The sequence below is a fragment of the Nicotiana tabacum genome, chromosome 18 (genome assembly GCF_000715075.1).
Source record: "Nicotiana tabacum cultivar K326 chromosome 18, ASM71507v2, whole genome shotgun sequence".
In the NCBI taxonomy this organism is placed as follows: domain Eukaryota; kingdom Viridiplantae; phylum Streptophyta; class Magnoliopsida; order Solanales; family Solanaceae; genus Nicotiana; species Nicotiana tabacum.
Genome location: NC_134097.1, coordinates 140,586,725 through 140,658,813, shown reverse-complemented (window position 1 = coordinate 140,658,813; position 72,089 = coordinate 140,586,725). Strand labels below are relative to the sequence as shown.

The 72,089-nt window shown below is 38.7% G+C and overlaps 2 protein-coding genes across 9 annotated transcripts; both read left to right on the top strand.

Moving 5' to 3' along the window:
* Positions 1-32,743: 32,743 nt before the first annotated feature.
* Positions 32,744-34,607, top strand: LOC107826268 (3-ketoacyl-CoA synthase 3-like). Its single transcript, XM_016653235.2, has one exon. The coding sequence runs from the start codon at positions 32,961-32,963 to the stop codon at positions 34,362-34,364; it is 1,404 nt and encodes a 467-aa protein (XP_016508721.1). The 5' UTR covers positions 32,744-32,960; the 3' UTR covers positions 34,365-34,607.
* A 19,531-nt stretch (positions 34,608-54,138) lies between these two features.
* Positions 54,139-63,421, top strand: LOC107762155 (nudix hydrolase 9-like). Of its 8 annotated transcripts, XM_075237360.1 has the most exons (11): positions 54,139-54,295; positions 54,393-54,467; positions 54,839-54,895; positions 55,169-55,251; positions 55,598-55,656; positions 56,014-56,162; positions 56,684-56,827; positions 57,816-57,974; positions 59,823-59,901; positions 60,324-60,439; positions 63,165-63,421. In XM_075237360.1, exons 1-10 carry the CDS (start codon positions 54,215-54,217, stop codon positions 60,344-60,346), a joined length of 909 nt encoding a protein of 302 aa, XP_075093461.1. In that variant the 5' UTR covers positions 54,139-54,214; the 3' UTR covers positions 60,347-60,439; positions 63,165-63,421. The 8 variants fall into 8 exon arrangements, with proteins under 8 accessions (XP_075093461.1, XP_075093464.1, XP_075093459.1 ...); XM_075237363.1 differs by lacking the exon at positions 60,324-60,439 and having other exon boundaries at positions 59,823-59,894; XM_075237358.1 differs by lacking the exon at positions 60,324-60,439.
* The last annotated feature ends 8,668 nt before the right edge of the window (positions 63,422-72,089 follow it).

Genomic DNA, 72,089 nt, shown 5'->3' with positions numbered 1-72,089 from the left:
CTGTTATTATTTCAGTTATTCCGCAATTGTTAGGCTTACCTAGTCTTAGAGAGTAGGTGCTGTCACGAAATCTTACGGAGGAAAATTTGGGTCGTGATAGACCCGCTCAAAATCAATTCAGCCCACCCATTTGACACCTCTAGGTATCTTCTTTGCCCTGTCTGTCTTTGTACTTTACTTTCCCATTTTTTGGAAAAACACAAATAACATACCTTCATGGTGTTAATTGGGTAAGAAAAAACTATAACGTGAGACAACAATACAAAGAAAAGTTAAATGAAGAGGCTTTTTTATAGCAGAAAATAGTGTATCTACTCTGTATTTACATGAAATTAAAACAAGCATTTTAATTAATTCTAACAGCATTTCGTATCTCAATGTCAATTCCAGCAAGTCGCTGAACAGAGAAGCCATGGCTTCTCGATATACACTGGTAGAAAAATCTTTTCTATTTTTAAATGACCAAGCAAAGCAAAGTGCATGTTTTTTTTTGTAGGAGGGGGGGTACACTGGTAGAATACATGTCATTCAACCATTATCAAGTAGTATAATATATTTATATGCAAAACACATATCTCACATTCATTATTTGATGTAAACGACTAAGTTTTTTTTTTCCTTTTAATATATAGGGCAAGTTGTGAATATTTTGAGGCCAATAATAGCTGTACAGAAATGTTAGTTTTGGTGGCATTTAATTTTTCTTTACATTCTTTAAGCTTCACAAGTTCCTTCTCATCCCAAAAACATCTTTGTCACACAACTGGCTGACTATAGCAATAATGTGGCAACCTGGACATGGCAGTTTAAGATGGATGGTAACTGGTTAGGAAACACTTTCTTCAATTATGACAATCAATATTTCCGTCTATCTTAGAGCAATGGTAAAGTTATTTTTGCTTGACTTACAGGTTACGAGTTCGAGTCATGGAAGCAACCACTAAAAATATATACTCATAAGAAGGGAAGTCTTGGAGCAATGGTAAAGTTGTTTCCGTATTACCTATACGTCACGAGTTCGAACCGTAGAAGCTAAGCATACACTAATGCTTGCATTAGGCTGCCTACATTACTTGAATGCGGGATGATGTGTGCACCGCGAGTGAATGTGTGTGTGTGTTCAATTAATATTTTGCCCAAAATTTTCATCTTTAAGTGGATGAAACAACATAATGGATCCATATAAAATTATTATTTGATACTCTACTTAGCAACTTAAAAATACTCAAAAAGAGAAAATGTTAGTCTGTAAATTGGTTAAGACCATTTCTTGCTGGAGAGTTAGCACTAAAAAGAAAAGAGTCTAAATTTTAAAGTTAACAACACAGCATTGACTTGGTATTCTATTAAAAGAAAACTTCGGTTTTTCCATTTTTTATAAAGTTTGTTTGTTGTGACTTTACATTAGATCACGGTTGCTTTCTTGACTAAAAAAAGATAAAAGAAGAAGAAGAAGAAGTAGTTTATGGTTGCATTAAATCATACTTATGACTTTCACAATATATCAAAGTGAACCAATGTTGTTACAGATTGGTACTCCACGTTACAAAAAATTGTAGATTGTAATATAATTGTATGTGATAAGGTTCTTCCCTCCCCTATCACCCAATAAAAACACAGATCCCACGTGCGAAAAATGTATGCGATGAAATTTGTTGAATAATATGACCATTTTAACCTGATAGAAGAAAATATTTTTGTTCTCTTAATTATATTATTTGTTGAGATTAGTAGTGATAGTGGTGGTTAGCTTTATTAGTTGTTCATCCACTAGTTATAACTAATTTAGACTATGCTAGAGTTAGAGTAACTAGAGTTAGCTTTAGTACTAACCACAGTTAGGTTAGTTTTCACACATCATATATATACATGTACATATATATTTTATACTTGGAATAGAATATTACAATTTCTCTCTGCTCTTCTAGAATATTCCCTGAAATTCATTTCTGTAATCGCCATCCTCTTTAGCTAACAGTGTTCAGCTCAATCACCATGGTAGAGCTCCATGGATAGCTGAATTCAACATGGTATCAGATTCATACGGCCATTAGCGTGGTCCTATTGTTTTCAATTTTTCATTATCTCGAAGCTTGAAAGGAAGATCATCAATGGCGATAGTCGATAACACCGAACCGGAGATATTAAGACACAATCATCCACTTTTCCTGAATTCAAATTATAATTCATGAGCTATATTGATTTCGTTGCAATTGAGAGGACCGGAAAATTACTCTGTGTGGAGCCGGGCAATGAGGATTGCAATCCTAGGTCGAAATAAACTAGGTTTCATTGAGGACACATGCAAAAGGGAGAATTACGGTATGAATCTCGTTGATCTCTGGGAGCGTTGTAATGCGTTTATATTGTCTTGGTTGATGAATTGTGTTTCGCCAGAATTATTGAGTGGAATTGTGTATTCATCAAATTCTAGTGCGGTATGGGATGATTTGAATGAGCATTTTGGTAAGGTGGATTGTTCTAGGATTTTTCAGATCCACAAAGAAATTGCTATTGCTAGTCAGGGCACTAGCTCAATTTCAACTTATTTCTCAAAATTGAGAGTGTTTTGGACAGAATTGATAGTTTGGCACCAAGTCCTAGTTGTGACTGTGCCAAATCTCGTGAATTTGTTCAGTTTATGGAGCGCCAAAAGCTTCTGCAATTTTTGATGGGGCTAAATGAATCATACGAGCAAGATCGAAGTCAGCTCTTGATAATGGTCCTAGTGCCATCAGTGAATAAGGCATATTCTATGCTAATGGAACGTGAAAGCTAAAAGACTATGGCAAGTACTTCTACCAGTCTAGATGCTAGTGAAATGGTTGTCATGTTGACAAATAGGGTTGGAAATCAGCAAAAGCCAAAGAGGAATTACAATTTCTAATGTGATTACTGCAAATTTAAAGGTCATACTAGGGATACATGCTACAACCTAGTGGGATATCCAAATGATCACAAATTCAAGAAGAAATACAACCCTCAAGGAACAGCTGATTTGGCGACTGAACAACCTGCACCAGCAAACTTCACTTACACTCCCACTGCAGCAACCTTTACACCAGAATAAACCAACAAATCCTGCAATTGCTCAACCCACAGAAGTTACACCTAATGCAGCAGAGCTGGAAACAGGTACTAGTACACCCTTAATTACTTGTTTGAATCAAGGTGTTTGGATTATACATAGTAGAGCATTCAATCATATGACTCCAAGGTTGGATTTACTGCACAATGCAGTTTCATGAAGTAGAGGTTGTTATGTTCATTTACCAAATGGAGAATTAGCTGAGATTGCTCACCGTGGTTCAACTAATATATTCAAGGATCACAAAATTAGTGATGTACTTAATGTTCCTCATTTTAAGTACAACCTGTAGTCGGTTTCAAAACTTACTAAAGAGCTACGATGATTGGTAGCATTTTTTCCTGACTTATGTGTGTTTCAGGATCTCTACACTAGCAAGGTATTGGGAATTGATAGTGAATCAAATAGGCTCTACATTCTTAAAGATTACATTTAGAAAATATAGTTGAATTCACCAATTGTACATACCACAGCTATGCAGACTTCAACACACAAACATCAGAGTTCAATAAAGCTGGGAATTTGGCATCATAGGCTTGGACACCTACCTATAGAGGCATTAAAGAGAATTGACAAGCTCAAGCAACAATTTGAAAATGATAGATCAGCTATTGATTGCTTAGAATGTCCAGTTTGTCCATTAGCTAGGCAAACTAAATTTCCATTTCCAGTTAGTAAGAGTATAGCACATGCTCATTTTTATCTTTTACATGCAGATGCATGAGGACACTACAGGGTACCTGCTTATGATAATAAAAGATTCTTCCTTACAGTGGTAGATTTTTCTAGATCTACTTAGTTATTTTTAACGAATGCTAAGGATGAAACCTATTGGTTGATTAAGAGACTCACATGTATGATCTATACACAGTTTAATTATCATGTCAAGACAATAAGAACTGACAATGGATCAAAATTTGTTAACTCAGATATGAGACAATTCTTAGAATCACAGGGGATCATTCATCAGATTACATGTGTATATAATCCCCAACAAAATGGCATTGTAGAAGGAGACATAAATATATACTGGAGGTGGCTAGGGCTTTAAGATTTCAAGCTGCAATTCCACTAAGATTTTGGGAAGATTGTGTTCTCACAGCTGTGCATATTATAAACAGACTACCTTCTAGAATTCTAAAAGGGATGTCTCCTTATGAGATGTTGTTTAACACTGAACCTTCCCTTGAGCATTTGAAGGTATTTGGATGATTATGTTATGATATGAATGTGAGAAGACAGGATAAATTTTCAGCTAGGGCATTGCCTGTTATTTTTATGGGATACTCACCTACTAAGAAAGGATACAAGTTATATAATTTGCACTCCAAGCAATTCCTGGTTAGTAGAGATGTGATCTTTAAGGAGCAGATTTTTCCTTTCAAGCACACAAAGGTGTCTTCTATTCCTATTTTTTGGTCCTTGAACCAATTGATGCAGTTGATGAGCCACACATCCATGATGCATCTCGGCCTACTCAGGTTGAAGACTCTATATATGATGAATTCCTAGATATTGGTAAAATGCAGAATTCTAATGAAATGCCTGAAGAAGCAAACACTTCACTTAATATTCTCCCTCCATCAATTTGTGAGGCTACTGAGAATCTCCCACAACACCAAGGTACCACTGACACATTACATATTGCTATCAGAAAATAGCCCAGAACTACAGGTCCACCAAAGTGGATACAAGACTTTGTTTCAACTTTCTGTGTATATCCAATGTCAAACTATTTGAACTATGATAATTTGTCCCCTTATTATGCAAAGTTTCTTAGCACACTCTTCAGTTGTTGAGCCAAAACACTATATTGAAGCTGCAAGAGATGCTAGATGGCTGACAGCCATACAGCAATAAGTGAAAGCCTTAGAAGAAAATAACACATGGAACATTGTTGACTTGCCTGTAGACAAGACTACCATAGGCTATAAATGAGTATACAAGGCGAAATACAAAGCTAATAGAGAGGTGGAAAGGTTCAAGGCTAGACTTGTAGCCAAAGGCTTTAGTCAACATGAAGGCCTGGACTACAAGGAACCTTCTCTCCAATGGCCAAGATGGTTACTGTCAGATCAGTTATTGTTGTGGCAACCTCTAAGCATTGGTACATCTATCAAATGGATGTGCATAATGCTTTCTTACAAGTGGATCTCTTTAAGGAGGTATACATGCAACTTCCACAAGGGTACACTACCAAGGGGGAGTCCAAGTATAAAGTCTGTAAACTAAAGAAGTCACTCTATGGCCTGAAACAAGCTTCCAGGCAATGGAACCTAAAGTTAAGAGAGGCTCTTCAAGACCTGGGATTTGTTCAAAGCCATTTCGACTACTCTTTATTCACACAACAATAGGGCTCACCTTAGTCATTATGTTGGTCTATGTAGATGACCTTTTGGTCACTAGAAATGATGCAACTTTGATTCAGACTACTAGAGCCAACCTATAGAAGAAGTTTAAGATGAAGGATTTAGAGGAGGTCAAGTTCTTTCTAGGCATAGAGTTTGCTCGGAGTGAAATCGGTATCTTGATGAACAAAAGAAAATATGCCCTTGACTTGATCGGTGACTCTGGGTTAGGGGGAGCTAAACTAGTATCTACTCTATTAGAGTGTAATCAAAGGCTAACAACAGTAGAATTTGATGAAGTTGTGGTGTGGACAAATGCAGATGACAGTATTCTAGGTGATCCTGAACTTTACCAAAGGATGGTAGGAAGGCTACTATATTTGACCATGACTAGACCTAATTTAGCTTATGTTGTCCAAGTTCTAAGTCAATTCATGCATAAGCCAAAGAGATCTCATATGGATGCAGCCTTAAGGGTGGTCAAGTTATGTAAAGAATGCATCAGGATTGGGACTGTTGATATCTTCAGAGGGGTCTAACAACTTGGTTGCATACTCCACAGTCTAGAAAGTCTGTCACAAGTTACCTTGTTAAGTTTAGAAACTCCTTAGTGTCACGATTCGAATTTTCCAACTTCGGGGCCGTAATGGTGCCTAACACTGAACTCGCTAGGTAAGCCAACGTCATAGTTTATTACACTTTTTTTCCTTTATTTTTCATATATAAATGACTCAGCTAGATGAATTAAAAGAGATAAATGCAGAAGAAACAATTTAAAAGCTTAACTTGAGCGTTAACAAAATCCGAAACAACATCTACCCAGAACTGGTGTCACAATTCACGAACCGTCTATGATTACTACAAATAATGGTCTGAAAGGAAAATATACATTTGTTTCGAAAGAAAAGTAAAGACAGAATACAGTAAGGATAGAAGGGGACGCCAGGGCCTGCGGACGCCTGCAGGACTACCTTGGGTCTCCTGAACTGAAGGTAGCACCCTCGAACTCTGATCAGCCACTAGCTCTGAAATCTGCACAGGAAGTGCAGAGTGCGGTATCAGTACAACTAACCCCATATACTGGTAAGTGACGAGCCTAGCCTCGACGAAGTAGTGACGAGGCTACGGTGGGGCATACAACATATATAACCTGCAACAGTTTATACTAAACGGAAAAGAAATACATAATGTACATAAATAATAACTAACAGTAATTAAATCCGGAATCTAACTTTACCACTACTACTTTTCATCTATAACCAATCCTTAGGAGCTTTTCAATATCTCAGTAATAGACTTTCAACAGAAACACATGCCCAGAAACATAACTGATGCGGTGCGCATCCCCATCCCACCATATAAATAACATTAATATCAAAAATACAACAATAACAATATCAATGTTCAACAACAATGGTATCAACATCCTCCCTTATTCCTCTTTATTGCGGTGTGAAACCCGATCCCACCTGCCCTCTCTTATTACTCCTTGTTGTGGCGTGCAACCCGATCCCACCAGATAATCATTTTCCTCCCTTATTCCTCCTGTTGCGGCATGTAACCCGATCCCAACATATAAATATATCAACACCATCACAAAGAGAAAATACCAAGAATTTCACAAGTCAACTCAATTTTCACATTTCTACACTTCAACTCGTATAAAGGGGTTATCACTACGATTACGAACTTCACCCATAAAGGCTAAACAGCAAGACCAACCAAAGTGCACCATAAGGCACCAACAACTCAACACAAGCTAACAATATAACTAAACATAACCATGAAATAATTAGACACTCCAAGTACGAGGACAACAATTAATATAAGGCAATTAGACATGGAGACATTTATGGCAAATAGCAGTTAAGGCGTAGAATAGTTAAGCGGGTAGCAATTAAGACAAGGAATGATATAATAGGAAACGGGGAAGGGAAACAACTAAACATGGTAATTTTGGTGGCGCATAAGTACTCGTCACCACACCTATATGCCACACACATGAAATTTCATGTAGCAAATAAGTCGGGGATTCCTATTCCCTCAAGTCAAGGTTAGACCAAACACTTACATCAAGCCAACGGGTAATTCAACACTCAACCACCGCTTTACCTCTCGATTCCACCACCAATTCACATGTATTTAGCCATAATTAATTCAATAACATCAATAAATATTAAATAAACCAATTCTAATGCATGAATATGAATTCTCAAATGTTTTCCCCAAAAAGCCAAAAATCGACCCCAGACCCGCCTGGTCAAAACTCAAAGTTCGTACCACAACCCGACTACCCATTCACCCACGAACTCAAATATGCAATTAGTTTTGAAATCGGACCTCAAATCGAGGTCCAAATCCCCAAAATTTGAAAATCCTAACTTCTACCCAAAACACTCAATTTCCCATGAAAAACCCTTGATTTTGAAATGAAATTTGTAAAAAGATGTTATAGATTGAAGAAAATAAGTTAGAAATTACGTACTAATGATTTGGAGAAGAATATTTCTTTGGAAAATTGCCCAAGAGAGTTTAGGGTTTGAAAGAGTTTGAAAAATGGGTGAAATCCCGTAAAAAATTCCACTTATCAGGTGTAGATGTCGCAATTGCAACCAGGGGTTCGCAATTACGAACCTTGAGAATTTATGCTACTTTCGCATTTGTGAAGGAATTTTCGCATTTGCTAAAGCTGGGGATTTCTGAAGGCTTCGCATTTGGCGAAAAAATGCTCGCAAATGCGAGCAAGGCTGGCCAGGGCTTATTTCGCAATTGTGAACAGTCCCTCACAATTTCCAAACTATCAGACTTCGCAATTGCGATCCCTGATCTCGTAATTGCGATCCATTGCGAGATCAGAGGCCAGCACCAGACCTGCAACCTGCAACAATTTCCTAAGTCCAAATTCACTCCGTAGCCTATCCAAAACTCACCCGAGCCCTCGGGCTCCAAACCAATCATGCACGCAAGTCTAAAAATATCATATGGACTTGCTCATGCGATCAAATCATCAAAATAACATCAACAACTATGAATTAAACCTCAAATTCATAAAATTACCCAATAACATTGAAATATCTATTTTCTCAACTATAGGTCCGTTTTATACCAAACCAATTCTGAATCTTACCAAATAATTATTATTTTAAACTTTTATCGGGCTCCAAAACTAAGATACGGACTCGATACCATTAAGAAAATGCATCATTTCACTTCTAAAAGCCTTTATATTTTCTAGTAAATAATTTTATTTAAAAATTCTTTTCTCGGGCTTGGGACCTCGGAATTCGATTCCAAGCATACGCCCAAGTCCCATATTTTACTACGGACCCTATGGGACTATTGGATCACGGGTCTGGGTCCGTTTACCAAGAATGTTGACTAAAGTCAACTTTAATAATTTTAAGGGTCAAATTCATTATTTTTTCTTAAATTCACATAAACATTTCTCAGAAACGCGCTCGGACTGTGCACGCAAATCGAGGTGAGATAAGAAGAGGTTTTTAAGGCCTTGGAACAGAATTTTGATTTCTAAAACCAGAGATGAACTTTAGGATCATCACATTCTTCACCTCTAAAACAACAGTTTGTCCTCGAACGGATATAGAAAAGTACCTGAGTCGGTAAAAAGATAGGGATAACGGCTCCGCATATCAGACTCAGACTCCCAGGTCATTACCTCAACAGGCTAACCTCTCCACTTCACATGAACTGAAGGGAAACTCTTCGATCTCAACTGACGAACCTGTCGGTCTAGAATAGCCACCGGCTCCTCCTCAAAGGTCAAGTCCTTGTCCAACTGGACAGTGCTGAAGTTCAATGCAAGTCTATAAGCCACCTCTCCTACTCGATCAAGAGTCTCAAAAGGACCGATGAACCTAGGGCTTAGCTTGCCCTTCTTCCCAAATCTCATCACGCCCTTCATGGGTGACACCCGAAGCAACACTCGCTCTCCGATCATGAATGCCACATGATGAACCTTACGGTCGGCATAACTCTTTTGCCTGGACTAAGCCGCACAAAGCCTATCCTGAATGATCTTAACCTTGTCCAAGGCATCCTGGACCAAATCCATGCGTAACAACTGAGCCTCTCCCAGCTCGAACCAGTCAACCGGCGATCGACACCATCTACAATATAATGCCTCATAAGGAGCCATCTAGATGCTCGACCGATAACTGTTGTTGGAGGCAAACTCCGCTAATGGCAAAAACTGATCCCAAGAACCTCCAAAGTCAATAACACATGCTCGGAGCATATCCTCCAAAATCTAAATAGTACGCTCGGACTGTCCGTCCGTTTGAGGATGAAATGATGTGCTCAATTCGACCCGTGTACCCAACTCATGCTGAATTACTCTCCAAAAATGCGAGGTAAACTGCATACCTCGGTTGGAAATGATAGACACGGGCATACCATGAAGAAGAAAAAATTCTCGGATATAGATCTCAGCTAACCTCTCTGAAGAATAGGAGACTGCCACAGGAATGAAATGCGCTGACTTGGACAGCCTATCAATAATAACCCATACCGCATCGAACTTCCTCTGAGTTCGTAGGAGTCCAATAACGAAGTTCATAGTGATACACTCCCACTTCCACTCAGGAATCTCAATCTTCTGAAGCAAACCACCCGGTCTCTGATGCTCGCACTTTACCTGCTGACAATTTAAACATCGAGCTATATACACAACAATATCCTTCTTCATCCCCCTCCACCAATAATGATGTCGAAAGTCCCGATACATCTTAGCGGCACCTGGATGAATGGAATACCAGGAACTATGGGCCTCCTCTAAAATCAACTCACGAATTTCATCCACATTAGGCACACAAATATGACCCTACATCCTCAAAACTCCATCATCTCCAACTGTGACTTGCTTGGCACCACCGTGTCGCACTGTGTCTCTGAGGACCAGCAAATGAGGGTCATCATACTGCCGATCTCTGATATGCTCAAATAATAAAGACTGAGCAACTGTGCAAGCTAAAACACGATTGGGCTCAGAAATATCCAACCTCACGAAATGATTGGTTAAAGCCTGAACATCCAAAGCAAGCGGTCTCTCACCGACCGGAATATACGCAAGGCTGCCCATGCTGGCTGACTTCCTACTCAAAGCATCGGCCACTACATTGGCATTTCCCGCATGATACAAGATGGTGATATCATAGTCTTTCAATAGCTCCAACCACCTTCTCTGCCTCAAATTAAGCTCCTTTTGCTTGAACAAATACTGCAAACTCTTGTGATCCGTGAACACCTATGGCACGCCATATAAATAATGTCTCTAAATCTTCAGCGCGTGAACAATGGCTGCTAGCTCCAAATCATGAACTGGATAATTCTTCTCGTGAATCTTTAACTGTCGTGAAGCATATGCAATAATCTTGTCATTCTGCATCAACACCACACCAAGTCCAATACGGGATGTGTCACAATACACTATATATGGCCCTGAACCCGTGGGCAAAACCAACACTGGCGCCATAGTCAAAGTTGTCTTGAGCTTCTGAAAGCTCGCCTCACACTCGTCCGACCACCTGAACTGGGCACCCTTCTGGGTCGACCTGGTCATCGGGGCTGCAATAGATGAAAACCCCTTCACAAACCGACAGTATAAACCTGCCAAACCCAAGAAACTCAGGATCTCTATAGCTGATGTGGGTCTAGGCCAGTCCTTAACTGTATCAATATTCTTAGGATCTACCTAAATACCCTCTGCTGATACAACATGACCCAGGAATGCTACTGAACTCAACCAGAACTCACACATCGAAAACTTGGCGTACAACTGACTGTCTCTCAAAGTCTGAAGAATGACTCAGAGATGCTGCTCATTGATAAGTTACGATTTTAACATATTTTATGCCCTTACTTGCCTATGCTTTGATCATATATTGTTACAAAATAGCCCTAAAAGGCTCACAAGTTGTGTTTGATCGCAGGTTTGATTGACAAAGTGATGAAATGTCAAAGATTGGCTCAAAAAGGAATGAAACCTGCTCAAGTATCAAAGACCAAGAAATTTAAGAAAAGAAGGCCTAGTACGGACCGCGCACATTGGAATGCAGCCGCACCAGGTGGTTCAGAGAGCTGGTGAATCAGGCTAGAAGAAGCGCGGCCGCAGTACACATCTCGCGGTCCGTGGTGAAGGCTCTGCGGCCGTACTACTCTTTTGTGCAGTCCGCAGTCATGAGATTCAGAGAGATGAAGTTTGCAAAGCAAGTGCCATGCGGTCCGTGGTCGTGGTTGCGCGGATTGCGCCAGCTCCCTCCGCGGCCGCGGTCCGCGAAGTCCAAGTTCAGAGAAGCAGAAGTGAGCCCAGTGCGGCCGCGGTCCATTTAATGCGGCCCACACTGAACCCGCAGGGGTATTTTTATCCAGTTATTCCAACCTAGTATAAATAGAACATTTTACCATTTTTTAGGTTATGAGATACATCAGTGGAGAGCTGCGCTCGTGAGAACGTATTTTGTAGCTATTTTTGGCACTTTTGCTTTACATTTACGATAGATTCTTGTAATTTAATTTTAGCAAATAATTAATATGCTTAGTTCTTCATCTATTTCTTCAATTTCTTTATCTAGCATGAGTAGCTAAACCCATTAGCTAGGGTTGTGACTCAACCCTAGTGTGGGTAATTAATGAGTGTTGCCTTCTATTGTTAGATTGACTATGGGTGTTTGCTATTTGGGTTGATTTTATGTTTTAATCTAGAATTAGTGGTTGCAAACACTGATTCAAGCTTTGTGGGTTTAACTCTTCTTGAGAAAGAGAGCCTATGACCCCAAAAATTGACCCAACAAGGAATTGGGATGGACTCATGAGAAATGATAGTCCCAATTAACGGGTTAAACCTCGAGAGAGTAATTACCCTACTTGAACCCTAGTTGCTTGGTCTAATTTGCCTACCCATTGGGCAAATCACTCTCTCTACCGAGAGGTGTGAGAGTGGGTAAAATTGTGCAACGGTTATAGCATAAGCCCTAATTATACATCTACCCATCAATTAGCCACTTAGGTAGTGTCACGACCCTAGTGCCCGTCTTCCCATTAGATACAACTTAGCAATATTCTCGTAGCATAATTTAGTGTTAATCAATAGTTTTACAAAAATAGTTATAATTTGAAAACCCAAAAATGTTTGAAGTGACATTAGGAGTACAAACACATCTCTAGGATAGACAGACAATCCAACTCCACTACTAGCCCACTGAGGAAATCGATCCCGGCCCTCATATCGGGTAAATTCTATTGCGACCTGCTCTTCCAACCTTAGTGTAGCATTGAGTTGGTAGCGATCACTTTTTGGTGCCGTTGCCGGGGAGCTTACGGTGTTGACTATTTGTTTAGTTAGTTTTGTGTTTGGCTTCTCTTTCCTTCTTGTTTACTAATTTTGTTTGTGTCGATCAATCAGGTACAAATGGCTCTTAATGCAAATGACCCTCTCGGCAATGTGATAGCGGGGGAGGAGGTAGAGGATCTAGAACAAGATGAGGTCTTACCTCAAGTTCCACAGAGGGGCCAAAATGTCAATATAAATGCAAATGAGAACAACAATATTCCAGACCCTCCTCCGCAACTGCCGAGAGTGGCTCCCAGAGTTTTACCAAATCAAGGATATGCCAGTGCTATTGTTCCTCCCCAAATCCGGGTGGGAACTTTCAAATCACAAATGTTATGTTGACATTGCTCGAGCAAAGAGGGTATTTCACGGGCGCCTCCGATCAAAATGCCTACAAGCACTTGAAGGGGTTCGTGGATACATGTTGGTGTAGTAAACAGACAAACGTGTCTGAGGATGTGTTGAGATTGAGGCTTTTCCCGTTCTCTCTTTGGGGTAAAGAATTGGATTGGTTAGAAAGGCTCCCCAATCATTCTATTACAACATGGGATGAATTGGCGGACAAATTTATTGCCAAGTTCTTTTCTCCAAGTCATATGGCGGCTCTTCGGGATGAAATTTTAGCCTTCAAGCAAGAGCCAACGGAACCTTTGCACGAGATATGGGAAAGATATAGAACAACGGTGAAAGAGTACCCTAATAACGACATGACCGAGGCTATGATTCAACAAACCTTTTATCGGGGCATCAACACCACGAATCAATGTATTGTGAACCAATTGGCCGGAGGGAACTTTATGAAACTTTCTTACCAAGAGGCATGTGATGTACTTGATAAAATGGCCGACACCTCTTCGGCATGGCAAAGCCGAGTAAATGTGTCCCAAGGTGACCTTACGGTTATCCATTTGCACAAGGAATTGCACGATCATGGCCAAGCTATTGCCGAGCTTACAACAACTATGAATCAATTGGCAAAGGCGCAATTGCAACAAGTCCAAAACCCGCGCCAAGTCAATGCAATGGAAGGTGTTTCTATGTTGAAAAAGAGGCAAAGAGGGCAACATCCTCAAGGTAATTGTGAATAATATGACAACAACAATGATAGTGGTAGTTATTCAAATGAGTGTTATGATGACAAAAGTGAAGAGGTCCAATATGTCAATAACTACCAAGGGAATAGAGGCAACTCTTCGAATCAACAATGACGTCCTCAAGGAAATTGGGGCAATCAACAACAAGGCGGAGGTAATTGGAATAACAACAATCAACAACAAGGTGGTGGCAAATAACAACCAAAACAACAATTGGGGTAATCAAAGCAACCAAGGGAATTGGAATGGTAATAACAATAATTGGGGCAATAACAACAATCAAGGAGGGTGGAACAATAGAGGGAACCAAGGAAACCGGGGGCAAGGCTTTCTAAGGCCCCCCATGTACCAACAACTGAACAATCCACCCCTCTTTCCTTCTCAAGGTCCGAATTCTTCTGGGAGTGATATGGGGAGATCTGAAAGCATGTTAGAGCAAATGATGAAAAAGAACCAAGATTCCATGCCCAATTAGCTTCTCATAATACATCTATCCGGAACTTGGAGGTGCAATTAGGCCAAATCTTTCAAGCGTTGAATACTCGTCCCAAGGGTGTGCTACCGAGTGATACGGTAGTGAACCCGAAGGGTAGGAATAATAATTATGTGATGGCGGTTACAACAAGAAGTGGGAGAGGTGGTGATGTGAATGCCTCAAAGTAAAAGCAAATTATAGAAGAAGATGTTGAATTGCGGGATGATGATGTACCTTTGATTGTTGATGATGTGGTTAATCAAAATTTGAACAATGATATGTGGACTGATATTGATGATGAAGCTGAGGTAGAGACTCAAGATGTCGTGAACCCGTCTAGGGAACACGTGATTGACATGCCCGAGCCGGTTGTACAAAAGGCCAAGGCACCTTTGCCTAGGCCACCTCCACCTTATCCTCAACGGTTTGCAAAGCAAAAGAGTGACAATCAATTCAAAAGTTCATTGACATGATGAAGAGCCTCACAATCAATATGCCTTTGGTGGAGGCGCTTGAGCAAATGTCGGGGTATGCTAAGTTCATGAAAGATTTGATAACAAATAAGAGGTCGATGGAGTGTGAAATAATTAAAATGACTCATCAAGTGAGTGCCATAGTGCATTCAATGGAACCCAATCTTGAGGACCCTGGAGCTTTTACTATCCCTTGTACTATCGGAAGTGCAGATTTTGCCAAGGCCCTTTGTGACTTGGGGGCTAGCATAAATTTGATGTCGTACTCGGTCTTCAAGACTTTAGTAATTGGACAATCTCGACCCACCTCAATGAGACTTCAAATGGTGGATCGATCGATGAAGTGACCTTTGGTCATAATCGATGATGTACTTGTCCGGGTGGATAAGTTTATACTACCGGCCGACTTTGTCATATTGGATTGTGAGGTGGACTTTGAAGTGCCGATTATTCTTGGTAGGCCTTTCCTAGCTACGGGGAAGGCATTGGTTGATGTTGAAGCGGGTGAGTTGACTTTCCAAGTGGGGGATGAGAAGGTGGTATTCCATGTTTGCAAATCAATGAGATAACCCAATAGCACGGAGGTGTGTTCATTTGTAGACATTGTCACAGCTGTGATAGTAGATGACACAAGTTCTATGATCCATGTTGAAGATCCCCTTGAGGCCGTGCTTCTTAATATGGATGTCAATGATGATGCTAGTAGAGTGGAGTGCGTGAATACATTGCATGGTATGGGTTCATATTCATATGAGCCTAGGAGGCTATCCTTGGATCTTGAAAACCGCAAAACTCCACCAACAAAGTCATCGATTGAGGAGCCACCGGTGTTGGAGTTGAAGTCACTTCCTCCACACCTCAGGTATGAATTCTTGGGTTCAAATTCTACTTTACCTATTATTCTTTCTTCTTGCCTTACTAACATGCAGGTTGAGGCCACCTTGGCGGTTCTTCAAAAGCGGAAAAGGGCAATCAGATGGACTCTAGCTGATATTCGGGGAATAAGCCCCGCATTTTGCATGCACAAAATCATCTTGGAGGAGGATGCAAAGCCTTCTTTGGAGCATCAAAGAAGACTAAATGAGGCGATGCAAGAGGTGGTAAAGAAAGAGGTTATCAAGTGGTTAGATGCTGGGGTGGTTTATCCTATTTCTGACAGTTCGTGGACTTCTCCGGTGCAATGTATGCCGAAAAAGGGTGGTATGACCGTGGTGACCAATGACAACAATGAGCTTATTCCCACTAGAATGGTCACCGGGTGGAGAGTTTGTATAGATTACCAGAAGCTGAACAAGGTAACTAGAAAGGATCATTTCCCATTGACATTCCTTGACCAAATGCTTGATCATCTTGCAGGCCAGGCTTTCTATTGTTTTCTGGATGGTTACTCGGGGTACAATCAGATTCTAATTGCCCTAGAAGACCAAGAGAAGACCACCTTTACATGTCCTTATGGCACATTCGCTTTCTCTAGAATGCCATTTGGATTGTGTAATGCTCCGGCGACCTTCCAATGTTGCATGATGGCTATTTTTACCGACATGGTGGAGGATATCTTGGAGGTCTTCATGGATGATTTCAGTGTGGTTGGGGATTCTTTTGAGGAGTGCTTGGTAAACTTGGATAGAGTGTTGGCCCAATGTGAAGACACCAATCTTGTTCTCAATTGGGAAAAGTGCCATTTTATGGTAGAAGAAGGTATAGTGTTGGGTCACAAGATCTTGAAGCGAGGAATTGAAGTTGATAAGGCCAAGATTGAGGTTATTTTTAAGGCTCCCTCCCCCTACTTCTGTCAAAGGGGTGAGGAGTTTCCTTGGGCACGCGGGTTTCTACCGGAGGTTCATAAAGGATTTTTCTAAAGTGGTACATCTGTTGTGCAAGTTGCTAGAGAAATATGCAAAGTTCTTGTTCGATGAGAGTTGTATGCAAGCATTCGAGCTTCTTAAACTCAAGTTGACTTCTACCCATATCATTACCGCACCAAATTGGAGCTTGCCTTTTGAGCTCATGTGTGATGCTAGTGACGTTGCGGTTGGGGCTGTTTTGGGCCAAAGAATCAACAAGATATTTCATCCGGTGTACTACGCAAGCAAGACCATGAATGAGGCTCAAAGAAACTATACAGTCACCGAGAAAGAATTATTGGCTATTGTGTTTGCTATGGAAAAGTTTCGACCTTACCTTATGGGGGCCAAAGTTATAGTGCACACCGATCACGCCGCCCTTAGGTATTTGATGACCAAGAAAGACTCCAAGGCAAGATTGATGAGATGAGAGCTACTTCTTCAAGAGTTTGATCTAGAAATTGTTGACCGTAAGGGTAGTGAGAATCAAGTGGCGGACCACTTGTCCCGTTTGGAAGAGGAGGGGAGGCGATGGCCTTGAGATCAATGATTCATTTCCCGATGAACAACTCCTTGTTGTGTCAATGAAGGATATGTCATGGTTTGCCGATGTTGCCAATTACCTTATAACCGAAATAATCCCGTGTGAGCTCTCTTCTAACCAAAGGAAGAAGCTCAAGCGGGATAGTTTGGATTTCTATTGGGATGAGCCATACTTGTTCAAGATTTGCACGGATGGTATGATTCGACGATGTGTCCCGGAGGAGGAACAATTGGGTATTTTGGAGGCTTGCCATTCCTCTCCTTATGGTGGCCATCATGGCGGGGCGAGAATGGCTTCTAAAGTGCTTAGTTGCGGATTTTACTGGCCTACCCTGTTTAAAGATGTGGGTGATTTGGTGAAGAGATGTGATGAGTGCCAAAAAGCCGGCGGAATTTCTAAAAGGGATGAGATGCCCCTCAATACAATTCTCGAAGTGGATATTTTTGATGTTTGGGGCATCGATTTCATGGGTCCTTGTGTGAGCTCTTGTGGGAACACTTACATTCTCGTGGCGGTGGACTATGTCTCAAAATGGGTTGAAGCCGTGACTTTGCCCAACAATGAAGCCCGGAGTGCTGTGGCATTTTTGAAAAAGAGTATTTTCACAAGGTTTGGCACTCCTCGTGCTATCATTATTGATGGGGGGTCTCACTTTTGCAACAAGGCTTTCGACACGTTGCTTTCTAAGTACGGTTTCAATCATAAGGTTTCGACCCCTATCATCCTCAAGCTAGTAGCCAAGTGGAAGTCTCCAACAGAGAAATTAAGAGTATCTTGTCTAAAACTGTCAATGCTAATAGGACCGATTGGTCGAAAAAGTTGGATGACGCTCTTTGGGCTTATCGGACAGCCTACAAAACTCCGATTGGTATGTCACCGTACCGGTTAGTGTTTGGGAAATCTTGTCATCTTCTGGTGGAATTAGAGCACAAGGCCATGTGGGCTTTGATAAAGTTGAACTTAGAATGGGATGTTGCGGCAAATCTGCGGGTTGAACAACTTAATGAGCTTGATGAGTTTAGATTACATGCCTACTCCAGCTCATCCTTGTACAAGGATAAAATGAAGTACTTTCACGACAAATATGCTCGGGGCAAGGAGTTCAAGGTTGGAGATATGGTTCTCTTGTTCAATTCCTGGTTACGTCTGTTTCCGGGTAAGCTCAAGTCAAAGTGGAGTAGGCCGTTCGAAGTTGTGTTCGTGACCCCATTTGGTGCTCTTGATCTAAGGAACAAGAATGGTGAAGTATTCAGAGTCAATGGACATCGGGTCAAGCATTATCTTGGGAAATTTGATAATAGCCACGTGGTGGCACTTCTCCATCTAAAGTGATGTGCTAGTAACATGCGTCGTGCCGCAACGTTAAATCAGGCACTGCTTGGGAGGCAACCCATGTCTTTTTTCCTTTTTGTTATTTTTTTGGTAGTGTAGGTTTGATTTTTGAGCTAACTGATTGTGAGATATTGCAGGGATTGAGTTGATGCAGTGCAAAATAGATTGAAAAAAGAGTTGAACAGTCTCTGAAGATTGCCAGTGCGATCGCGGTTGCTTTTGTGCGGTCCGCACTGGTGATGGTCAAAAGTGGGGCTCTCTAAAGTTTGCCACCACGGCCGCATTCCATTTAGTGCAGTCCACGGTGGACCTCCGCGCCCGCGGTCTGTTTTGTGCGGACCGCGGAGGTTGCCTACTCAAGCTTCATTTTAAACAAACCCAGCGCGGTCCGCGGTCGGTTTTGTGCGGCCATGCTGGTAGGTAAGGCTGGGTCCCACTGTTTTCTATAAATAGAATTCATGGATCACTATTTACCTTTTTCAAACTTTTTACACTCAGAGAAATAAAAGTATTGTTCATAACCTCTCTTAATAGTGATTCTTGCTTAAGATTGACTAATTACATTTCATTTTATCATCTGGTAATGCTTCACTCAGTCCTTGTACATTTACTTGATTAATTTTGTTTTATTTTATTATCATTAGCTCATAACTTCTTTTTCTTCTCATTAGTTTCTTCTTCTTTATTTTAGTTGTTAGCTTAGGGTAGTTTTAAATGCTGGATTTGTGTGCTAAATATGCATAATGGTTGGGCAAGTGAGTAGGGACAAAATAGGTGAACAAATTTGAACAATTGTGCAAAAAAATTAAACCCTAACTTAGTGCCTGTGCAAATTACTCTCCGCGGCCCGTTATCGCCTTTGTGCAGTCCGCAGTGCCCTGACGCGGTCCGCATTACCATTTTGCGCGGACCGCGGTGCCCAAGTGACTGAAATTGAACCTATGCTTAGCGCGGCCGCATTGCACTTTATGCGGTCCGCGTTGGCCCGCCGCGGCTGCAGTACTTCTTTGTGCAGGCCGTGGTGGTTGGATTCAGCTCGGGGGAAAGCAATCAAAGCGGCTGATAGAGCCATTAACAACTCGAGGAGTGAGTACGAGCCCTCCTAGGAGATCTCTTCAGATTCAGTCCCTCTTTACATCCCGTATCTGGAGAACGCCATACATAGAGACACTCCTCCATTTTCCCCCGATGCTCGAGCTTCAATCAACATTTCTTCTGGGTCATCTGAGGGATCAGTGACAGGTAGGGGGGATGAATACTCTACCTCTCCCACAGCATCAATATCTGGAGAGGGTGCTAGAGGTGATGAGGGAGTTATCGGGGGGTGGTGTGCCGCAGGTTGGGGGTGTTGACCGGACTAGGAATCCAGCTATTTGGGAGGATAGATTCGTCAGCCAGGTGGCATTCCACAAGTTTAGGGAATGGTGGCTGTGATGAAAATTGATTCTTGAGAGGAGCTTCATTGACAAAGACCTCCTACCCCTACACCCCAATGTACATAGACAGTTTCAGGCTCGAGTGGGTTGGGAGTTCTTTAATGATAATTGTGTGAAGGCGAATGAGCATATGGTCAAAGAGTTCTATAAAAATGTGTCCAACATCTTGAAGGGCACTAAGGTGACCAAAGTGAGAAACAAAAATGTGGTATTTACCGGGAAGGCAATAAATGAATACCTGGGGTTCAATGATGAAGATGAGTATCTTTACAATGAAAACTTGGCAATAGGCGAGGAGGTTCGTCCGTGGTTAGCTTCATACTTGGATCCCGGGTATGGTTCCAAAGTGGTTACAAGTAGGGACCAAAATATTTCGGAGAACCTTTAACTTTGAGGCCAGAGGGTGGTTGACTTTTGTGTGCAGTCGGCTCGACCCCACTACCCATGATAAGACTATTCCACTCGCCCGGGCTATTCTTGTTGCTTCTATTATGGCGGGATATCCTATCAACGTAGGCAATATGATGTCCCGCATCATTTCTGCAGTGGGGGTTGAGCATGACCGGAACTACCCTTTTCCCAGCACGCTCACTATGTATTTCCGGGACCTGGAGGTGGAGAAGAGACCTTTTGACCTCAAGGTCAAACTTGTGGCTCCGTTTTCATGGTACAGTTTGAAGAGGTCAAACAACCCCAAGGACAAAAATTACAAGCCGCCTGTTTCTGCCCCAATCGGCCAATCTGAAGAGCCGGTTGCGGTAGAGCCCTCCACTGAGCCTACTTCCACAGTTGCTGACATGCCTCCCACACCTTCCACTACTACTGGTCCCTCTACTTCAGCTGGCCCGGGGATTCCATCTTCCCGGGCCCATCCTATCACCGCCCACCAGCTGAGCCAGACACTTCATAGCTTGAACAACTGGATGGAGACTGCTTCATCCAAGTTGTCCACCTTGACTTCTACCATTGCGACTCAGTCGGCACCCCATCTAGTGCAGGTGCCCCAGTCTATCGAGGATTCACTTAAGAAGATTCTTGTCAACCAGCAAAAGATCCTCGATTCTCAGGCTGCCTTGGCTAAGGCGGTGGATTCACATGGCAAGGCCCTGAAGGAGCTTGGCAGGGAGCACAAGAAGCTGCGCAAAACACGGGCTTCCAAGGAGTCTGTGAAGGCGCTGAGGGAGGATGTTGACAAACTGAAGGCAAACCAGCTGCCTTTAGACTTGCTATTCGAGGATCCAGCCCCAGCAACAACACCGGTAGCAGAGCCACAGCAGGAGAAGACACAGCAGCTTCCAAAGAAGAAGAGGAAGCTCCCTAGTGCAGATGAGGCGATCATCAGTTGGCGGACCCACCGGAAGCTTCCTCCAGTCAGCCACAGGATGTTCCGGATATTCAGCCCATACAGGTCCAGGCCCTAGTCCCAGCAGCTGAGTAGCAGGAGACTGGGAACTAGTCTGAGGTTCCCGTACATACAGAGGACCCGGGGACCACTCATGTTCCCATACATGCAGACGAGGCTTAGGAAGCTCCTATATCCTTCCATCTTGATTTTTTGATACTTATTTGTTTAGTTGGCATTGGGGACATGCCAGCTTTTATTTGTGGGGGTGCGCCCTACTCTTTTTTTTTATCCGGATGATTGCATATATTAGTTGACTTAGTTTATGTTTCTGTTGATTTTTTTGTTTGGTCTGTATATAACTTTACATTTAGTCACTTTTATTGCACTTTTTATCTTCTCTTTGGTCTGTATATAAAGTTACATTTTTGTATATATACTCATCCCCCGTTGTATATTCGAATCCCTTATTGTAAATATTCATTCTATTTTCTATTTTCGTACAAATTTTTCATTCTTAGCTTAGTTGATAGGCTCGCAGCCTTTTTGTTTCGGTTTTGGAACTTTCAATAAACCCTTGGATTTCTTAATGCCATGGTTCTTTTCAAGGGTGGAGTATTGTGCGAACCTTATGGCTCTTCCCGATGATGGATGGCGTGATAACCTTCTTAAGGGTTTGAGTCCTTTTTTTGATTTTTCTCTTGTTTTTAGTAGTTTATAGTTAAGGGTACCTCAAGCAAAGCTTCACTTGGGCCTAACACATTTGCCTTTGATGCCATAGTCAAAGACAAGGGGTTGTGTTTAGGATGGTGAAAGTAGTGACCTTGAAACTCTTGTTTTGACCAAACAAACATCATGTGGTCTTTCGGGACTATTGTGTACTCAATCGTGTCTAAGGTTGTGGTGGGCCCCCGACTCTATGTCTTTAGCAATCCTTCAGTGCGTGTGGTGAGAAATCGAATTGTGAGTTCAAGTCCTGAGCCAATGGTCTAGAACTTGCCCTGAATGCTTGTTGAGGCGAAATTTTGAGTGAAATTTGATTTGAGAAGTGATTATAGGCTCTCCTTGATGCAAACAATAGTCGAACAATTCCATATCCTACCAATGATATAATCCTTAGCTAACCCTTTTGAGACTTAAACCTTTTTCTTTCAAGAACCAATGCTACAAGCCTATACCCGTTCTAAATTATACCCTCTCTTAGCACCCAAATCGTCCCTTAAGTAATGGCAAAAGTCTAAGTTTGGGGGGGAGAGACAAGAAAGGAAACAAAGTGGTAAAAGGAAAGGAAGGCGATGAAAAAGAAAGAAAGAAAAAGACAAAAAGAAATCCCAATATGCAAAGAACAAAATGGGATTCAAGAAAAACAAAAGTGAAAAATGTGTGGAACAAAAATAGAAAAAGGAGAAATGCTTTGAATTGCATAAAAAGAGTGACAATGTGTCTCTCTAACCCCTTGAAAAGAAGTAAAATACTCAAAGAGTCAAAGAGAATTGTGCCAGAATGAATCAAAAGAAGTGCTTAAGGGAAGATGGAACCCATATAGACCAACAACTTTTCCTACCCTGAACCAAAAGCCTTCACATTGACTCCACTAAAGTCCTATATGATCTTGAGTTGGATGACGCTCACATTACTGGATACTTACATGAGGGTCAAGCATATGGTACTTAGAGCCGGACTTGTAACATTTCCTTGAGAAAGAGATGAGTGACTTCCCATTAACCTTGGTTTGCGTGCTTATACTCTAAAAGGTGAGGTTTGCTTAGGGAGAGTTGAGGATGTGTGAGTTTAGGTTCCACATCGACCAAAGTAATTGAGAGAGTTCTTTGATGTAATGAGTCAATTCCTGATGCTCTTGTGTCACACTTGATCCATAGTTTTTCAAAGTTTAAATTTTGTTAATGATCCATTCGTATTGAGGGCAATTGTTAGTCCCAATTGATGCTAGTTGAGGTTTTTAGGACAGCTGGAATTACATGGATTTTCCTTTAAGGGGTGGGTCTTATTTTGTTTGCTTGAGGACAAGCGAATGTTTAAGTTTGGGGGAGTTGATAAGTTAGGATTTTAACATGTTTTATGCCCCTACTTGCCTATGCTTTGATCATATATTGTTACAAAATAGCCCTAAAAGGCTCACAAGTTGTGCTTGATAGCAGGTTTGATCGACAAAGTGACGAAATATCAAAGATCGGCTCAAAAAAGTGCGAAACCTGCTCAAGTATCAAAGACCAAGAAATTTAAGAAAATAAGAAGGCCTAGTGCGGACCGCGCATAGTGGAATGCGGCCGCACTAGGTGGTTCAGAGAGCTGGTGAATCAGGCTAGAAGAAGCGTGGCCGCAGTACACATCTCGCGATCTGCGGTGAAGGCTCCGTGGCTGCACTACTCTTTTGTGCGGTCCGCGGTCATGAGATTCAGAGAGATGAAGTTTGCAAAGCCAGTGCCATGCGGTCCGCAGTCGTAGTTGCGTGGACCGCGCCAGCTCCCTCCGCGGCCGCGGTCTGTTCTACGTGGTCCGCGGAGTCCAAGTTCAGAGAATCAAAAGTGATCCTAGTGCGGCCGCGGTCCATTTAATGCGGCCCGCACTGACCCCGCAGGGGTATTTTGTCCAGTTTTTCCAGCCTAGTATAAATATAACATTTTACCATTTTTTAGGTTATGAGATACATCAGTGGAGAGCTATGCTCATGATACCATATTTTGTAGCCATTTTTGGTACTTTTGCTTTACATTTACGATAGATTCTTGTAATTTAATTTTAGCAATTAATTAATATGCTTAGTTCTTCATCTATTTCTTCAATTTCTTTATCTAGCATGTGTAGCTAAACCCATTAGCTAGGGTTGTGGCTCAATCCTAGTGTGGTTAATTGATGAGTGTTGCCATCTAGTATTAGATTGACTATGGGTATTTGCTATTTGGGTTGATTTTATGTTTTAATCTAGAATTGGTGGTTGCAAACACTGATTCAAGCTTTGTGGGTTTAACTCTTCTTGAGAAAGAGAGCTTATGACCCCAAAAATTGACCCAACAAGGAATTGGGATGGACTCATGAGAAATGATAGTCCCAATTAACGGGTTAAACCTCGAGAGAGTAATTACCCTACTTGAACCCTAGTTGTTTGGTCTAATTTGCCTACCCATTTGGTCTCGAGAGAGTCAATTGGGCAAAAGTCACTTTCTCTACTGAGAGGTGTGAGAGTGGGTAAAATTATGCAACGGTTATAGCATAAGCCCCAATTATGTCAATCGAACCTTAGTAACATCTACCTGTCAATTAGCCACCTAGGTAGTGTCACGACCCTAGTGCCCTTCTTCCCATTAGATACAACTTAGCAATATTCTCATAGCATAATTTAGTGTTAATCAATAGTTTTACAAAAATAGTTATAATTTGAAAACCCAAAAATGTTTGAAGTGACATTAAGAGTACAAACACATCTCTAGGATAGACAGACAATCCAACTCCACTACTAGCTCCCTGAGGAATTCGATCCCGACCTTCATATCGGGTAAATACTTTGCGACCCGATCTTCCTACCTTAGTGTAGCGTCGAGTTGGTAGCGATTACTCATGCTCCTCCCGGCTGCGGGAGTAGATCAAAATGTCATCAATGAAGACAATCACAAAGGAATCCAAATAAGGCTTGAACACCCGGTTCATCAAATCTATAAAATTTGTTGGGGCATTTGTCAACCCAAATGACATCACTAAGAACTCATAATGCCTATACCGAGTGCGATAGGTTGTCTTAGGGACATTGGATGTCCTAATCCTCAACTGATGGTAGCCAGATCTCAAATCAATCTTCGAAAATACCTTGGCACCCTGAAGCTGATCAAACAAATCATCATTTCTCGGCAATGGATACTTGTTCTTGATGGTGACCTTGTTCAACTGCCGATAATCTATACACATCCTCATCGATCCATCCTTCTTCTTGACGAACAACACCGGCGCACCCCATACTGAAGCATAGGAGTATGTAGACCCTGGATCAAATAATACTGAAGCATCTCTACTGCATACTGAAACCGTACATGTGATAACGGCATCGGATGCCTCGGACTTAGGCCTGGCTGGGAAAGCATAATACTGGGGTTGGGCCCCACTACCCTGAACTATATCTCTAGGACGGCCTCCTGCTAGCTGGCCTCCACCTCTAGCGGCCTGGCCTCCACCTCTAACAGGCTAACCTCCACCTCTAGCGGGATGACCCCTACCTCTAGCTCCCTGACCCCTGCCTCTAGCTGGCTGGGTGGGTGGTACCGGAATCATGGCACGAGAACTCTGCTGCTGCAATTGAACACCTACTAATCTCGGACAAGCCCTCCGGATATGACCATACTCACCGTACTCAAAACATCCTCCTGAATGTTGCGGCTGAGGAAACTGAGACTGACCCTGGCAGACAGACTGACCATGATAATAGCTCTGAAGTGGAGGTGCTCTGATAGGAGCTGGCTATCCTGAATGAGGTACATAAGAACCACGTCCCCCTGAAGCTCCATGAGATTCCTGAAGTGCTGAGTGAAACGGCCTGGGAGGATGGCCCCTACCAAAAGAATCCCTGCCTCCAGATAAGGCACCACTAAATCTACCCGAATGACAAAGCCTCGTATTAGACCCCTGACCACTTTTCTAAGATAGAACTGCCTCCACTCACCGGGCCACATTGGTCGCATCCTAGAAAGAAATCTCGCTCCCGGTCTCCTTAGCCATCTGCAATCTGATAGGCTAAGCGAGTCCCTCAATAAACTCTCATCATCTCTCTCTCTCTCTCTCTCTCTCTCTCTCTCTCTCTCTCTCTCTCTCTCTCTCTCTCTCTCTCTCTCTCTCTCTCTCTCTCTCTCTCTCTCTCTCTCTCTCTCTCTCTCTCTTCGTCGAAAGTATAAGAAGAGCATGACGGGCCAAGTCAATGAATCTGCTCTTGTATTGAGTGGCGTTCATAGAACCCTGCTAGAGACGTTCAAACTGCCTTCGATAGTTCTCCCTCTGAGTGATCGGAAGAAACTTCTCCAGAAATTGCTGAGAAAATTGATCCTAAGTCAAAGCAGGCGACCCAGCTAGTCTAGCCAAATAAAAATCCCTCCACCATTTCTTGGCGAAACCTGATAAGTGAAAAGAAGCAAAGTCGACCTTATTGGTCTCCACTATCCCCATGTTCCGAAGAACCTCATGGCAACTATCCAAATATCCCTGGGGATCCTCTGGAGATGTACCGCCATAGGAAGTAGTGAAAAGCTTGGTGAACCTGTCCAACCTCCACAAAGCATCAACAGACATAGCTGCTCCATCATTGGTCTGAGCTACCACACCTGGCTGAACTACTCCAACTGGCTGAGCTGCTGGAGTCTGAAATTGAGGAACTATCTACTTCGGAGTGCGGGTAGTGGGAGTCTGTACTCATCCCCCAGCTTGAGAGAAGACTGGTGCTATAGGAAGTAAGCTTTACTGGGTGACACTCTCGATAAGGCCCACTAGATGGACCAGAGTATCCTGGAGTAGTGGGGTGGCGATGAACCCCTATGGGACCTGAGATGGTCCTGCTAGAACTGTCTGGGCCAGAACCTTATCCTCAAACTCTACCTGAGGCTTCGCCGCTGGTGCTGCTGCTCGAGCTCTAGGCTGCGCCCTGCCCTTACCCCGGCCTCTAGCATGGCCTCGGCCTTGTCCTCTACCCCTCGTAGGAGCTGCCACTGGAGGCTCGGGCTGCTGATCAGCTGATGAAGTGGTACGTGTTCTCACCATCTGCGAAAGAACAGAGTGGAAGTTCAATTAGCATTGAGAAATCAAGTCGCACAACAGGAAATAATAGATGTGAAGTTTTCCTAAACTCTGTAGCCTCTGGGGGATAAGCACAGACGTCTCTGTACCGATCCCTCATAATCTACCTAGTTTGTTCGTAAATTGTGAGACCTAAGCAACCTAGAGCTCTGATACCACCTTATCACGACTCAAATTTCCCACCTTCGGGGTCGTGATGGCACCTAACATTGAACTCGCCAGGCAAGCCAATGTCACAGTTTATTACACTTTTTTTACTTTGTTTTTCAGATACAAATGACTCAGCTATATGAATTAACATAGATAAATGCAGAATAAACAATTTAAAAGCTTAACTTGAGCATTAAAAAAATCTGAAACAACATCTACCCAGAACTGGTATCACAATTCACGAACTGTCTACGATTACTACAAATAATGGTCTAAAAGGAAAAAATATACATTTGTTTTGAAAGAAAAATAAAAACAGAATACAGTAAGGATAGGAGGGGACGCCAAGGCCGGCGGACGCCTGCAGGACTACCTTGGGTCTCCTGAACTGAAGGTAGCACCCTCGAACTCTGATCAACCACTAGCTCCGAAATCTGCACAGGAAGTGCAGAGTGCAGTATTAGTACAACCGACCTCATGTACTGGTAAGTGTCGAGCCTAGCCTCGACGAAGTAGTGACGAGGCTATGGTGGGGCATACAACATATATAACCTGCAACAGTTTATACTAAACGAAAAGGAAATACAGAAAGTACATAAATAATAACTGACAGTAATAAATCCGAAATACAACTGTACCACTACTACTTTTCAGTTATAACCAATCCTTAGGAGCTTTTCAATATCTCAGTAATAGACTTTCAACAAAAACACATGCCCAGAAACATAACTAATGCAACGCGCATCCCGATCCCACCATATAAATAACATCAATATAAAAGATCCAATAATAACAGTATCAGTGTTCAACAACAACAGTATCAACATTCTCCCTTATTCCTCCTTGTTGCGGCGCGCAACCCGATCCCACCTGTCCTCTCTTTTTACTCCTTATTGCGGCGTGCAACTCGATCCCACCAGACAATTATTTTCCTCCCTTATTCCTCTGGTTGTGGCGTGCAACCTGATCCCAACATATAAATATATCAACACCAATCACAAAGAGAAAATACCAATAATTTCACAAGCTAACTCAATTTCCACATTTGTACACTTCAACTTGTATAAAGGGGTTATCATTACGATTATGAACCTCACCCATGAAGAATAAACAGCAAGACCAACCAAAGTGCACCATAAGGCACCAACAACTCAACACAAGCTAACAATATAACTAAATAGAACCATAAAACAATTAGACACTCCAAGTACGAGTACAACAATTAATATAAGGCAATTAGGCATTGAGACATTTATGGCAAATAGCAGTTAAGGCATAGAACAGTTAAACAGGTAGAAATTAAGACAAGGAATGATATAATAGGAAATGGGGAAGGGAAACAGCTAAACATGGTAATTTTGGTGGCATATAGGTACTCGCCACCACACCTATACGCCACACACATGAAATTTCACGTAGCAAATAAGTCAGGGGTTAGACCAAATACTTACCTCAAGCCAACAGGTAATTCAACACTTAACAACCGCTTTACCTCTTGATTCCACAACCAATTCACTCGTATCTAGCCATAATTAATTCAATAACATCAATAAATGTTAAATAAACCAATTCTAATGCATGAATATGAATTCTCAAATATTTTCCCCAAAAGTCAAAAATCGACCCTAGGCCCGCTTGGTCAAAACTCGAAGTTCGAACCAAAACCCAACCACCCAACCACTCATTCACCCACGAACCCAAATATGCAATTAGTTTTGAAATCGGACCTCAAATCGAGGTCCAAATCCCCAAAATTTAAAAATCCTAACTTCTACCCAAAAATACCCAATTTCCCATGAAAACCCATTGATTTTGAAATGAAATCATGTAAAAAGATGTTATAGATTGAAGAAAATAAGTTAGAAATTACTTACTAATGATTTGGAGAAGAATCTTTCTTTGGAAAATCACCCAAGAGAGTTTAGGGTTTGAAAGAATTTGAAAAATGGGTGAAATACCGTCAAAAATCTCACTTATCAGGTGCTGATGTCGCAATTGCAACCAGGGGTTCACAATTGCGAACCCTGAGAATTTATGCTACCTTCACATTTGCGAAGGAATTGTCGCATTTGCGACAGCTGGGGATTTCTGAGTGCTTCGCATTTGCGAAGAAATGCGAGCAAGGCTGGCCAGAGATTATTTCGCAATTGTGAACAGTCCCTCGCAATTTCCAAACTATCAGACTTCGCAATTGCGATCCCTGATCTCGCAATTGCGAGATCAGAGGCCAGCACCAGACCTGCAACCTGCAACGATTTTCCTAAGTCCAAATTCACTTCGTAGCCTATCCAAAACTCACATGAGCCCTCGGGGCTCCAAATCAATCATGCGCACAAGTCTAAAAACATAATATGGACTTTCTCGTATGATCAAATCATCAAAATAATATCAACAACTACAAGTTAAACCTCAAATTCATAAAATTACCCAAGAACATTGAAATTTCTATTTTCTAAACTATAGGTCTGTTTTATACCAAACCAATTCCGATTCTCACCAAATTTCACAGATTCAACTTAATTATTATTTTAAACTTGTACCGGGCTCCGGAACCAAGATACGGGCCCGATACATCAAGAAAATGCATCATTTCACTTCTAAAAGCCTTTATATTTTCCAGCAAACAATTTTCTTTAAAAATTCTTTTCTCGGTCTTGGGACCTTGAAATTCGATTCTGGACATACGCCCAAGGTCCATATTTTACTACGGACCCTACGGGACTGTCGGATCACGTGTCCAAGTCCGTTTACCAAGAATGTTGACTAAAGTCAACTTTAATTAATTTTAAGGGCCAAATTCATTATTTTTCTAAAATTCACATAAACATTTTCAGGAAATGCACCTGGACTGCGCATGCAAATCGAGGTAAGACAAGAAGAGATTTTAAGGCCTCAGAATATAATTTTGACTTCTAAAACCAGAGATGACTTTTAGGGTCATCACACTTAGTTTCTTGGAAATCTAAGAAGCAGAACACAGTTTCTAGGAGTTCAGCAGAAGCAGAATTTAGGAGTATGGCCTCCACTATTGCAGAACTTTCATGGCTGGTTGGGCTATTCAAAGAGTTGGGAGTTACAGTTCAGCTATATGTTACCGTGCGCTGTGACAGCAAAGCAGCTGTTCAAATAGCTGCCAATCATATCTTTCATGAACCACAAAACAAATTGATATTGATTGCCACTTTGTAAAGGAAAAACTGCAACAACACCTCATTCAGACTCATCACACCAACACTAAAGCACAATTGGCAGATATCCTCACCAAGGGTCTTGGAAAGGCACAACATTAGTTTTTGTTTAGCAAGCTGGGGGTTGAAAACTTGTTTTTACCCTCCAGCTTGAGGGGGAGTGTTGACATTAGTAGTGATAGTGGTGGTTAGCTTTATTAGTTGTTCATCTGTTAGTTATAACTAATTTAGACTCTGCTAGAGTTATAGTAACTAGAGTTAGCTTTAGTACTAATCACAGTTAGGTTAACTTTCACACATTATATATACACATGTACAGATACATATTATACTTGGAATAGAATATTACAATTTCTCTCTCCTCTTCTAGAATATTCCTTGAGATTCATTTCTGTAGCCGCCTTCCTCTTTAGCTAACGGTGTTCAGCTTAATCACCATGGCAAAGATCCATAAATAGCTGAATTCAACATTATGAACATGCTCTTCATGCTCCAGATTCCACGTGTGGGATCACTGAGTTTGGTGTTGTTGTGTGCTCCTCATGCTCCTCAGGGAGGCATTTTTGGAGATTCTTTTTGATAATGAGTAACCATCTTAACTAGATATGTGGTTAATGTAAGTTTCTTGCAAATCTAACCTAATCAAAAGGAGAAATTCACAATTGAAACAAATAATTATTGCATCGAAAGCAAAAACATAAAGATATACAAATTTGGAATAAAATATTTTGTATATTATGTAGAAACAAGAAGAAATACAAATTTGGAACAAATAGATTATTGTATACTATTGTGTGGCAATTAACAGTTGAAAAATACCCACTAAGAAATTAATTTTTCAGTTTTTTCACTTACACGTTTCCTAAAAGAGAGTATTCACGCTCTTTATGTCACGGAAGAGGAGGTCAAGGCTATAATCAAAGTGCTAAGTTCAGGGTGATAATCACTATCAAAATAGTTTTAGTATGCACTAAATATGTCAATTTAGAGGGGTCCGATCTACTTTACCAAAAAAAAGGCTAGATTTGAGAGTCAAATGTTGTGCCGTGTATGGTTCATATTCTCTATCCATTTCTTTTATTCGTCTGTGTTTCTTGGACTGCAGTGTTATACAGTATCAAAATGAATAGCTTCGAATGTTTTGTTGCACGTAGAGAGGACTTGTAGAGGGGAGGGTAAGGCAATTAAAACTCAAAAAAATTAGAGTTTAATTTCTATATACACAAAAAAAAAAAAAAACAGTCTGATACACTAAGCTCCCGCTATTCGCGGGGTCCGGAGAAGGGCCAGACCACAAGGGTCTATTGTACGCAGCCTTACATTTCTGCAAGAGGCTGTTTCTAGGGCTCGAACCATGACCTCCTGGTCACATGACAGTAACTTTACCAGTTACGTCAAGGCTCCCCTCGCACATTTACGCCAACTTTACCAGCAGCTTTTCTATACACACAGACAGTGTAAATTTATAAAATTAAAACAAAAAAGATTGGTACGTGAAAATAGGTTTTTCCAGCAGTCTGATGAGTCAATGCTGGTTGGCTTCATAACTTTATACACTACACTTCCATCTACCACTTCTTCCTATTCTTAAATGTTAGGCGATTTCAAATCTGCTGCTTTAAAATTTACTCTCCGTACACCACCATAATAACTTTCTGTTCAGACCAAGGCATGCACAAAATAAATTCTAGAGAAGGAAACTAATTATTTTAACAGCTTGTTTGGATGGTTGTTACATGTCGTTTCATAATGTATCGTATTGTATTGTATATAGTTTGATGAATAAAATGTTTGAATAGATTGTATCGTTTGCCATCATTTCATGATGTCACGCACCGAAAATATGAAGAAGAAACTTGCAATATTACTAAGAAAAAATAAGATACGGAGTAGAATTATTATATAAAAAAGTAGGGTAAAGTAAAAAATGTGATTATCTAATAATAAAGAAGGGCAAAATGAGAGAAAAAAGCAAGGTAATAATGTTGCCACACCAAATCTGTCGTTACATAAAGTGGCACTTTTCGTCGTTACGTAACGACAGATTTAACAATACGATACAATATGATAGGCAACAACCATCCAAACAAGCTGTAGATGAGAAAATTAATTTGGAAATGCAACTGTGAAAATAATTGGTATTATTTAAAGTTCAAAGTGATTATTAGGATGCTTTTGTTAATTCAGAAAGTTGAAAGAAGTTAATATTTCTTTGTGTTATACCTAATTAATTAATGTGTTTGAATATATATTGCCTGTAATAAAGATTGTTAGAGTCAGGCACCGATCAGTTGGTGGGAGTTGGGAGAAGACAAAAACCAGTAGTATTATATTTTCCAATTGCATTTATCCACATGTACCAACTTGGATCCTTCTTTTTATACTAAGACTTTGAATTAGGTTTCTTATCAACCAAAAACCTAAAGTGTGCGACGTACAAAAAACCCTAAGCTATTTTCCTTTCTCTTTATCCTTTTGTCTTTGACTCTTCTTCTTCTTCTCTTTCTCATGGATCTCATTTCCAATTTGTTTTATGGTCTTCCTTTCTTTTATCTCCTCTTCTTGATATGGAAGATTATAGATCGAAAGAGACACCAAAATTGTTACATTTTGGACTACGAATGTCACAAGCCGACCGATGATCGAATGCTTAGCACAAAATTTTCTGGTGAAGTAATTAGAAGAAACAAACACCTTGGCTTAAATGAGTACCAATTCCTCTTGAAAGCAATTGTGAGCTCAGGTATTGGGGAGCAAACATATGCACCAAGAATGGTCTTTTATGGTCGTGAAGCTTGTCCTACATATGAAGATGGGATTTTGGAAATGGAAGAATTTTTCCATGATAGTATTGACAAGGTCTTGAAAAGAAATGGATTTTCCCCTAGTGACATCGATGTTCTCGTGGTGAATATATCCATGTTAACTTGTATGCCTTCTTTAGCTGGTCGAATAATCAATTATTACAAGATGAGAGAAGATATCAAGGTGTATAATATCACCGGGATGGGGTGCAGTGCTAGTGTCATAGCGATAAATATCGTGCAAAGTATTTTCAAGAATGAGAAGAACAAGGTTGCACTTATGGTGACATCTGAGTCCTTGAGTCCAAATTGGTACACAGGGAATAATAGATCTATGATTCTTGCTAATTGTTTGTTTAGATCAGGAGGGAGTGCAATTCTCTTGACAAACAAAGTGGCTTTGAAAAATAAGGCCATGTTCAAGTTGAAATGCCTTGTTAGAACACACCATGGTGCAAAAGACGAAGCTTATGATAGTTGCATACAAAAAGAAGATGATCAAGGTCACATAGGTTTCCACCTTGATAAAACACTACCAAAGGCCGCGACAAAGGCACTAGTCGATAATTTGAAAACAATTGCACCCTTAGTTCTTCCAGTGAGAGAGTTACTTAGATTTGCAATTGTGTCACTTGTGAGAAAAATGAATTGGGGTTCAACAAAAGGAGGAGCTAGGCCAGTGATCAATTTCAAAACAGGTGTGGATCATATTTGCCTTCATACAGGAGGAAAAGCAGTAATTGATGGAGTTGGGACAAATTTGAATCTAAGCGAATATGATTTGGAGCCAGCAAGAATGACTTTGCATAGATTTGGTAACACTTCAGCAAGTAGTCTTTGGTATGTATTGGGTTATATGGAGGCTAAAAAAAGATTAAAGAAAGGTGATAAAGTGCTTATGATTAGCTTTGGTGCAGGGTTTAAGTGTAATAGTTGTTTGTGGGAAGTGTTAAGAGATTTGGGAAATGAAAATGTTTGGAAAGATTGCATTGATAATTATCCACCAAAAACTTTAGCAAATCCTTTCTTGGAGAAATTTGGATGGCTACATAATGAAGATCCAAACACTTTTGTTGTTCCAGAGGACTATGTTATTCCTGATGACTAAAGAAAGAACAATATCCAACTTTCCTTCTCTTTAATTTTATTTTATTTTATTTTTCCATTTGCAACAAGATGTATTACTTTACAGTATTATTTTTCTCATTAGGTTTCTGGGTTGGGATTTAATCTATAGAATTGATAATTTCCTTTACTGATTTTTTTTTCGTATGTAAAACGAAAATTTGTTCTTGTTGATCGATTGGTGATTCTACCAAGACTTATCATTCTATTGTTCTTGTTAATGTTAGCATTCTTCTTTCTTTCTTCTTTTTTTCCATTACTAGTTAAATATGTTGTTCACGACGGAGGGTGAACTGATGAGGCAAATCAAGGCGAAAGTCGAAAGACTAATAGGCTAGGCTGACAAGCTTTCAAAGAAGAGGCACATGACACTTGAAAATTCCATATATCAGAAAAAGTAAGGTACTATATAAGACAAACTATGTTCATATGACATGCACGCTTTTAGACTCGATGCAGTGTTTAAGAAAGGGAAATCCATGAAATTTATCGAGGCCAAAGTAGACAATACATGTTATGGATGGAATTTGGATCGTGACAACATTGTTTGGGTGTTTTTGGATCTTCTGGGAAAGGAAGCAGCTACGTATACTCATTTCTCCATACCCCACTTCCCTTAATGACTGTGTGAAAATTTATTTTGAATTCATGACTTGTTGTGTGTCCAACTAAGACAATATTTAATATGCACATGAGAAACGAAACTTCAATATCCAAAGTAGTCCCAACAGTATCATTAAAGTTGAGTTGTGCTTGCATAATTGGTCCGCTTCTTAGGAATTTAATTTGAAGTATGAAACCTAATTTTATCGCGCAATTTATGCTCCTTAAAGTGTTTTCACTATTATGGCTATAACCAAAGACGGACCCAGGATTTGAGCGCGACGGGGGCACCATTGTATGCTAATCACCAGCGATAAAATTCTAAAGAAGAAAATAAAATACCGAATATATATATATATATATATATAAGAGAAACAGAGATTTCTTCGCAAAATGGGTGTATGGGAAGAGAATGAATAAAATTAATTAAGTTGACTATTGTGTATTAGTATAAATAAAAAAAATAAAAAAAGAAGATAAAAGTAAAAAAATAATAATTTGCTATTAAATATAAATTATATTGTAATCAAAGAACTAAAATATTAATAAAGTTAACTATTATATATTAGTACTAAATTATAATTGAATTAAAAAAAGAGATAAAAGTAAAAGATAAAGCAATTTGCTATTAAATATAAATTATATTGTACACAAAGAATAAAAATAGAAAGGAGGGGAAAAAAGTTAAAGGGCCAAAGGGGGTTTCGAACATACGTCCCCAGCAAAGTTGGGAATTTAAGGCCACAAATCAACCACTTCACCCATCCGCCTCTTTGTTTCTGGGGGCACACTTAAAATATTTAAGGGGTCTAATATATATATATATATATATATATATATATATATATATATATATATATATATATATGTATATATATATATATATATATACTAACAGGGTCACGTGACCCCTCACCTCACCGCATAGGTCTGCCTCTGGCTATAACCTCATCGGTAACGATTACATGTATTGACTTCCTATTTAATCTGCTCAGAAGGAATAATCTAACTAACCCATTCAGTGGGTGACACGTGACAATCTTCTAGAGACTACCATTATTTATCAGCTAACATATCTAATGTAATATCTAAATATTGGGCTGACTCTCTTAACTACTGATGGCCCATACTGACTACCTTGGTAGCCCAACTATCCTAAGCCCAAGTTGCCTCATTGTTCTATATATTCCATCCCCCTTAAGAACCCACTCCCCTGTCCTCTGCCATTTATGGATCAAAATTGGGAAATTGAGATTTCAGAAATGAATAATCTTCCCAGGTGGCTTCTTCAGGCGACAAATTAGTCCACTGTACCAGGACTTGGGTGGCTGCACGATTTCCTTTCTTGACCATTCTTCTATCCAAAATGGATAGTGGCTCCATGCGGATTTGACCCTCTTCAGTACAAAATAGGGGATCTTGAGCTACAAAAGTTTTGTCACCCACCTTCTTCTTTAGCTGAGATACATGGAATATTGGGTGAATTTTGGAGTTTTGAGGGAGTTTGAGCTCATAAGCAACCTTGCCCATTTTGCGCACAATCTGATAGGGACCATAAAACTTGGCTAACAACTTCAAATTCTTCCACACCGCTACTGAGGATTGGCGGTAAGGTTGCAACTTCAAAAATACCCATTCCCTCGCTTCAAAGGTCCTCTCACTTCTTCTAGAATCTGCATAAAGCTTCATTCGATTCTGAGCCTTGGATAGGTTGTCTTGTAGTATGCGATTCAGTAGTTGCCTTTCCTTCAAGGCCTGATCCACTGAGTTAAGTTTGCTCTGGGCAACTAACTCAAAACTGGGTAGGGGTGGATCATAGCCGTACAGGGCCTTAAAAGGAGTCATGCCGATGGCTGATTGAAAATTGGAGTTGTACCAAAATTTTGCTTGAGGTAAGCATTTGCTCCACTCTGATGGTTTGTGTTCGGTCATGCAACGGAGATAGGTTTCCAAGCATCTATTGAGTCTCTCCGGTTGGCCATTCGTTTGTGGGTGATAAGCCGAGCTTGGCTTCAATTGCACTTGTAGTCCTTTAAATAGTTCCCGCTAGAAATTGCTCATGAAGATAGGATCTCTATCTGGCACAATTGAGCAGGGAATGCCAAGTAATTTGCATACGTTATTGAGAAACAGCTGGGCGAGTTGAGGGGAAGTATAGGGGTGGGTAAGGGCGAAGAAATGGGTATACTTAGAGTATCGATCGATGACCACCAAGATTGAGTCTTTGCCATGTGATTTGGGCAGACCACACTTTCATCCTTGTTTCGTTGACAAACCTCACAATTTCTGACCAATTCTTTGACATCTTGCACCAACTTAGTCCAACAGAAGATAGTTTTAATCCTTTAGTAAATGCCATTTGCGGCTGAATGGCCTCCCCAAGACGATGTATGAAACTCAGAAACTAGCTTGTGCCTGAGTTGAGAATTGCTCCCTACCCAAATCCTCCCTTGGTGGCATAGTATTCCCTGTTGCAATGTGACTTCCAAGTTTCCAGTAGGTTGAATGCTCAAATGTGCAATGAGTGCTTGAACTTCTGTATCATTTTCATAGCTTTCAAGCACTTCAGCTACCCATCTTGGTTGTACTACTGTAATGCCAAAACATTCTGCTCCTTCAGTTTGCCTGGACAAAACATCAGCAGCAACGTTTTCCACACCCTTTCGAAAATGAATTTCATAACTAAGGCCAAGTAGCTTAGTTACCCCCTTGTGTTGAAGTGAAGTAGTGATCCTCTAGTACTTTAGGAAATTCAAGCTAAAGTGATCCGTCTTGATGATGAAGTGATTTGGGTGCAAATAGTGATGCCATTTATCCACAGCATGTAGCAATGCTATCAATTCCTTCTCATAAGTTGACAACCCAAGGTGTCTTTGACTTAAGGCTTGGCTGAGATAGGCAATTGGACGCCCATTCTGCACCAAAACTGCCCCGATTCCTTTGCCACTAGCGTCCACTTCTACCACAAATGGGATAGAGAAGTTTGGTAGTGCCAAAACTGGTGCTCGAACCATGGCTTGCTTGAGTTCTTCAAAAGCCTGTGTGGCTTCTAAGGTCCATATGAAGTTCCCTTTCTTAAGTAGATCAGATAAGGGTTTGCTAATAATAGCAAAAAAAATTAATGAACCTACGGTAGTAACCTGTTAAGCCCAACAATCCCCTCAGCTCCTTGATCGATTTTGGTTGGGACCAATTTAGCATAGCAGATATTTTGCCCTCATCAGTACTTATCCCATGGCCTGAAATTATGTGGCCCAAATACTCAATTTTAGGTTGAGCAAATGTGCACTTTGATCTTTTTGCAAACAACTGATGACTTGCCAATAGTTCAAAAACCACCTGTAAGTGAGTGACATGTTCAGGAAGGTTGGCACTATAGACTAAGATGTCGTCGAAGAAAACCAACATGAACTTCCTTAAATACGGCCCAAAAATCGTGTGCATCAAAGCTTGGAAAGTGGCCAGAGCGTTGGTGAGTCCAAATGGCATAACTCTGAACTCCCAAAGCCCATGGTGTATCTTGAAGGCCGTCTTAGGTTCATCTCCTTCCTTCATCATAATTTGGTGGTAACCCGAACGAAGATCCAATTTAGAGAAAAAATGTGCTCCACAAAGTTCATCTAACAAGTCCTGGTATTGGATACTTGTTTTTAATTATGATGTCATTTAATCGTCTATAGTCTATGCATAACCTCCAACTAGCATCTTTCTTCTTAACTAGTAAAACTGGTGAAGCATATGAAGAAACACTGGTTGTCACAGTTTGTGCTTGAAGCATTTCTGAGATAATTTCCTCGATGGCATTCTTTTGTTCAAATGAGTAGCGATGGGGCCTCAAATTGACAGGTTTAGAGCCTGGCAACAACTCTCTGGCATGGTCACATTCCCGCTTAGGAGGAAGGCCCTTAGGCTCTTGGAATATTAAATCAAAACGGTCCAACAGTGCGTGTATCTGTTCCGGAATTTGTTCTTGGGCCTGGGCTGCCTTTGCACTTACCATCATTAATTGGGCCAAATAACTACATTGACCCTTTTATACCACACGACCCAAGCTCCATTCATTGATTGTTGTTACAGGGTCAGATTCCACTTGTGGCAATGTAATTAGTTTTCCTCCTTGTAGAAAGAAATTCCCAATGGTCGAGTGGATAATAAGATTGGTGTAACAGTGTCAATCCAATCCATTCCAAGAACAATGTCACATCCGCCAACCTTGAGCAGCCTCAAAATCAAACACAAATGCCTCATCTTGCATAGTCCAAGTGAATTGATTAGTCACCTGAATATAAGGAACACGCTGGCCATTGGCAACCTTAACCATCATCAGCCTTCGCAAATAAGTTAGTGGGGCAGCACAAGCCTTTACCATTTGAGGGTCCACAAAGCTGTGGGTGGACCCACAATCAATGAGAATCAGTAGTTTTTGTTTCTTGGCCCATCCTACCAATTTAATTGTAGATGGGGCTTGTTGTGGCCCAAGAGAACATTAATGGACACTTCTACTTCTTGGGCCTCGATTTCCCCTTCCATTTCTGGTTCAGGTATCTTGTCCTCCGAATCACAAAATTCTTCTCCCTCCATTGCGTTAAGTGGCTTGGGCTTGCATATGTGGCCCGGAAAAAACTTATCATGACATTTAAAACAAAGGTTTTGTTCCCTCATTTGTTCAATGGTTAAATTCCGCTTGGTGGGCTGTTTAGTGGTGGTTGTTGTAGGTGGGCTTTTGGGTAGGGGTAGGCAGGGCAAGGCGGGCTGTTTGGTAACTTGTTCTGGGCCCAAAATATGTGGTAATTTGCTTGTAAAGGGAATTAAATGATTGCTCATGTAATTTGGCACATGTGTATGCATCCATTAGAGTTCTAGGATTTGCAAATTGCACCAATGCCATTATATCCGGTTTCAATCCCCCGATAAAACAAGTCACCAAGTATGGTTCATGTAGTGCGGGATTAATGGTAACCATTAGGCAACGCAATTCTTCAAATCGACGTTGATACGTCTCCACATCCTTAAGTTGGCCCAACCTGTTAAATTCTCTAACAATATTAATTGGCATATATTACCAAAACATTGGCAAACATCCCAGCAAAACAAGGCCCATGAGACATTGCCCTCATGGTCCAATATATAGCTATCAAACCAATTATCCATATGATCCTTTAAATGAATGGCCACACAGTGCATTTTTGCCTCGTCCGGAATTTGATAAAGTTGAAAAAAATTCTCACAACGTCTAATCCAAGCTCGAGGGTTATTCTCATCAAATTCCGGAAATGTAAATCTGACTTTTGGTAGCCATGAGCTTAACCAACTTGAATCTGGACCATTAGGATTAGCATGAGCCCATCCGGTTTGTGTTTGGTTAAAAGAGCCAAAAGGAACGAGTGTGTTTTGTAGTAAAGGGCCAGGAAAAGTCATGGGTTGAGGGAAGGTTATGGGCTCAGAAAATTGGCCTGGGACTGGAAAGGCTATAGGGTTATTTGAGCGATATATAGTAGCAGCAGGGTTTAGTGGAGGAAGGGAAGTAGGGCAAGAACTGAGTTCAGGGATAAGAGGGTTAGCTGGGCTCGCACTCAAATTTTGAGAACTGGGTGGTGGCGTTTGTAAGGCCCCGTGAAAACTTGTACTCAAAACTGGGTAGCTCGTTGTGCCAAGTCCCGAATATATGTTAGGAATGTATAAAATTAAGCGAGCCGCGGTTCAGACCCTTTTGGTACTGATCTATATTATAAAAAGTCAAGAAATACTGTTTTCCAGGAAATGCAATTCTGCGGTCTAGAATGCGGTCGCATAACAGATATGCGGACAGCATAATCGACGCAAAGTGAGTCAGTGTGTTGGTCAAATTGGAGGTTAAATATGCGGTCCAATATGCGATCGCATAACGGATATGCAGACCGCATAGTCGTCGCATATTTCCCTTGGGATTTTGTGAGGGGCAGTTCTGCGGTGCACTATGCGATCGCATAATGGGTATGCGGACCGCATTTCTGCCACATACCCAGGCAGTGTGTTCAGATTTTGGGAGCACTTTTGCGGTCGATTCTGCGGACTGCATTTCTACTCTGCGATCGCAAAGTGCGATCGCATACCTAACTCGGGCTCCTATTTTTCTAAATTTTAAATCCGACCCCGTCTTCAATAAAACACCTAACCCTTTATTTTAACATATTTTCTGAACAAAACTAGAGAGAGGTGAGAGCATTTTAGAGAGAGAAGAAGGAACCCAATATTTAAATCATCCAAATCTTGCATCAATCCTCAAGAATCAAAGAACCCAATCATAAGTTCTTCATCTAAGAGGTAAGGTTCTAAACCCTAGACTTTAATTTCGAGTTTGGAGTAAAAGATGGGTTATTGAGGTATGATTCTTGGGTGTTTTAGTGTTATGTATACATGCATGTACAACTTAGGTTTATGGGAAGATTATTGAACATAAATAAGTAAAGATTAGGTTAAGGAATGAAGGAAATCTTGTAAAAGAGATTAGAAATCAAGATGCTCAACTAGTATTTGATAAAATGCTCAAATGAGCTAGAATTATGAATATCTTCCTAATTTGGGTTCAACTTTGTTATGTCTCGAAGTATATGGGCATGGCTAGAATTTTCGGAACGTTGTAGTAACTTAAGGAAAAGCTCTTTGAGGTATGTATGGCTAACTTTAACTCTTGTAGAATCCCCTTGTTATGACGAGCATACGGTATGTGTACCTTTTATGAAAATATATGAATTGATTGACTTAGTTGATTTCCATACCACCAAGTTATATGTGATTGTGCGAAGTGATTTGATGTGCCTATCTTATTATGTGCAAAGTTTGTAAATGCTTGAGGATGTCGACATGGAAGTATATGTTAACGGATGAAAGAATCTTAATGTGTCCAAACGTGGGAATGTGTATAGTGGCGTAAATAAATGGCAACAAACCAAGTGTGTGTGTGTGTGTGTGTGTGTGAATATGGTTATGTGGTAAGAGCTGTGTAACAAATGATAGAAAAGAAATCGCAATTGATGTAATTGAAACAATGGTGGTAATATCATCTGTGACTTGTTGTGGGCAATTATTGTTGTGACTTGAATTGTATACGGGTTATTGTATATGATGGAATTGGTATTGATGTTTATGAAAATTCTTGTGAATTGTTGTTGTTGTGAAATGATATTCCGGATGGCCTGAAGCCATGTGATTGAACTGTGAACTACTATTGTTGTGTGAACTATAATTGTCCGATGGGATCGGGTTGCGCGCCGCAACACGAAGTTATAAGGTGTGGGTTGTGGTGATAAGGGTGGCCGAGGTAATAAGGGTGGTCGAGGTAATAAGGGTGGAAAAGTGATCGAAATCACTATTGAAATAAAAATCGTGAAAGTTATGAAATCATTGATGTGATGAAATAATGTTGAAAGGGGAAAATGAGAGATTGTGAAGTTTGTTTGGCTTTGGTTGTTCCTTTCATGTGCATTTGATTGTTGATTCTATTACTGTTTGTTATCTATGTATTTCTTGATTTTACTTGGGGTAAAGTTTGTTCATACATACCAGTACAATTCAAATGTACTAACGTCCCTTTTGCCGGGGGCGCTACATTCGTGTTATGATTGTAGGTGGTTCCATAACAAGTACTCCAGCCCACCGAAAGTAGCACTCATTCACCTCCCGTCAGCTGAATTGGTGAGCCCATTTCCTCTCGAGGCCCTGCGTGGCTCATGCCGCTTATCCTCTCGAAAATTTTATTTTTGTATTTGCATAAGGTATAGCCGGAGCCTTGTTACTGGGAAGTATTGTAACACTCTTCTGTATCTCTAGAGGCTCCGTAGACAGAAAATGTGGGTTATGTACTTATGTATTTTGGGCAGTATAACTTGTAAACCACGCTAAGTAACTATGTATGTTATGTAAATCTCGTAAGAATGTGTTTAAATTTATAAATGGCTATTTCACTTGGTTAATGGGTAATGGAAACGCAGGGTATCACGTGGAATAGGAAAGGCACCCAGGTTCGCTTGGCTGGGGGCTACCCGGTCGAGCGCCGGTCGCGCCCCTCGATTTTTGGGGCGTGACAGCGTTTGGACTCGGTAGACCATGGATGATTGTGGGGTGAGAGGAGGTGTATTGAAACGTGGGTTACCTCCGACGGAAGATTGACCAGCGTCAACCATGGCACCCACTTGTGAGATGGCCATTTGAGATTGAGCTGATGGAACAGGGGACTGATGACAACTGAAGCTCATCTGGTATAGCATTTCCTCCATTCTTTTCGATGAGGAAGCAAACCCCGACATTCTAGCTTCGAAGCTCTTGTCTTTCATCCATCTGTACGAACCTTTTGGATGTTTCTTCAACAATTTTTTTCCAACTGAACTTCGAGCCTCTTGACATCGTCATCTCCGGTTGATTTTTTTGTTTGTCCACCATCTTCTCCGGCCAGAACCGGAGCTCTGATACCAAATGTAATGGTAGAGCTGCTGTTGAGCTCAATAGAACAGTGAAAAGGAAAAGAAAATAACAAAAGAGAAAACTAAAATTGCATAATCATCGGTAACGATTACATGTACTAACTCCCTATTTAATCTGCTCAGAAGGAATAATCTAACTAACTCATTCAGTGGGTGACACGTGACAATCTTCTAGAGACTATCATTATTTATCAGCTAACATATCTAATGTAATATTTAAATATTGGGCTAACTCTCTTAACTACTGATGGCCCATACTGACTACCTTGGTGGCCCAACTATCCTAAGCCCAAGTTGCCTCTTTGTTCTCTATAATCTCTCTCTCTCGTTTGCAGGGTTCAAAGTATTTGTTTCATTGTTCAACAAGATATCACATAATTATCCTACGCATGAAAATAATTTATATTGTGTTTTGAAAGTTATATCTCATTTATTGAATTTAGAGAAGTGTAGATAAACTACTCATAAAATTTTTTGCGTAAACTGTGCCGTTAGGAAATAAAATTTTCTAATATGCTCAATCCTTATTTTTAGTTCAATTCTTTTGAGTCTATATTTGATATTAATTTGACCAACAGGGGTTATGGTGGAGCGGTAAGTACTCCTTCATCCTTAACCAGAGGTCTCGGATTCGAGCCCTGTGTATGGAGTCACCTTTTTTAGGAAGCGCTTTTCTCACAATGTGGAACTCTCCGGCGCGAATCCGAATTTAGTCGAGCCCTAGTACGGATACCGGACACCAGGTGGTAAACAAAAAAAATATTAATATGTAAATTTGTAAATAAACTTTTGTTTGGTATTATATAAACAAATCTGTAAATAAACTGCACATAAACATTGGGAAAACTTTGAAGAATAATGGGCCGGGTTATGTTGTCCAACTCATGTGAACTAATTACTGTATATTGTAACGTTGATGTATAAACTAATAAATGTTCCTAAATGTTAAATCCTTATTATGAGGTGAAAAAATTTACTATTATGAGTTCAAGTCTATATTAAAATTTATTTTTTTGGTCAATATTCTATGCATTTTTATTAATAAAAGCAAAATTCGCGTGCAACGCACATATACTAAAACTAGTTTTCTAATGGATGTCGCCTCTCTCTGTCTGTTTAAGAAAGAACATATTGTTTGCAGGGTTCAAAGTATTTGTTTTATTCTTCAAAAAGATAATAACATACCATAAACAGAAATTATAATGTAAAGATCCACACATTTTAAAGTTATTTGAGTTGCAGAAGATTATTCCAATATTTCGTATAGAGTTTAGAGGGGGTGAAGAGAGTTTTTCTATGTAGTTAGAACAAGCAAAAGAACCCTAATTAAATAAGATAACTCTTGTTTAGGTGTCGCATTTACTGCCCAGCCTATTAGGATCGAAAAAAATATGTATAATGCGGAAGCTAGTAAAGTAACACTTGACGACGATAAATCAAATAACAAAAGAGAAATATACTAAAAGGGACACAAATATTTAACGTAGTTCGGTCAACCGACCTACGTCTACGGCGGAGATGAGCAATCCACTATATAAAAGAGAGTACAAAATATCGAGAGAACAACCTCACGAAGAGGCAAACACAAGTGACACACTAACACTTGTCCCGTAAAGTTTTTCCCCTAAACATGACTCTCAAACCACATATGCCTACATTGTGAATGCTATTGAATGAGAAGGAGGGATGAAATCCAAACCTTTTCCTACGAGAAAAAGGACTAGCCAAATATGAGAGATTTATAATTCCCTTCTATAAAAAAGAAAACCCAATTATGGTAAATATGTTGTCATTTCCTTCAATATATAGGAAAACCAAATATGGTAGAGAAAATCAGGACAACACCTAACACAACTTATGTGTCCTTTTTTGTTTGTCTCGTTTTAATTTTTAGGATTGACCATATGGGTGACCCGAATTATTTTTTTCATTTTGAAAGTCAAGCATAATTCATATATATCACTTTGTATTTGACGATGTAATCTATTAAACCACAATCAGATTAGAATTATTTCAGGCGTATGCCCATCTCCCTCTCCAATTGTTTTAATCACCTTTTCTATCTCCCAACCTATGGCAAACTAAAGCTGCTGTTTTACTTCAGGCCAAAGGTTGCATATTAGTATCTCACATTCTCTACAACAACAACAACAAAACAAAAAAAAAAATCAATGAAATCTTATGGAGTATGGGAAGATAAATATGTACGTAGACGATCTTACTATGAAAAGGTAAAAAAATTATTTCCAATAGACTTTTCGCTCATATCTATTCGTTGAAACAAAGGACCACAAGCTCAAGCCCGATGTATCAGAAAGTTTCGGTACTGAAGAATTTATTGGGGTTAGAACGTAAGGTACTATGGTTGTACATGCACGAACAAGCCCCCAATGCCCATAACCAATATTCACAGACAACTTATGGGATCAAGATTTGGCAGATCAATGGGTGAAGTGGTACATTGAATATGTGCTGAGGCACAAGTTGCCACAATACATATATGTTAATTTATTATCCACGCATATTGAAATTAATTTCACTTATAAAAAAAATGATTTTTTTTTACTAATGCACAACGGCAAAAGGCATACCAAAATTGATTGCTTATAATTACTTATTACTTTTAATTAACGTTGTTTCACATAATTGTCATGTCCTTCTGACCCAAACTAATAAATTCGTGTTGTCTAATGGTACCAATTAACTAGTACATGATCAAGATGTTTATTGACAAGAGAACGATAATAATTGTAAAAATAACACGGTCTAGCCAGTTTTCGGACTGATAATTCAAAAATAGCTCGCGTTTGCCAAGTCAATGAAAAATAGTCACTATTTTGCTGCAACAGAGACCGATCCAACATAATATACTGGAGTTCGGTGCACCTGTATATGAACTTCCAGCATATTATGTTGGACCGGTATACTTTGCTGGCTCCAGTATAATATATTGGAGACTAGAGCACCGGTGCTCCAAACTCCAGTATATTATGCTGGACCGGTATATTATACTGGAACTTCAGTATATTATGCTGAAGTATTTTTCGGATTTTGAACAGTGTTTTCGTTCAGATTTATCTTTAAATGAAAAGTGACTAAATTTCGATTACTTTTGAAATTGAGCTATTTTTGAACGACCACTTGTAAATCTGACTATTTTTGAATTTCTCCCATAATAATTCACGTTCCAAACAAAATCACGTCTTATTTTTTTGGAATGCTTTTACTATATCCTGTTTAAACTTCCAGTATTATTGTCGTTGTCCCGCGATCATTATAACCTGCATTAATTGAAAATAAATAGAAGTTAGAACTTAGTTATCACTACAAAATTACAATAAGATCCCAGACGTTTTACATATGATTTTCACTAATACAATTTTTTCCGACGTATTTTTCTTCTATGCATGACATTCTTAATTATTATGCAGGTTCCCCCGGGGGTGGGAGGGGGGAACCTGCATAATAATTAAGAATGTCATGCATAGAAGAAAAATACGTCGGAAAAAATTGTATTAGTGAAAATCATATGTAAAACGTCTGGGATCTCCTACCCCCTACCCCCTCTTCCAAACCCCTAACCCAAGAAGGAAAAATGAAATAAAAAGCAAGGGTGGCATCCATGAAGTAGATGTTTAACAGTAAAAGGGATCGAGCAGGTGAAGCTAGCAGCTAGCTATTAATAGTTTTCAAGTCTTATTACTTCAAAAAAGTATTTTTGAAAAGAAACTATTTCTTCTATTTCTCTAAAATTGTTTCTGTTTCTACTCAAAATCACTTTTTACTTTCAAAAGCTTGGCCAAACACTTCAATTTTGAAAAAAAAAATTGCTTTTGACTTTGGAGAAGCTTGACCACACATGCTTCTCCAAATTTGTAGTTTTCAACACTTTGTTAATAATTCCATATTGTACCACTTTTTTCATCTTAATTAAGTTGCCTAATAACAGTCCGACAAGCTTACATCAAGTAGTTTTGAATTTTCTTAGAAATGCAATTCATATTTATTTATTTTTTTGCAAATTTCAAAATTAAAGGGTGTTTGGTACGAAGGAAAATATTATTTACCTAGAAAATGTTTTCATGGAAAATGAGTGGTTTTATTACTTATTTTCCCTTGTTTGGTTGGTGAGTGAAAAACTTTTTCCGGAAAATATTTTTTAGTGTTTGGTTACAGAGTAGAAAATATTTTTTATGCTACTTTCCTCACTCACCCCTTCTCCAAGTCCGCATGTTTCAAATGCTCTCCCCCCCCCCCCCAAATACTCAACCTCTGTTTTCTTCAACAATTCAATGATTTTTCTAAAAATTCAAACAAACCCAAAGGAACTAATGTGCTGCTTTTTTCTTTTTACGCAAAATAACGTTGAAATTTATGATCCATAAATATAAAGAAAATACTCTTTTTTTGGTTGAAAAGAAAGTACTTTTTCTACAATATGAAAATAAGGTAATTATTTTATTGAAATAAATGAAAATACTTTTTTCTAAATCATAAGAAGAAAATACTCATTTTGTTGAAATGAAAGAAAATATTTTTTCTAAATCATGAAAAAAAAATACTTCAAATGAAATAAAATATTTTTTCTATATCATGAAAATAAAGTACCTTTTTTTGTTAAAATGAAAAAAAAAATACTTTTTTTATATCATGAAAAGAATATACTCATTTGTTAATGAAAAAAATTTTATCTATAACATGAAAAAAGTACTATTAATAATATTTTTATTTAGGATGGGGGTGGGAGGCAAAGGTTGGGGTGGGCGGGGTTGGAGTGGTGGTGGGTAGGGTGGGTGAGGGTGGGTTGGTGGGGATGGAAAATAAGGCGGGGAAGGTTGAAAAAGAGTTTTGGAAAATATTTTTCTTCAATTGGAGAAAAATAAGTTCATGAGAAAAATATTTTCTAAAGTATTTAATCCAACCAAACATGGAAAGTTGGAAAATATTTTCCTTTCATACCAAACACACCCAAAAAGTCAAACAATTTTCCCCTTTTGCTTACCCAAATAATAATAATTTGATAGTTAATGAAAGTGTATGTTTTTTGGTGCAGAAATTGTTTTAATTTGTATATGCTTAAAGAATTTGTGAGAAGTATAATAGAAATCCTACTTATTTGAAACAAGAATCTGCACGGAGTGACCTTCCACGCGTTCAGTGTTTATTATTTGAACATGTTAAAGAATACGTCAGCTTAGTACCCCTTGTGTTAGGATTTGGTCACCGTAAGGGGTCGTTTGGTATGGTGTATAAGAATAGTGCGGAATAATGTGTATTAGTAATGCATGTATTAGTAATGCAAATATTATTTCTTATTTATTGTTTGGTGTGGTATATTAAAATTATAATGCATTGCATAATTTTTAAAAAAAATAGTTGCTTACAAAAATGTCCTCCATATTCTCTAGCTTTAAGGGACTTTAAGGACAATTTTATCTTTAACCATGCTAATGCATGCATTAAAGCCTTGGTATTACTAATGCCATGGTTTTCTATGCATTACTTATGCATAGGATAATGCCAAGTATGATGTATAACTAATACAAGTATTAGTTATACACAAGTTGGAAAAAGGTACCAAACAAGGTATTAGTAATGCATAAAGCTAATGCTAGCATTATTTTTTCTAATACCTCCTACCAAACGACCCCTAAGCATATTATGGTGATTACTAGGATGCACCTGAAATTTTAACGATCAACATAAGCAATGAAAGAAAATATTTTATTATGAATATCTTTCTGAAAGCTCTCTACAATTCTCACAAATCTCCACACATAAAATAAGCTATCAATATCTATATTTATAATAGTATGAGACTTATTTCAACTAGAAACATGAAAGCCTATTCCTATATTTATTCTAACAATCTAACTGCAAATCATATTTAGACATGAATTAAATAAACCAAATCCTAAATAATTAAGGTTTCCTACTACAACTTTGAATTAGTTTTCCAACATTCTCCAGTAATTCAAAGTTGTATACGCTTGACTTGTTCGTTGTGCAGTTATGTTGGAGCACTTCTCTCCAACTCTCACTTTTGATGAAGCACATGTCTCCATTCCTCGATTTGTTGAAGCACCTGTCTCCAATTCACGTTGATACACTTTGTCACCAACACTTAATTTTGTTGAAGCCCCTGTTTCCAATTCACGTTGATGCACTTTGTCACCAACCGTTGATGCACTTTGTCACCAACACCCAATTTTGTTGAAGTCCCTGTCTCCAGCTGACGTTGATGCACTTTGTCACCAACACCCGTTGATGCACTTTGTCACCAACATTCAATTTTGTTGAAACACATAATCAACTTCTAACCTTTTTTAAACTTCTCTCCAACTTTTAGAGAAGAGTTTCTTCATCTTGTGCTATATCTGTTGCACCTCTTTAACTTTTTTTCTTTTTGAATATGTCTTGAAACTTTTTATCGAATAATCTAATTTTGTTGACAACTATCTATGATTTTTGCCAACATATTTTTTGGTCAGACGGGTGGCACACATTGGCTAGCGCCGCCCGCCGGCAGCGGAAGCTACTTGATTCTCTCCTAAGATCGTAGAAGCTCTGATACCAATTTGAAGAAAAATATTTTATTATAAATATCTTTCTGAAAGCTCTCTACAATTCTTACAAATCTCCACATATAAAATAAACTATCAATACCCCTATTTATAATAGTATGAAACCTATTTCAACTAGAAACATGAAAGTCTATTCCTATATTTATTCTAACAATCTAACTGCAAATCATAGTTAGATATGAGTTAAATAAATCAAATCTTAAATAATTAAGGTTTCCTACTACAACTTTGAATTAGTTTTCCAACAAGTAGGTTATGGTAATCACTGAAATTTTTAACCAAAAATCTACTATGAAGGAGCATGCTTCCAAATTCTTTTAGGAAGACTATTTTCTAAAGATTCGGGGTCAAAATCTAAAAGGTGGCAACGAATGATCCTATTTGTGCAAATCACCCTATTGGCAACGGGTAAAATGCACCAGTAGCCACTTTTAAGCTTGCTATTTAAATATAGAATTTTTTACATACATATACACTATTGGAAGTTTTATTATCTTCCCTACTCAAGTTTCACTTTAGTTACCTCCTATATACAAAATTACCAATTATGTACATTTTTAGGATTTAAGGATAATTAATCAATTCCTACAATCACTCCCACTCCCCCCACGTTTCTCTCTGTATCCCACTTCCCCCTCCCCCACGTATCTTGCACAAGAGAGCAGCAATTCCATCATTGATAGCCATTAAAAAGCTTTGAAGCTTTGAATTCGAATTTGAGTTTTCAAAAAATATTATTTGATTGAATTGGGTGTTGTTGCAAACAATTGGGAATTCTCCCTACGTCTCTCTCTATCTCTCAATCCCTAATTCCAGTAATGTAAAGCAAAGGACAGTGATATAAAGCAAAGGAAAAGAGGGCAGCAATTCCATACCATTGACAGTCATTAAAAAGCTTTGAATTCGAATTTGAATTTTCAAAAATCATTGTTTGTTTGGATTGGGTGTTGTTACAAACAATTAAAAATATGGTTTGAAGTTTATATCTCAATTTTGAGGGTGTTCAGGTGAAGATTAGACCTGATTTTGACTGAATTTCAGATTGAAACTCGAAGAAGAAGAAGAAGAAGAAGAAGAAGAAGAAGAAGAAGAAGAAGAAGAAGAAGACGACATGGCATACATTATACTGCAGAAATTGTAGTAAAGTTGTAGAAAAATTATATTTTGTTGTTTATATATATATATTTTTATTTAAATATTATATGAAATTAAATATTATATGAAAGTTGAACAATATTGTATAGAAATTGTATTTACGTTGTATGATATTGTAGTTGTATATAACTGGATAGAAATAATGTATGAAAGTTGTAGATAAGTTGTATAATATATAATTAGTTGTATGAAATTTATTTTTACCATATATAAATCAGATACAAAATATACGAAAGACATATTGTATAAAATTTGTATAAAAATTATATTTAAGTTGTATAATATTTAGATGTATTTAACTGGGAAAAGATAATATATGAAAGTTGTAAATAAGTTGTAAATAGGTTGTATACTATATAATTAGTTGTATAAATTTATTTTTACTATGTAAGTTGTTGTAGATATTCAAATTTGCATTAAATTTGTACAAAATTTATTTTTAATTCGTATGTTGAAGTACCATACATTGTTCTTTTCTGATTAGTTGATTTATTAAGGAAAGAAAAGTAGAGAATAAATTCCAAATCAACTCATGTGCACTGATTCATTTTTGTTTGAATGGAAAACTTGAATATTGATGGGAATTGAATGATTTTGGTGGAGAAATTTCGAGTTTCACATTAAAAGTGCCACCGTTCCACTTCGGAGAAACTGAGTTTTATGTGAAATTTGAATTTTGTGTGAGAAATTAACTGAGCAGCATAGATTCTTGTTGGAAATACTAATACAAAGTTGAATTTAAAGTTTGGAGGCGATTGAATTTAATCTGAAATCTGCTAAAACTTCAAATCTACTCAATTATACTTTTTGATCCAATTGCGATTAATTAGTGTTGTAGTTTGACAATGTTGTTATGAAATTGTTCAATTAAAGCATAATAGAGCAATCTTATAAGAAAAATTCACATGTTTTTCTTATTTATCCTACTTGTCACAGACTCACAAGCATATGTATTCTGTGTTTTGTTTTCAAATATTTATGCAGTGATTATTGGAAAAATAAAACTTTATTTGACTTTCAATGAAAACCAAAATGAGTTTTCAAACGCTGTTTTTCTTAGAAAACAAAAGAAAACTAAAATCCAACCCAAACGGCTATTGGTTGTCATGAGAACTAGTACATGGTATCTCTTTTCAACAGAAAATGCGGAAAAACAGAACTAAAAGAAAAGGAAAATAAATATTCTGTAAACAGTACTGTATCATTTTTCTTTTTTTTTTTGTAAGTAACTGAAATTCTATTTGTTATGGCTTAATACACAACTGGAAGGGGTTATTAAAAGAGGAATGGAGAGAAAATAGGAAAAAAATATAACTAAATCCCCTAATTTAAGGCATTAATTATGGATTGTATATATTTTATAACTAAACCATGTTTAGGCTGGGTAAAATAAAAAAACATGAATATTTTTCGTAATAAGGTTTCAAATAATGTATAGGAATGAAAAAATACCTTAAATATATTTACAATTTATAATGTATTTAAAGATTAACCAATTTGCCCAAACTTCAGGCCTAAGTATCTTGAGTTTGTATCCTGAATTTTTGAGCTGCTAATTTGAAATTCAGGACTAAGTGTCCTAAATTTATGAACTGTTAATTTAAAATTCAGGATAAAAAACTCGAATTCTTGACACAATTTTCGACACAATCTTAAAGTTTGAGCAAATTGACTAATATTTAAATATATTATAGTCTATGAATATATTTTAAATAGAGAAATTTTCATAAAGCACTATCTTTTAGTAGTAATTAGCCATCGATAGATACCATTTGCTATATTACAGATTATAGATACCTTTTCTGTGGTTATAAGATGTATTTGATGTATTTAAGCTATTGTATTCATGAATACAGTAGCAAAAATAGGCGTAAATCAGGGAAGTCCAGCTAATTAGTTGTTGTATTCGAGTGTATTCGACATGGAGTGAAACATGGGATTACAAGTGGACAGATTATTGTATTCAACTGTATTCACGGCGTTAAATAAGGAATTACACTGTTTTTAAAACGGAAAGTGAATCAATTAACATAATAGACTCCTAATATAACTCAACAAACTCAATTATAACACACAAATTTTGTATTTTCAGTTATAAAAAAAATTCTCAACCGAAAAATACCCCAAAAACATAGCCATCTTCAGAGAAATTATATAATACATCTGAATGCATAACTTATATTAATTAAAAAAATATATGAATACATTCATGGCATATAACAAGACAGTCATTGAAATACAATGAAAAAAAAGACAATCTTCGAATCGTTGAGAAGGAAAGAGAAAAATCGTCGAATCGAGTGGCTTTAACATTTACAGCGATTGACGAAGAGCTCACGGCCATGGAAGCTCCACAAGGTCACGTACTTCTCTCTTTTTCTGCCATAGTTATACATACATAACCTCTGAAACCTCCATTTCCACTTCCTCCAAATTGACAGAATAATTAGCTGAAAACAACAAACAATGGATCACTACAAAATATTAGGGGTTAACACGAAGCGCGAGCAAGGAAGATATTAAACAAGCGTTTCGAAAATTGGCAATGGAATTTCACCCCGACAAGCACGCACATCACCGCAACAGTTAAAGGAAAATGCTACTCTAAAAAATTTGAAAGAACGAGAGAGAAAAATAATACAAAGAGTATTTTATGGCTTAAGAGTAGGAGGTAGTCATAAATAGATATTTGACCATAAAATTAAAAAGGTATCCATTGAATATAATTTTTTAAAAGGATATTTATTTAATTTAAAATAAATATAGTATCAACCGGAGGTAAAAAATCCTTTTAAATATCATTGCTTAAAAGTGGTTACCTGGTGTCATTTCTACATTTGTAAGGCTGCCCAGGTGTGAAAGACTTGAAGCAGGCCCAAATAATATGGATTACAGTCCATCTCGAACTATATCCGGTCCAGGCCCATTAAATATGGAATCCAAATTCTTACTCGAGCACCTAGCTTCATCTTCTCATACAATTTCACTGTAATTTGATCAATCTCCACACACTCACTCTCTCTGTAGAAGAAATGGAGGAGAAAATAAGCTGCGACGGCGGTCACGAATTCAAGCTGCTGCTCTCATGTCCTTCTGGTTTATCTCCTTCACAGGTCACTTACTTACTTTGCTCATTGTCTGTTTTCTCTCTTCGCTTTCTACATTTTTATTATACTCTTTTTTGTAATCTGAATGTGCTTTGGGTAAAAGGTGTCGGTTGTTTTCGATGAAGCATACGACAGGATTCCCCATTCCGATTCTTCTTTGGAGCACTCCATTTCCGAGGTTTTGTTTCTAATTCTCTTCCTTTTAAGAATTAGATTTAAAGTACTTTAAATGACAATCTTGTAATTAGAAATGTTTAGAGAATATTTTTGAAAAAAAATCATAGTTTAAGAAAGAAAATGTTTGATTTCCAAATAGTAATGGTTTCATGTAAAAATGAAGCAGAATTAATACAATGCAAATAGAGCTGTTGCTTTTGTTGATCGTGAGAATCACACTTGATTAAAAAACCAAATACCAAACTCTAATTTTCTAGGTAATTGTCTGTATGTTTAGGCTGATAGATCAGAAAACTATAATTACTCGCTTGGGGCAATACCGGAATTTGTTCTGAATCTTTTGATTGGTATAACGTGTTGTCATGTTTTTAGATATGGGATGCAAGAGTTCAACAAAGTTCATCCCTTTACAATGGAACGAAGTTTAGGGTATGCTCCACTCTTCTTCCATTGCATTTATCATTTAATGTTTATATTGAACTATAGATAGTTTGGTTATATCTGTTCAGTCTAGAATTTGGACAATGTAGTGTTGTCACTTTGATGACCACAGTTGCAGCTCCATTACTTATAAGAGAGTTTAGTTAGTCATTTCTAGTTTATCAGATACACCCAAATATGATATGCATAGAAGCTGCATATCTTGTGTGTTATTTCCTTCTAAAAAAAAAAAGAATGTTAAATATACTGATACTTTTACAGTATGGAGGATACAATTTTGATGTAGGAAATGATCCCAAGCAACAGCCTCATGTTTCCCTTCAGCTTGGTCTGACAGATTATAGGTTCTTCTCTATCTTGCGTCTTCTTTCTTCCTGCCTTCCTTTTTTCTACATGTTTTTCCATTTAATGTGCATGTAATGGAAAACATATACCCATCCAGTGCAATTTGGACAGGCTAATGTTACTGTCCCAAACTTATATCAGCATGTCGAAATGGTAAATTATTAATGAATTGTTCTTTATTTGTGTCGCTAAAATCTTGGGTGAAATATGAGAATTTGTGTATGCCTGCAATGTGCCGTCAACACATTAATTTGGTCCATGCATTACCCGAAAAGAAGAGCAAAAATACGGAACAATATAGAAAATACAAATAAAATATTCTTACACTTGGACTTTTCTACTCAGGACATTTGTGGGGACAAATTTAAGTCCTATTTGGGAAAGATATCTTGTTCCTTCTGAAGGTAAACTTCCATGAAATACAATTGTTTATTGAGTTGCTTCTTCCTAAGGGAACGACTGTTCCCTGCACATCTCTAATGTATCTGCTACCATAAACTGCAATCTATTTCTTTTTTCTTTTAGTTTCCTTTTCTATACTCTTTCGCTTTCCAACATAAGGTTTGCAGCTAATTTGATATCTTATGAATTCTAAGAGGGATAAGTTACAAGGTTCTTATGTGATGCAGAACTGCATATAATATTGCACAGAGCAGGCACTTCAAGTATATGAAAAGGGATGAAAATGTTTCTGACTGATGTTCCAACTTGCGAGATCAAAATTCGTTTGTGCTAAAAAAATGTGACTTGGTTTTCTGCAGATGATTGCATACAGTGTCAGCACACATCAAGTCCTCTGGGTAATGGTGCAGTTGTGGAGACTTCTGATAAGAAAATACTTGTGCTTCAGAGAAGTAATAAAGTTGGAGAATTTCCCGGATATTTTGTTTTTCCTGGAGGCCATCCAGAGGTATCTCATCTCATGTTGTAAGGACACCTTTGAGATAATGGCAACAAAATTCTGATAAATATAAGCTTTCACAACTCAAAATGGGAGAGCGAAAATGGTTGTAACCCAGCAAGCTACTCAAAACCTTTCATATTTAATAACGTGTGGGCTATGGCAGCAAAAAGCAGTCATATTTCCGTTTGTCAATTGGTACTTAATGATGTTCACCATTTAGACCTTTAGCTAAACAGTGTTTTTAAGTTGGGTAACTTGTTATTCTATATTTCGTTAAATTCACATGTTTATAATGTAACCACCAACTTGTGTGACCTTATCTGACATTGCTTTCTGGAATTGTAAGCTTTGTTTTAAGTTTATTTAATTAGAAGATCACCTAAGGGATTTTGAATGTGTGACTGCTTTCATGCAAAGCACTCTTCTTTTGCGTCAAGATTAAGCTGTGGAATCTTTGTTACTACACTGCCCAAATATGTCCGGATAATAAGCAACACATGGCATGATTGTATTTATGCTTTTAACAGCCCCAAGAAGTTGGAATAATCTCCCATGAAGGCTTCCAAGAGCTGAATCAATGTCGCACAATTAACAACAAAGTTTCTCAGGAAATGTTTGACAGCATTGTCCGTGAAGTTGTTGAAGAAATTGGAGCTCCTGCAGATAGCCTTGTAAGTGGTGATCTGTGTTACTCTAATCGCCTTCTTTCTTTCTTCTATAGCCTTCCCAAATCCAATTTGTTATAGAAATTAACACCACAAAATTGGGAGAAAGGAGAGTGCTTTCTCTTTCTTTTTCTCTCTCTTCTCCATAATTTGTTTTTTCCCTGTTCTTCTTCTTTTTTTCTTTTTTTTGGTGTGTGTGTGGGGGGGGGGGGGTATGTGACTTTTTCTGGTCTCTGTAATTTGTTAGGATGATGATTGATTTCATTGTCAACTCCTATCTAAACTTTCCACTTCGCACTGCTCTGTATAACCATGTAATTCCTGTATGGTCAAAACTTTTTGGGTAGCAGACAAGTGAAATGGATCAAGTTTGTAATCTGGAAGGAGAAGAGAAGGACCTGGATAAGCGATATCACAGACTGGATAAATATAATGTCTAATCAACCTTGTATCAGGGCTCAACCTGATTTTCCTTCTGGTTTTTGTAATATCAAATAGCACAATCACGTTGAATGTTGAGAATTATCATGCTTGTCGGTTTGTCGTATACAAAAGTCATTTAACTGTACCTAGATTTTTTTCTTCTTCTTTTTTCTTATGTGGCCCTAATAGGAAAATATGACCGTGTATTTCGAGTAACGCATGTTTCTTATTTCTCACTTAATTTGTCAGCTATAACATTAAGATCTACCTCAAAACTGTAATCAAATAATTTACCAAGATTATTAAATGTACCACTTTAATCAAATGTAGTGTACATAATGTAGGACACATTGATTGTCAGTTACAAAATAAAGTTGCATTTGTAAGCTGATCAGCTGGAGACTGGTGACTAATTATGAATATGGCTGTCTGCAACTCTTGAGGGGGCTGTTTTTACATGCACCCTTAGATTGTTGTTTCCTTTCTGATAAGATTGCATCATTTTAGGATTCAAATATTTAGAAGTCACCTAACTCTTGTTCTTTATTCTTTATCTTTGATGTTATATCAGTCCAGCCCCATCTTTATTGGTATATCCCGAAGAGTAATGAATGTTAGGCCAACTGCTTTTTTCTTCATCAAATGCAATCTTCAGTCTGATGAAATTCAACAATTGTATTCTAGCGCACAGGATGGCTTCGAGTCAACTCAGCTTTATGCTGTTTCAATGGTTAGTTTTACAAATTGTTAAAGTAGTTCTACTGACTTGTCTTATCTATTAATTTTTGCTCAACTGCTGTATGGATCCGCTTCTGCTGATCTCTGTGGAATCTATAGCTTAGCCTAGCAGGAGTCCCATGTGGAGGGAAAAGGACCATCTATAGCATGAGGTTTTGGTCTAATACACAATGCTAACAATGTAGTGCAACTGAAACTGTTGTAACAAGGAAAGAAAGTGTTACTGGAGTTAGTTAAAATTGGAGCCAATTGAAGCTTTTCGCTTAATTATGGATTCTGAATTTAATATTTATTTTTGGATTATCTGTTCTCTTTGAGATTCCTTCTGGAAATTTTTAGCATCAGTGTCATCTTTGCAACCATACAGAGCTCTAGTAGTTCATAGTATCATTCTGAAAATGTCTGATTCATCCCAATTTTATTGGGATTTTCTGTTTTTAATCTTGAGAATTACACTAATGCTACAAGGAAGTTTATTTCTGAGTTGGTGTACTGAATCTTTGGAATCAGGAAAAAGTCTGGTCTATAAATCATATTATGCCTTCTCTAGAATTAATTAGAGTTCTGTCTACATTTTTCTCAGAATCTTTTGTTTATTATGAGTTGCATGATGCAACTATAGCACTAGCTGCTGTGCCTGAGAGCAATAAAAAGTGATAATTGCAAATGATACCACTTTTGTCACGATCCAAACCGATGGGCCGCGACGGGCACCCAGTACCTTACTCAACCGAGTATCAACATAACGTATCTTTTCATGTCATACTGAGTCGGAAGGCTGCCGTGAGATAAGTAGAATACAACATGTGATACCAACTTATACATAAGACATACGAGCCTATAAGACCAAAATAACCACTCGTACACTGAATATAGGCCGACAAGGCCATACAATCTTTTACGTACATGACATCTGTCTACAAGCCTCTAAGAATACATAATTTTCATAAAGGTCGGGACAGAGTCCCGCCATGCCAAACAATACACGTCTGAATCATACTGACCAAATAAGCAACTTCGAAGCAAATGAAGCGCACCGACATCTTCCATTGAGCTGATAGCCTACTTGGAGGGCTCTCGACCTGTTTATCGGGACCTGCGGGCATGAAACGTAGCGCCCCCAGTCGCTTCTGCCTTACAGCTTCATGACATCAGTGATGCTTGTTCCTGGCATCTTCTAATTCTAAATATCACTGAAACCCCTTGAAGTTGATGAGATCCTTCTAGCCAAATAATCTGCTATCCTTTCAACTGAAATTGCAGAAAATCAACCTTAGAGGTATCTCCTTTTTGTCCTACCTGCGACCATTTAGCAGCTAACAGGGGCGGAGCTAGTCCATCGAGTACGGGTTCGGCCGAACCCAGTCGCTTTGGTCCAATTCATGTATTTGTTTTAAAAAAATCTATTGAATATGTATAAATTATTAATGTAGAACCCAGTAACTTAAAAGGATTAGAATCCCGAACCCATAAACTTCAAATCCTGGCTCCGCCTCTGGCAGCTAAAGTTAGCGTTTGTACTTGTCATGTGAAGATTGAGTTTGAACATTTTAAGACTTTTGTTATGTGCTGGACTACTTTATTTTATTTTTGAGTTCTTTCCTTGCATTTGTTACTCCTTATACTGTTGGACATTACGGGCATCCCCATTTCAAGACTGCTGATGGTATAGTGTATATCATATGTTGGCAATGATCCATTGTTTTGAGTATGTGTTGCTAAACGTAGTACAAGAGGTAATTTTGCTTCTTCTTCTATAAAAGAAAGGTTCATATTGCTTTAAACAGTTGAGGTCCATATTGCTTTAAACAGTTAATTTCATATTGTTTCTTTTTGTCAGAGTGATTTGGAGAACATGGCTTCTAAAATGCCCGGCTGCCACAGAGGAGGCTTTGCACTCTACAAATTAATGGTACAAGGTGCAAATAATAACTAATATCTTCATTGCGTTGATTGAGGATGTTGTATCCTCTTCATCTCTTGTATGCCTGATTTATACATGTTCGTCTTGCATTCCTTGATGTGCAACCCGATGCTTTCATAGGTCAAAAGAAAACTTTCCATGTAAATGAGCTCACCTGCAGATATGCGAGTTAGTCATATTGAATGGCAAGTTTGCTTCTTTACTTTACTATGTATTGAGCTGTATCAGTTGTATTTTGTTACTTCTGGATATATTGGAAAATTGGCTTGCATCCTTATAGCTTGTTGACCCCCCACCCTACCACATACACACGGGGATGATATTGGCTGTATCTCCAGTACGAAATATAAATTTGTGTCAGGTAGACCTATTAAGTGAGGTAAAGTGCCTTCTATTGAATGCTTCTTTTATTTCCAGCTCAAAGCCCTGGACGTGGATAATTCCAGTGGATAATTCCAGCTAGTTCACCATAGCAGCAGGAGCCTAGGAGGTCACCTGTTTGAGTCGAATACATCCTCTTGCAGAAATGCTGGGTAAGGCTGCATATAATAAACTTTTGTGGTCCGGCCTTTTCCAGGATCCTGCACATAGCGGGAGCTTAGTGCACTGGATTGCCCTTTCGCGGGAGCTTAGTGCACTGGGTTGCCCTTTCGCTTCACCCAAAAAGCTTTGTGATCTATGCTTTTGATTCTACTAAAGATTAAATATCATGGACTTTTACGGACATTCTTCACTACCATTTACACCAAATCAGCGTCCAACATTACAATTTTCTTTATTCCTCTTTGTTTTTCATGATTAACTGTGTTTTCTTTGTAGTACAAGTACAACTACTAATAAGTGAAAGTAATCACCTCAAGTCCTCAAACTAATTACGTTTAACTCAAACTTGGATAAGAATTGAACTACTCCTGTTTAGCCACTACTATTCAATTACGTCAATCAAAGTATTAGACTAAGAGGCCTGTTCGTTTAAGATTTTCAGCCATCCATATATCATTTGTAACGACCCAATCGGTCATTTTGCTTTCTAGATCCCCGTTCCCTTAATGGAGACTTTCCGTATATGCTTTTACTGTTTTATGAATTGCGGGGATGGTTGGTTTAGGTTTGAAAGGGTTCGGGTGGAAATCGGAACACTTAGTTCCTTAATAGTAACCTATGTTGGCCAAGTTTGACTTGAGTCAACGTTTTGAGTAAATGATTTCGGAACCGAAATTTGATGGTTCCAATAGGTTCATATGATGATTTTGGACTTGGGTGTATAGCTAGAATCGAATTCGGAGGTTCGTAGGTGGATTTGTGTTATTTTGCCGAAAGATGGCAATTTAAAGGCTTAGAAATTTGATAAGTTTGACTGCATGTTGACTTCATAGCTATCGTGTTTGAATTTCTGTTTCGGGACTTGGAATAGTTCCGTTTTGTCATTTGGAACTTGTCCGTAAAGTTTGGCGTCATTTCGAGTTGATTTGATAGGAATCAGACGCGCGGTTGTGTTTTTAGAAGCTCCTGCGTTTCATATTGATTTCATGTGTTTGGAGGTTCGATTCATGGTTTCAGATGTTATTTTGATGATTTGATTGCACGAGCGAGTTCATGTTATGTTTTTAGACTTGAATTGATGTTTGGTTTGGAGCCCCGAAAGCTCGGATGAGTTTTGAACAAGTTCTGGAATGGTTTTGAACAAAAGTCTGAGTGTTGGTGCTGCTGGTGCTCAAATATCGCAATTGCGAGCACCAGCATTGCAATTGCGAAGGTGACAATGTGGCTAAGTTATCGCAATTGCGAAATACCCTTCGCAATTGTGAAGCCTGCCATATTTTGCCTTGGTTCGCAACTGCGAACATTTGTTCGCATTTGCCAAACTCTCAGCTTCGCAATTGCGAAGCCTTTTCTCGCAAATGCGAGGTTCCTTAAGGCTGCCAGGATTCGCAAATGCGATCCCTGTCTGCAATTACAAGGGTTCGCAAATGCACTGCTACTGGTAAAAGGGCTAGGAGATGGAATTTTGAAGACATTCTCTCATTTTTTGAACCCTAGATTCGGTATGAGGCGATTTTGAAGAGGGATTTTCATTTACAATCTTTGGGTAAGTTATTTTGTTCAATTTCCAACTATTTTACATAGTTTTTGAGAAACTTTGGCTATGTTTTGAGATTATGAGAATTTGAATGTTGAGAGTCGATTTGAACTCGAATTTTGAAACAAAACATATGTATGGGCTTGTGAGGTTATGAGTAACATTTATTTACAAAAATTTCTGGAATTCGGGCATGCGGGTCCGGGGTGAATTTTAGGAATCTTCCAAATTGGGTTGGGTAATCACTCTAATAGTTAAATTATGAAGTTTTGAGCCCTTATTGATTAGCTTATACGATTTTGATTAGCTTCGGATTGCTCGCCTTCATTTGGGTAATTGTAGTGAGGTTAAAGAGCCGGTATGTGGACTCGAAAATGAGGTAAGTCTCTTGCCTAATCTTGTAAGAGGGAATTAACCCCATAGGTATTTAAATTTGTTATTTGCTACTAATTGTGGGTGCTACGTACGCATGAAGTGATGAGAGCGTGTGCGTAGCTAAAAATTCATGTTATGTCTGGGTAGACATAAACCTCTATCATGCTATTGGTTGCACTATTTGAACTCAATTTGCTAATTTAATTATTTGAAATAATAATGTAAAATTTGGTTAAAGATGATGTTAAATCGAGCTTCATTACTTAGGGACTTGGCAGAAATGTTTAGTCATGGATGGAAATTCATATTCTTTTATGGGCTTACCTTAAAGTTTTAAATGCATAATTCGTACTCCGAAGAGTTTTATTCCTGTGGATGGGGCCGAACACCTCGGCAATATATATATATATATACACAGACACACACACGACCTTGGTAGTATATATACACGATATTATGGATGTGGTCGTACGACCACGACATAACTCGTGCGTGTTGTCACTCGGAGTCCGATTATACTTGATATGTCTTTCATGATTTGAGGATTTATAAAATACCTGTTGAGCCCTTACTTACTGATATTAGCACGTGATATTGAGGACTTTTAGTTGTTATTTTATTAAAGGATTATTTAATTATTGCCTTTTATTCCATTGTTGATGTTGTATTTTATGCCTATTAAATATTCTGGTACATTATGTATATTGCCTACTAGTAAGTGTGCTTCTTCAAGGTTAGACTAGATACTTACTGGGTACACGTTGTTTACGTGCTCACACTACACTTCTGCATATATTATGCAGGTTCTGAGATAGGTGCATCGGGAGTTTGTCCGGGCACGCATCCGTATTACCCGGAGGCTTAGTGGCTGCTCCGTTTTGCAGCACCTGGAGCCTTCTCTCCTTATGTTTTTATCATTTCTATTTATTTTGTTCCATACAGCAGTTCTTTGAGAGTTTTGTATATTCTACTACATATTCCTGCACTTGTGACATCGGATTTTGGGAGCTCTAGTAGACACTCATGGGTTTTGATTATATAATTTACTATCTTACTTTCCCGTTTAGTTTATGCTTTACACTACTCCACTCACTTACTATTTCTTTCTGTATTAAATAAGAATCACAGACTTTAAGAATATTAAAATGAGGAATTAAATTGACCGTTGGCTTACCTAGTGGCGACATTGGGTGCCATCGTGTCCTTTAGTGAAAATTGTGTCGTGACAAATTGGTATCAGAGCTTTATGTTTACATAGGTTTCACGAGTCATGAGCGTCCTGATAGAGTCTTGCGGATCAGTGCAGAGATGTTCGTACCTATCTTCGAGAGGTTATAGGGTGTTAAGATACTTCTCTTTCTTCAGCTCCTTTCGTGCAGTTGATATTGCGCTAAGTATCTTTCACTTATTCTCTCACAGATGGTGAGAACGCGCGCGCCAAATATATTTGGTGGAGGAGGAGATGCTCCCTATGTTGCTAGAGGCCGAGGCAGAGGCCAGGGGAGGGTTCCAATTCCTGCTCGAGGACGGAGACGTCCTAAAGGTTCTTTCATCATACCACCAACGGATCCAGTGGAGGATCCTGTCATTGAGGAGCAGGGAGAGGTGCATGCAGCTGAGCAAGCCCCCTAGATTTCATGTTCGTGCCGGGATTTAAGGAGGTCAAGGACTGTATGTTGCGGTTCATGGATTCTAGATGCACGTTGATTTATTTCCAGCGGACCCAGCCACATCTCAGGCGGGAGGGGGAGCACAAACCCCTATTGCTCAGGCTCTAGGGCACGCAACTACCATATATCATACCCCAGGTGCACTACCTGCAGGCGGAGCCAAGCCAATGGCAGCGGCTGTACTAGATCCCAGACTAGATGCGATCGTCAAGCCGCATATACTGTTGGATAGATGGACCAGACGACATCCTCCTGCCTTTGGCGGTGAGCGATATAAGGACCCCCAGGATTTTATTGACCGTTGCAGAGACATGCTGCACAACATGAGGGTATTGGAGTCAACATGGTGGATTTCACCACATTTCAGTTGGAGGGAAGGGCCCGTAGATGGTGGCACTCCTATCTTCTTAGGAGAGACAGGCTGCACAACATGATCGGTCGTTTTACTCTCTAGATCTACATTCCCATATTTAAGACTTTTCGTATGTGCTTTTACTATTTTATAACTTGAGGGATTATTGGTTTAGGTTTGTAAGGATTCGGGTTGAAATCGGAACACTTAGTTCCCTAATAGTGGCATATGGTGGCTAAGTTTGACTTGAGTCAGCATCTTGCGTAAACGAATTCGAAACCGAAATTTGATAGTTCCAATAGGTTCGCATGATGATTTTGGACTTGGGCGTATGCCCAGAATCGAATTCGGAGGTCCGTAGGTAGATTTGTGTTTTGCAGAAAGTTGGCCATTTAAAGGCTTAGAATTTTGATAAGTTTGACCACAGGTTGACTTCATAGCTATCGTGTTTGGATTTCTGTTTCGGAACTTGGAATAGGTCTGTTTTGTCATTTGGAACTTGTCTACAAAGTTTGGCGTCATTCCAAGTTGATTTGATAGAAAGCTTTAGTGTCTTGAATATTTTATTTTATTAGTTATTGACTAGAGAGTGCTTACATCTTGGCCTTGATTTGGTGGTGGTGTTGCCGGAACTACTGTTTCTATTTCTGCCGGAGGTTGTGCTAATTTGAGAAGCTCTCTTAGCTTCTAAGTTTGGGCCTCACTGACGTAGTTGTCCTTTTATTAATTTTGACCTTAATTTTCATATGTTGGAATTATATTTCCTTCATCTCTATTATGAGTTTGTGACTGTCTATTGATGAAATTCTTTGCTATTAAAAAAAAAAGATGGTGGCGAAGGAGATGACTGTTTTATTTAGTTGGAGAGTTAGAAGGAAAGGGGGAGAGGGTCAAACTTTATAGGTAGGGCAGCGGGTAATGGGGCAGGTCACGTTTAATTTAAGATCGGATGGACCAACAACCTTGGATGAGTGACACGTGTCCAGTCCGTCAAGTTAGGGGTATATGTGTTTCAATAGTAAGACGGTAAGGGATTTTCTAGCCAATAGTATAACAGAGGATAATTTTAAACAATTTCTAATAGTATAGGAATATTTCAGGACCTTTTCCGTAAATAAAAAAATTACATGCACAAATGTAAACAGTTGTTTCTGGTTTCTGAGAGCGCGTGCTACACACTTACTTTTGTAAAGAACATATATGTGTGGGGTTTTAGACCTTCTGGTTATATGGTTAGTAAAATTATTCACCAACCACAGGGAGCAATTTTTTTCTTATGTTTCATCTCCAATTATCGAAAGAAGTAATAATAATAATAAATAAATAAAAATAACCATCAGTATTTCAAATTTGATTCTCAAAATTCAAATCATCACCACCAACTTAGAAAAAGTTCCATTCTTTTGGTTCTTTCTTCATTGTGGGTAACTCTTTAGGGGTGAGTTTGTATAATCACATGTACTAAATATTTTGAGCAGCGGTGTTAAATTTGCACCCGTTTAAAAATTCTTTGTATTACTGTGCATAAGAAAAAGAGATATTCACATATATTTTTTATGCAACTACCCATTTGTGTTAGAATATGCACCTGATAAATTTCTGTATGATGTTTATGAATTAATGATAAAATGAAAATTAATTCCTTCTTTCTTTATTTTGATCAAAGATAATGTATAGCAAAACAGTATTTGTATTACCAAGGCATTTGGTTCCGGAAGTTGGAATAGGTCCGTTGTGTCATTTATGACTTGTGTACAAAATTTGAGGTCAATCAGTGTTGGTTTGATAGGTTTCGACATCGATTTTAGAAGTTAGAAATTTAAAAGTTCATTAGGCTTGAATTGAGATGCGATTCTTATTTTCGATATTGTTTGATGGGATCTGAGGCTTCGACTAAGTTCGTATCGTGTTTTAGGATGAGTTGGTATGTTTGGATGGTGTCTTGGGGGCCTCGGAAGTGATTCAGATTGACATTTGGAATTTTGGAAGGGCTGCTATAATCAGGTCTCGTGCAACCGCACCTGCGAGAAATAGGGCGCAGATGCAGAGTTCTGCGGCCATGGGGTCGCAGGTGCGGTCCTGTGTGTGTTAGGCAGTGGTCGCAGGTGCGTTGGATCTTCCGCATATCCGAGCCCGTAGATATGACGAGGTCTCTGCAGATGCAGAATTTGGTAGGAAGGGCTAAGGCCGCGAAAGTGGATTTGAATTGCAGGTGTGGACACGCAGGAGCGTAGCCTGGACCGCAGGAGCGGTCCCGTAGGTGTAAAAATTGGGCCGCAGGTGCCGCTGGTCGAGTGCTTAAGTGATTTCCGTAGAAGCGGGCTTTCCTCCGCAGAAGCGGAGCCGCAGGTGCTGCTGGTAAATCCGCAGGAGCAAAAAGGCTAGGCAAAGATTTAAAATCGAGGGTTTGAGTCTTTTCCCGTTTGAGAGTTTTGGGATGCAGACTTAGGCGATTTTTGGAGAGGTTTTCATCTAGATTGAAAAGGTAAGTGAATTTTGATCACTTTTATCCATGTATTTTGATTACCCATTGATTATTTCATCTATTTATCATGAATTAAGTTGGAATTTAGGGAATTTTGACATATGTATTACAGAGTAAGATTTAAGGGATAGAGAGTCGATTTATGGCCGGAATTCGATAACTTGATGTGGTTGGACGCGTTATTAAATGTGTATTCATATTTTATAAATTTTGTCAGGTTTCGAGATGTGGGCCCGGGGTTAACTTTTTGGGTTGCCTTTTTGACTTTGGTTAAAGATCTTAGTTTTATATTTGTGATCAATCCCTATAGCTTTTACTGATAGTATTACGTTATTTTTGGCTAGATTCGAGCCTTTCAGAGATTGATACGTATGGGAAGGGCTTGCTAGCAGAGTGATTTGATTTGTTTGAGGTAAGTATCTTATTTGAACTTGGTTGGGGCACTAGTTGCCTGAATTATCTGTGATAGCTACGTGCTATAGGTGCGCGCATGCATGGGGTTGAACCCATGTGCTGACACCGGGTGTATTTATCCATGCTCGGATTGTGTTTAGGCTATGATAAGGCTCAAATTGACTGTAAAGCTTTAAGCTATGATGTTTCTTATATTTGTAACATTGTGTGAATTATTTGAGCCGTATTTGAGTCTACATAGAGGTTTAATCCCTGAATGAACTTGATAAATACTATTCCGTGATAAAATTGCCAATTTGAGCTATGATAGCACACTTTGCACATGCCTACACTTTAGCATGTCATTTATACCAGTCCATGAGCATGAGATTTGTTATTCATTCATCACATACGTGTATTCTTGTTTATTTTCTCATGTGTGAAATGATTGGACTGGATTCCTGTGACCACACCGGGCAGATTATGCTATTATGCCTGTGACCACGCCGTGCGAATTGTGTTATTATGTCTATGACCATGCCGGGCAGGTTGTGTTGTTATGCTTGTGACGACACGTTGAATTGGCTGTGTTTGCGTGTGAATATGGATTCATCCCCCTAGGGTCACCACCTCATGTTTCTCTCTTGATGGTGTACATACGGATATTAGAAATACTAATCAGTGGTTTGGAATAGATATGAAAAAGTGAGGGAATCTGGCCAGTGTGTTGTTGGATTTTTCATTTCCTCTATACTTGCAATTTCCTTGATCATTTATCTGATTTAACTGCATATCACCTCTATATGCCAAGGTATTGTCTGAGCAGAGTATTTAAGAAACTGTACACATACCCACACAGATGCCCTTCTTATTAAACTTGGTGATTTGATTTCAATGTCGTTCTGTACCGGTTTAAAAGATGAAACCACACAGGTGATAGCTAGTATCATTAATAATTTGTGCTTTTTTATCTTACCATATTTATTTACAATACTTATTGAGTACATTGGATCGATTGTACTCATGCTATACTCTGCACTTAATTGTGCAGATCCAGGTGGCGAGACCAGTTATCAGCAGTAAGTTGCTTATTGACTATCTGCTAGAGGCGAGGTAGAGCTGCATCCTTGATCGCAATTTGACTTATCTTTTCCTTTCATACCGATGTTATAGTTCAGACATTGCATTTATTATTCAGTTTCAGACTTGTATTTCATTATAGTAGCTCATGACTCCGTATTTACCAGTTTCTCGGGGGGGGGGGGTTTACATTGTATTAGTAGGTTTTATTGTATTGAGACCTCGGGCTTATGCTATTTCTATGGATTTCGTTATTATGTTGACTTTTATATCTTGTTTTGGCTTGCCTAACCGGTGTGTTATGTGCTATCACAACGGGTAATTATATATATTTTTTATGCAACTACCCGTTTGCGTTAGAATTTGCACCTGATAAATTTCTATATGGCATTTATGAATTAATGAAAATTAATTCCTTCTTTCTTCATTTTGGTCAAAGATAGCATATAACAAAACAGTATTTGTAATACCAAGGCATCTGGTTTCGGAAGTTGGAATAGATTCGTTGTACCATTTATGATTTGTGTACAAAACTTGAGGTTAATTTTTTGGTCATCACCACCAACTTCAGAAAAAATTTCATTCTCAAAATTAAATAAGGTAACTCTTGTTTACGTGTCTCATCTACTACCAACTAATGTGTCTTCTTTTGGGTTTATCTCCTTTTAATTTTATTTTATTATTAGGATTGACCCATGTGGGTGACCTAAATTATTTTGTTCGCTTTTAAACTCATGCATAATTCACATATTTCACTTTTAGTATTTGACGATGTAATATATTAAACCATAATAAAATTAGAATTATTTTAGGAATATACTCATTTTCCTCTCTCCGATTGTTGTAATCTCCTTTTCTATCTCCCAACCTATGTTTGAATATGCCAAACTAAAGTTGTTTTTTTAAAACTTCAGGAGAATGAGTGCAGATGAGTATCTGACATTCTCTATAACAACAACAGTAACAACATCGACATATCAAGTGAATTCTCTCATTGTGGGATCTGAAAAGGGTAATGCGTACGCAAACCTTACTCTTACCTTGTGAAGATAAAGAAGTTATTTTTGATAGACCCTTGATTCAATTATTTATTTTTCTCTATGACTTTGAAAATTTATTCATTGAAACAAAGAGACCACTCTTATGTCGAGGAAGAGGCAAACCCAAAAATAAAGAAGATAAAGAAAACCAAATTTTTAACGTGGAAAACACTTCAAATCGAAAGTAAAAACTACGGGATCACAAAGATCCGAAAAACTCAATTATAACAATAAGAGGGTTACAAAAGTTCTCCAAATTGTCTACACAACAAGTGCCAAACACGGAGCAACAATAGCAACAAGAGCAATAACAAATCAATTGAAGAAAGATCAGGAGAAATCACAAAAATAGAGCTGTTGTTCGAGGATTGAAATATGATACTACATCCATTCAAATCTAATCCCCACCGTTAAAATTAAATACCAAGATGTTACAAATACTCATTCAAAATTTCAGCCCGATCCAATGGTTAAAGAGTCAGAAACGTGATTTGAAGTTGGATGGTCCGAATAAAATCTACAGCAAATTAAACACTTTTTCTTCTCTCTTTTCTCTTGATGAAAACTCTCACAAAGACCACTCTTATGTGCTAAAGTCTTTCAAAGACCTATATCAATATGAATAGAACAATTCTTCAAGGTTGTCCTATTTATAAATAATGAGTAGTGCTTTCCCTTAAAGCCAAAACCAACTCTAAATAGGAATAAAAACCGAATCCAATTCCAAATAGGAATCAAAACCAAAAGAGAATAGGATTAGGTAATTGGGCCTTTGGCTAGACAACATGGGCATATGGCCAACAAATTCTCCCTCCAGCCGAGGAGCCAAATGTGTCTTCAAGTAGAGAAACTATTACGAGGCTTCTTGCCTGCTAATTTTCTGCAAAACACATGCTTATCTGCAAGCTTAACTACAAAGTCCTCAGGCTGCTCCATATAAATCTCCTCGTCTAAATCACCATGATGAAAAGAATTCTCTATAGCCATCTGCTCAACCTCTAAATCTAGACTCGCGGCTAAGCCTAGAACCACACGAATAGAAGACATCTTCACAACATGTGAGAAAATTTCATCAAAGTCAACTCCCTTCTTCTGGCCAAAACCTTTAACAACTAACCTCACCTTATACCCAGGCACAAAGGTATGTTAATCGTGCTTTACTCTGAATATCCATTTGTTTGATAAATCTCTCTTACCTTTCGGCACTTTCATTAACTCATATGTGTCATTCTCATAGAATGACTTCATCTCATCTTCCATGACTTCTATCCATTGATCTTTGTAAGTATCTTGCATTGCTTCATCATAGGTCTAGCGTTCTCCCATGTCAGTCAAAATTACATACTCATCAGGAGGATATCGCATGGATTTTTGCTTCTCCCTTGTAGATCTTCTAGGAGAGGTTTCAGGAGCATTCGAAGTATCTACTTGAGCAGAAATTGGTTGCTGATCAACCACAACTTCATCAACTGGAGCATCCATAACATCTACACCATGATGATCATTTTGATCTTGATCAAGATCTTCATTATTGTCTTGGGTTCCTTCATGTGTAATAGGTTCCTTGGCAATAAAAACTGGATCAATATCTACTACGCTCTCATTACTCTGAAAATCTATCTTCTCAGCTTTGTCAATATCTTCAATAGTCTAGTCTTCAAAGAATATTACATCACGATTTCTAATAAGTTTATTGTCAACTGGATCATAAAAACGATACCCAAACCTATCTTGACCATAACCGATAAAGATGCACTGCTTAGTTTTTGACATCTACTTTCGATCTCTCATTTTTAGGAATATGTACGCAAGCTTTACACCCAAAAACTCTCAGGTGATCATAAAAAATATCTTTGGCAAACCAAACTCTGTCTGGGACATCACCATCCAAAGCAACATCAGGAGACAAATTGATAACATAGGCAACAGTGTTAAGTGCTTCCCCCTAAAATGTTTTTAGAAGTTCAACCTCTGAAAGCAAGTATCTAACTATCTCAACTAGAGTTCTATTCACCCTCTATGCCAAACCATTCAATTGAGGCGTCTAGGGCGGAGTTTTCTGATGACGAATTCCTTGTTCTTTGCAATAATTATCAAAGGGGCCAAAATATTCACCACCATTGTCAGTGCGAATGCATTTTAATTTCTTCCTCGTCTGTCTCTCAACTAAGAACTAAAATTCCTTAAACACACTGCGTGTTTGATCTTTGGATTTTAAAGGATACACCCAGAGCTCGCGATAATGGTCATCAATGAAGGTCACAAAATAAAGTGCACCATCTTTTGACTTCACTTTAAAAGGACCACACAAATCAGAGTGTACTAGCTCCAATAATTCAGGCTTTCTTGAAGGATGATGGCTATGAAAGGAAACCCTTTTCTGTTTGCCACTACTAATTAGACTTTGGTGAGCTTCCATTGGCCATTAAAGAGGGCATTATGGTAACCTTCATCATCTAATCTTCTTGCAGAGATCAAATTAAAAGGAAAGTCCAGAGCATGCTTGACATTTTGAAGAACTAACATTGAACCATTATTAATTTTCAAACAAATTGTGCCAACACCAAACACCTTAACTTCACTGGCATTGCCCATCTTTAACACTCCAGAATCAACAAGAGTATAAGATGAGAAAAAAAATCTTTTCTTGGTATAACATGTGAGATAGCTCCAGAATCTACTATCCAGCTCGTCTCATGGGATACCAA

Excerpts from the sequence above, each read along its gene's own strand:
- LOC107826268 (XM_016653235.2), top strand. The coding sequence starts at position 32,961 with ATGGATCTCATTTCCAATTTGTTTTATGGTCTTCCTTTCTTTTATCTC.
- LOC107762155 (XM_075237358.1), top strand. The coding sequence starts at position 54,215 with ATGGAGGAGAAAATAAGCTGCGACGGCGGTCACGAATTCAAGCTGCTG. Across the intron at positions 54,468-54,838 it reads TGGAGCACTCCATTTCCGAG|ATATGGGATGCAAGAGTTCA; the intron begins GTTTTGTTTCTA and ends TCATGTTTTTAG. Across the intron at positions 57,975-59,822 it reads AGCTTTATGCTGTTTCAATG|AGTGATTTGGAGAACATGGC; the intron begins GTTAGTTTTACA and ends TCTTTTTGTCAG.